Source organism: Apium graveolens, chromosome 4, assembly GCF_009905375.1.
Source record: "Apium graveolens cultivar Ventura chromosome 4, ASM990537v1, whole genome shotgun sequence".
NCBI classification, from domain to species: domain Eukaryota; kingdom Viridiplantae; phylum Streptophyta; class Magnoliopsida; order Apiales; family Apiaceae; genus Apium; species Apium graveolens.
In genome coordinates this window covers 276,377,585-276,443,777 of record NC_133650.1, presented here as the reverse complement: position 1 = coordinate 276,443,777, position 66,193 = coordinate 276,377,585, and the positions used below count along the sequence as shown (strand labels likewise).

Genomic DNA, 66,193 nt, shown 5'->3' with positions numbered 1-66,193 from the left:
AAACATTTAAAAATCATTGATTATTTTTCAAATATGAAAGTTACTCTTGAAATTGATTAAATATAATTTCTAATATTTATTTTAAATTATATGATAGATATAAACTTCAATCAAAATATGGTCGGTGTTAACGTCAAAATGAAAAGGAATATATATTTAGGTAGAAAGAGAGAGTAAATCACTAAGATTTTCCATCAATTATAGAAGTTCCATGACTCATCCTCTGTGTTTTTAGTCGATGTTACACATGGGGTAAAAACCAAAACCAAACCAAACGTACCCAATATAACCCTCTTAGAGCGTTCCCGGGAGGATAAAGTCGGGGAGATAAAGTATAAGTTATCCTGCCCCTTACCCTTAAAGTAAGAAAAGCTATTTTCGTGAAGACCCTCGGCTTAGTGCGTATACATAAAAGATGTATGTTATACCCGATACTTACCCTCAAATGAATACATCTTCCCGCGCAATGAATGGTGAATGACGTACAACAAGTGAGGATGTATTACTCACAACATAGAAAGCTATGACTAAACCCTTCGGTAACCACAATACCCACCTTCTAATACCCTGATACGCCGTCTCCAAGTAGACTTGTCTAATGTCATATCCTTGTGAGATTTTAAAGCTTCCATATCCAAGCTTAATTGGTCTTGCCATGTCCTACACGGTCTACCTCTCTTTCTTTCCCCCTATTCGATATACACAGTAAGTTACAAACTGCAATCACCCTCTTTTTAATTATTGAGGAACTATAATTATAAATAATGTTAATTTGGGATCCTCATCTTTTCTTTTCTTTGACATCAGGAGTAATATATTATTATATATATAATACAACAATAGGGGCTTGATGAGTAATTTAATGTATGATATTATACCCCTACATTAATATCATTATCTATATAACATTTATTTCACTCTCATTTATTTATTAAAAAAATAAATTTTTGTCTAATTAATATGTGCATGCATACATTAATACATACATATATTAATATATACATACATTCATACATATATTATATATCTAAAATAAATTTATACATATATAAATATATACATACATACATACATACCTACATGGATGCATATATACACACATACACACATAGATCATACTCAATATCTTATTTGCATCAATTTAATCATACTACAATCTAATTAATATCCATAAAATATCATATTCAACCATTAATACATTATTAATTATTAAATTAATAATATAAACAAGTGAATTATAATGAAAAGTACAAATAAATATTAATATTTATAAATTTAAATTTCACCGAGACATAAAACATCATTTTTTAGATTTTATTTTAATAATAGGTCTATATGATGATGATGATGATGAATAATATAATATAATAATAATAATATATAATATACAATAATTATATTTGAGAAACTTGATTAAATCATGATTTTTTATGAGTGATGTCCCCTTACTATAACAAAATAATAAACAAGATGTCCACATTGCTGAATCAGGGGTGGAGGTGATAAAAATGTTATCAAACACAACAAATTAATCAAATGTCGTATTTACTAAATACGTCACACCAAATAGCATAATCCTGCATAATTTGAAAAATATCGAAACAACTCTCATATGCAAACATGAACAATACGCTAAACATAATCCTGCATATTTGAAAATTTAGAGGTAATAGAGTACACATGAATGCAGAATACTACTTTAGGATGGGGTACACATGTGTATAAGATATGGCAATGAAGTTTATATCCATTCCATATATTATGTAAATTTATCATTTGATACTTAAATCATCCAAAAAAAACTACGAGCACAAGAAATGTTGAAAGAATAACATCAACTAACACAATGGAGAATTAATTGTGCTAATTGAGGTCTAAATTGACTCAATTAATTTAATGACTTGTAAAAAAAGATTAATAAGATTAAGCCTAAATATGGATAAGAAAGAGAAGATAGAATGGACTACCTGACATAGGTTCGTTAAAGGCGGTTACGACCAAAAAGTAAAGGTATGAGGTTGAGCGGAGGTATGAGTATACTTCTGCATTATTAACCATAAATTAAATACGCTATGGTGGTTAGAGCTTTACATGAGTATTTATGACCAACAAACTGACATGTATATTGGGTCAAAGTATATTTAAAAATGAGAATAGGCTATTTTTTCTTATTTTGTACATAAGTGGCAACACATTAAGTGATTATAGAGTTTATAATTACAAAAATATAATTGTTTATCATAAATTTCGATAATTTTCGTCACACCCTTTCTATGATAATTTATCACACGATTTGATGACATATACTGTATGTCACATTTTTACTAATTTTAGATCCAATAAATATTAAAATACCAATGAAAAAAGATATGCATTAAGCATGAATGTGTGTGTGTGTGTATATCTAGATATGATTTAGCTTATAGTATCATTAAACATGTCATCATGTTGGTTTATATTGGTATTTGGATACGTCCTTACATGCCACAACGTCAACGATGGTATGGATTAAAATGAATAATTACGGTAAAATTTCTGTATCAATTGCAACCATGAGGCGCTTAACAAGTCCAGAGCTTTCATTTGTTAATATGAACAAGGGAGGGAGAGATCTATCAAGGTCAAAAATAAAAATTCAAGAAGACTTAAATTCAAATAACATTTATAAATTAAAAGTATATGTGAAGAAACTACTATATTCGCAGTAGTTAAATAATCACATACATTTCCGTAACAATAATCCATATAAATCACCCAGTATACAATAAGAAATACGTAGTTCACAATGACTTCTCCGGTTGCCACTAAGCCTTCACTCACAACGTGTTGAGTTTGTTCCAAATAACTATGCATCAATTCTGGACAAGACGGGTTCCATCCTGATTATCACATCATTCAGGATTTGCTGGATGCAGTGAGGTAGGGTATGCTCTTACAAACCCTGTTGTTGTTTTTGGGGACAATGTTATTGCATTACAATAAGGAATACATTACAAATGTTGTTTCAGCTTGTTAGGTCACACACCACTGTAGAGGGGTGAATACAGTGTATAGTACACTCAAATCGAACTTTAAGAACTTAAGTAACAGAAAACAACTTTATTGAAATAATAAACTCTTGTTACAGTATGGAACTGTTACCTCTCAGTGATGAACAAATATCACGAGAGCTGCTAGGGTTACAATGAATAATCTTTTCTAATAATGATAACACTTATAGTGTAAACCCTATGTCTGTGTTTATATACTACACAGTTACAAGATAATCGCTAATTGATATGGAATATAATTCTGCTTCCTAAAATATCAATCAGATATCTTTTCTTCCAAGTATTCCATTCTTCACGGAATTCCTTCTTCATGCATATCTCTTCTTATGTTTATCTTGATCTTCTTTCCTTTAATCAGCTACTGTCCTTATCTGATTGTCCTTCAGCACTTAAGTTCTGATATCTATCTTCTGATGATTACTCCTGATAACATACTACTGATATCCTTAAGTCCTGACTTCCAGTATAAGTACTGATCAACAGTTAAGTACTGATTTATCCTGTTCAGTAAGATCTGAAAGCTAAACATAAAACATATTAGCCATGACATTATCAAATATATCTAACAATCTCCCCCAACTTGTAAATTAACAAAATACAAGTTTAACAGATATTTGATGATGTCAAAAACATTAAGTACAAATGCATGAGAATTAGACTAGATAACTACAACTTACAGTCCTTAAAGTTTTTACCAATTTCAACTTCTGATAACAACTTCAGTCTGTATAATATCAGAATTTAAGCAGTTGTAGATCTTCGACTTGGCTTCTTCATTTTCTGATCTCTCTGATGTCAGGAGTTGTTCTGAGATAGTTCTTCAACAAACATTTCTCAGCATATCTTAGTTCATCAATCATTCTCCTTTTAACATCTTTAAGCTCTGCAGTATCTTCACCAGTTTGAAAGATTGCAGCTCTGAGATCATTGATCTTTGCTTTTCTCAACTCCTGATCTAGTCTTATGACATAAGCTTTGTCAGACTCTAGATTGAATTCAAGTCCCTTAATACCAAGATACGTTCTGATCTGTGCAGTATTAGGCTTCATATCAACAATATCACCATTGTGATCTCTGTACTTTGGAACATATATGCTGTCAGACTTAACAGAATAAAGCCTTTTCTGTCTCTGAATCTGTTCTTTTAAGTAGTTTGCAGCAGTCCCTGTTATTCTGTCATCCACTTGAAGTAAGAAAAGTACATGCTCCAATTCTTCAAAATACTTCAATGGAATGGCATTTTGTCTTATATGATAAACCCTACCATCTGTCATGAAATACAACATGATGTATTCTTTCAAGTAGGTATGGTAAACCATCTGTACAGATTCCAGTTGATTCAATCTCTCAGGAGTTGCTCCAATACCTGGTTCACTCAAGGAAGTTGGATCATTGGTAGTGTTGTGTACTCTTCTTTCATCAGCACTTCCCAATCCAGTTTTATCTCTAGCTTCCTTTCCAGTAACTACTCTTGCTTCAAAACCACTTGCAGTAGTCTTCAAAGATTGAGTCTGTTTTGCTTTAGTGAATCCTGGTAGGAGTGTCTTTGATCTATTTTCTGATATCAAGTTAACTTGAGCTCTGTCAGAGGTTACTTGCTTCTTCTGAATATCAGAACTTACAATTTCTTGACTCTGAACAACTTGAGCCATGTCAGAGGTTGTTTTAAGAACTTTTCTTGAAGTCAGAGCAAGATCATCTTTTCATCAGTAATTTCTTCTTCCTCAGGAGGTACATAAGCCTTGATAGGTTCACCAACCTTTTCTTTACCCTTGGATCTTGGATCTATCTGTGGTTGTGATCTAGCCAATGTTGCTTCAGTATGTGTCCTTTCTTTGATCACAATGCCTTTAGTTTTGGAAGTGACTTTTTACCAGAAGCTTCAGATTTAGATGTGACTTTCTCTGATTTAAGTCTGGCTTCTTCTTCCTTTAAACTTTCCAAGTCCATTCCTGGATTTTCTTGAAGAAATAACTGTCTTGACATTTCCTCATCAAGATCTAGAAGTTCATCAGAACTTATCCTTTTACCAGCAGCAGAACTTATTCTTTTCCCAGTATCAGAACTTGTCTGTGACTAGCTTGTCTTGATGTAATCCTTCTACCTTGACTATGACCACTACCCATTCCAGAGTTCCTTGGTCATCTTTTCCATCATCCTTTCCTTGCAGTGTCTTGTTGGTTTGCATTTGGACTTAATTACCTTCTCCCCCTTTTTGGCATCAGCAGGTAGTAAAAGAGAGATAAGTAATTCCACTGAGGTTGGATTTCAGTAAGTTGCGATTGCTGAGAAGCTTGATTTGTCAGAATGATCAATCTGAGCTTGTTGTTTCTCTTGAGTTTTCTCAATATAAGCAATCCTGTCAATGGTAGGTTGAAAGAACTTTTTCTTATCAATTTTCCAAACTTGTTCTTGTTTGATAAAGTTCTCCTGAATCTTGTGTAGCTCTGCATGAGTAGTTGAATGAAGACCTTGTAGATGTTTAGTACTCAATGCAGTGACTCTAAGCTGGGTTTTAAAATCATCAGAATTTAACATTTCATCAGCTTTAGTCAAGTGCTCAGCAAGATGTAATGCATTTGGAACACATGAAACTGAGTTCCATTCCTTAGTCCACTCCTGACCTGCAGGAGTTTCACTCCAAGGTACTGGTGCATCCCTGATAACAAACTCCTTTACCAGTTCAGACTTAGGAAGAGTCGGTTGAGGAGTATGTCCTGAAGGACCTGCTTCATCAGCATCTACAGTTGGAGCAGCTTCACCAGTATCTCCAGCATTTGCAGCATCAGAACTTAAAGAATCAGTATCTTCTGATAAGACAACAGTGTGAGTAGCAATGGAGGCTTCAGCATCCTCTAATTGCTGATCTGATACTAAGTTCTGATCAACAGCCAATCCTGATGCTCACCTAAAGTCTGATCATCAGCATCTTGATGCAGAGAAGGTGTTGTTGATAACTCTGGAGTTTGAACAGCATCAGTAACAGGTGTTGTGGGGATTATTTGCTGTTGGAGCTTCTAAGAAAAGTATTTCAGACAACCAGTGTTGAATATCAATTTCAGCACTTGTGCCTGGATCAACAAGAGACAGATGGTGAATTAGCCTTCAGATACAGTTCCTGAGATGGAGTTGATGGAGAAGAAGTGACTGGAGCAAATTCCTTGTCTTGTGAGATCAGAGATTCCTGATCCCCTTCCTTAGCTGCTTCCTCTTCATCATCTGAAACTGGCCTTTGTGCCCTCTGTTTCTTGTACTTCCTTGTTGATTTGGATTCTTGGGAGTTTCAGGAACAGTCATTCGTCTAAGCCTTTGAGAAGCTAGAACCCCCAATTCAGAATCCTTCTGAGAAGTTGCTTTCTCAGCTTCATACACAGGTTCTGAAGAAGGAATCTGTTCCTCAGAATCTGATTCATCTCTCAAAGTAATCCTCCTCCTCTTTTGAGGTGTTTGAGGAACAGTCTTTGTTCTCTTTGGCTTAGAGGATGTAGGCTTCACAGTAGGTGCTGAAGAAGAAGGTTGAGCAGTCTGTGAAGTGGAGAGATAGGATTTGAGATAAGTTCTGAGGGTAGGTGAGTATACCTGAGTGGTAGGGACTGAAAATGATGATTTTGGTTATGGTGAGTTGGTTGAACATTGAGTAAACAGATTGGTAAGTAGCAGGATCAGCATTTACCAGAATCTGTTTCACAGACTGAGGAATCTGTAATGGTCTCACCATTGATTTCTTTGTGTCAGCATTTATCAGGTCGTTAAAGTACCTTTTTGCAACCTTAAAAGGTGGGGTTTGAGTGCTGACTAACTGGGGTTCATCAGTACAATACGTAAATAAGTTGACAGAATCGCAAAGTAAACAACATTCTATCCTCTGTCATCCTATCCCCAATAAAACCAATTAAAGCAGTTGCAAAATCAAAGTGAGTTTGATGATAAGTGCATACCCGATGTGCTGACTCATTGGGATAGCATCAAAGTTTGAACACTTGTTGCCAAAAGCCTTGGTGATGCAATCGAAGAAGAAACTCCATTCTCTTCTGATATGAGCCCGTTTCAATGTCCAGTTTCGTCAGACTCTTTTCATATCCCAATCAGTCATTAACTCCCGAAGTTCTGATTCCTCTGGTATAGAGAAAGTACAATCTTCTGGAAGATGTAATGCTCTTCGTACTGTACCAGGAGTGACTACATAGGATGAATCACCCACTTGGAAGATAATACTGGGAGTTCCTCGTTTACCACCATCATCAAAAACTCCAGTCCTCCAGAACCTCAGAACTTGTTGACTTGAAAATAATTCAGGCTGAGTTAAGGCGTACCCAACCTCACTATGTGCAAGAAGATCTTGCACAAAGTGCAATTCAGATGGAGCTTCAGTGATCAAGAACTGCAGCATAGTTGTTTGGAACAAACTTAGCTCCATCAATGATTAAATCCTTTGGTGCCATGTGAAAAAATTGAGATTCAAGTATGCCTGTTAGGTGTTTGAGATAATGTCTGTATGAAAACAACGGAAAAAGTAAAGTGAAGGAGAGTAAAAGTAAGAAGAGATAAAAGATGAAGAAATTAAAAGATTAAAGAAATCTTCTCTCTGCTTACTTATACAAAAAATATTACCGTTGGACACCTGTCAGACATGCAGTAATAACGGATAGTTACTGGGCTCGAGAAAACAGTAATCATTACTTACCCATTTGCCGAGTTTCAAGGAAAAACTGTTCCATTTATCAAGAAACAATTTTAATTCAAAATTTAACCGTTAGCACTGATTGAATTATTTTTCACTGCAACATTAATATTCTGAAAATAATCATGTTAAAATGACCGAGATAATTTCGATGAATAAGTGCTGACAGAGAATCAGAACTTAAATAAAACAAAATTTAAATGGTCATCAGAATATCAATCAGGATTTATCAACACAAGATAAAATAACTCAGAGACAAAATCTTGAAGTAAAAACAATTTTCATTAATATATCAAGACAATACATTTATGAAATGGAAATTACATCATACTTATACAAGATTTTCCCTAAGCTTCTAATCCTAACATCAACAGCTTAGTCCTAGCTAAGAAGCCTGACAAAGCTGATGATGAAGAAAACAGGAAGAAGACAATTAAGTCATCTTCCTCTTCCTATCTTCGACAAACAAGATGGCGAGTCGTATGATTCGCTCTTGCTGACGGATACGACGAAGGTGAAGGTCTCTTCGAACGGCCACCAGATCACGTTTGATAACCTCTGGAAATTGAATCCAGAGATTGTGAGGGATGTTGGTGATAGGGTAGGGAGTTGGAATTCCATTCAAAAAGACATGCACAGTCTCATCACCGTAATTGTAGAACCAGCCAAATTCAGCCATTTGTGATAGTAAATGAAAAACAAGACTGAATTTGTGATAAAAGTGTGATGAGAAGACTAATGTGAAGTGGTGTTATATAGGCAAGAGAATGCCAGGAGACGCTAAAGAATATTGAATGCTGACAGGTAGAATTAATTCTACCTCGTCTCCCTAGACTTTGAAAAAGAATAACATTCATTGGAAAGAGGAATCATGGTCTAGACCGCACAAGACACAAGAAACAGTGGACTGTTCAAGGTACGGAATACCATTAATCCTAATCATAGTGACTATTACTCTTCCACTTCAACATATTCTAGTTCGAACTTAGACTGTTATCAAATTTTATTCACAGATAAGTCAAGTAAAGGATTAGACTGAGAAATCAGAACTTAGACCTATACCAGAACTAACAGCCATCAGAACATAATTTCTTAACTCGAAAAAAGGAATGCCCATCTTAGTAAATCCTCATACAAGTTCTGAGTTATAGACTTCAGAACTTAATCATCAGAACAGTGTAACTAGGAACTTGTCCTCAGAAATTAGTGCAATGTGACACAATGACTGTTTATCTAAAATAACATAGACCACCACAGAAATTTTCATCATTCAGATGGAGTGATAGTGTGTGCATTAAGCTAAATAACAGACAAAGAGTAAAGTCTGATTCACTTCAGTACATCTTAGAAATAAGGCATAACTAAAATTTTGCTAAAGAGCTGTCATTGTCCTGAAACCTACTGATGAATGAGTTTATGCTGCGAGTCCACCTCAACTATTTTAGTGCTAATTTTATGCATCTTTTGAAATTCTATTTTACAGTGGCTTCTCAGTGTAAGTGAGTCACGACTGTTTATCAGAATTTATGCTATTATCAGAGTATTTCTCCAGTAATCATAGAGTGTGAAAAGTCATCAAGAAAATATTTTGCTTGTCTAATGCATATTTACTTAATACCAGCAATGCACTTGGGTCGTCCCTTCCACATTTTTACCCTAGATCTCAAAGGAGTACCTGATTTTATCTTTTGATCTTTTGCTTTTTCTTTTGATAAGTGAGGTTTATCAGCACTTAGTACATTCAGCAGTTTTACTAGTATCAGAACTTAACAGATGAGTAGCATTATTCTAATTTGTGACTTAGTAATAAGATATACAAAGTAAACTTAACTAAGCTCAATTATCGGAATTTGTTAGTGTCATAAGATTTCCACTAAAATAATTACTTCTTTCAAGGAATCATTTGTTATTGAAGACTACTAGGTCAGTATCTAGCACAGTTATCCTCATTGGGATTGAATAGGTACTAGAACAGACATATCACTTATCAGAGTTTAGAAACATATATCAGACAACAGTCAGTACTTAAAGACATTTATCAATTAAGCACAGAATATACAATGAGATTAATTCTGTAAATACAGAGCATAAAGTCTGATAACACAGAACAAGTCTAAGCAGATTTAGAGAAAGAACCTGAAACCATTCCAAGTTCATTTACCAATCTTGTAAAAGTAGCTTCACACAGTGGTTTTGTGAAGATATCTGCCAGTTGTTGATCTGTGGGAACAAAATGCAATTCCACTGTACCTTCATCCACATGTTCCCTGATGAAGTGGTACCTGATGCTGATGTGCTTTGTCATTGAGTGTTGAACTGGATTACCTGTCATAGCAATAGCACTTTGATTATCACAGTAAATAGGGATTTTGAAATATGTTAACCCATAATCCAGTAACTGATTCTTCATCCAAAGAATCTGTGCACAACAGCTTCCTGCAGCAATATACTCTGCTTCTGCAGTTGATGTGGAAATTGACTTTTGTTTCTTGCTGTACCAAGAAACCAATCCGCCTCCAAGAAATTGGCAGCTTCCACTTGTGCTTTTCCTGTCAATTTGCACCCTGCAAAATCTGCATCTGAGTAACCTATTAGTTTAAAATCTGATTCTCTAGGATACCATAATCCCAGAGCAGCTGTTCCTTTAAGATATTTAAAGATTCTTTTTATAGCTGTTAAGTGAGGTTCTCTTGGATCTGCTTGAAATCTTGCACAAAGACAGGTAGCATACATGATATCAGGTCTACTAGCAGTTAGATAGAGTAGAGAGCCAATCATACCTCTGTAGTCAGTAATATCTACTGATTTACCGGTATCCTTATCCAGTTTTGTAGCAGTGGCCATTGGAGTAGATGCACTTGAACAATCTTGCATTCCAAATTTTTTCAGCAAGTTTCTGGTGTACTTGGTTTGACAAATAAAAGTGCCTTCCTCATTCTGCTTGACTTGAAGGCCCAGAAAATAGCTAAGTTCCCCCATCATACTCATCTGATATCTTGACTGCATTAGTTTGGCAAACTTCTTGCAAAGTTTGTCATTTGTAGATCCAAAAATGATATCATCAACATAAATCTGGACCAGAAGTAAGTCCTTTCCATAGTTGAGGTAGAACAGTGTTTTGTCTATTGTCCCTTTGTTGAATCCACTTTCCAGAAGAAACTGAGCTAAAGTCTCATACCATGCTCTAGGAGCTTGCTTAAGTCCATAAAGTGCTTTATCAAGCCTGTAGACATAATCTGGATGTTTGGTATCTACAAAACCTGGAGGTTGTTCAACATATACCTCTTCCTCCAATTCTCCATTGAGAAAAAGCACTTTTCACATCCATTGAAAGACAGTAAACTTTTTGTGAGCAGCATAAGCCAAAAATATCCTTATGGCTTCTAACCTAGCAACTGGTGCAAATGTTTCATCATAATCAATTCCCTCCTGTTGAGAATATCCTTTTACAACCAGCCTTGCCTTATTCCTTGTAATTATGCCATCACTGTCAGTTTTGTTTCTGAATACCCACTTTGTACCAACAACAGATCTATTCTTTGGTCTTGGCACTAGGGTCCAGACTTTGTTCCTTTCAAATTCATTCAACTATTCCTGCATTGCTTGCACCCAATCAGCATCTTGAAGAGCTTCTTCCACTTTCTTTGGCTCAGTCTGAGAGAGAAAAGAATTGTAAAGACATTCATTTGAAGTACCTGTTCTAGTTCTGACACCTGCATCAGGATTTCCAATTATCAAATCAGGTGTATGTGATTTTGTCCACTTCCTTGTAGATGGAAGGTTTTCTCTAGAACTGGATGCTCCCCCATGATCCATGCTATCTTCATTTTCATTTTATGATGCTCCCCCTGAAACTATGCTCTCTGAGTTGGATTCTTCAGTATTTAGATTTTCAGCACTATCAGAACTTGTTCTGATATCAGAACTTGACGAATCAGAACTTGAAGAGCCAGATGCATGTTCTGATGTTTCTTGAGATGTGGTAGGATCTTGAGTATGCTCCCCCTGCATAGGTGCATCTTCCTTTGACGTAGTCACCACAGTTTCAATAACATCAGAGTTTAATCCATCAGAGTTTACAGTATCAGGACTTAGACTGTCAGGATTTTCAGTATCAGAATTTGAGTCTTCATTTTCAAATCTCAGCTGATCATGGTCGATGAAATCTTCAAGACCAGTAATCTTCTTGTCATCAAAAGAGACATTGATAGATTCCATGACCACTTTTGTTCTCAAATTATAGACTCTGAAGGCTTTTGTGGAAAGTGGATATCCAACAAAGATTCCTTCATCAGCTTTTAGATCAAACTTTGATAGCTGTTCAGGATGAGTCTTGAGAACAAAACACTTGCATCCAAATACATGAAAATATTTCAGATTTGGCTTCTTTTTCTTCACCATCTCATATGGTGTTTTTCCATGCTTGTTAATGAGTGTTGCATTTTGAGTAAAACAAGCAGTCTGCACAGCTTCAGCCCAGAAATAGGTTGGAAGCTTTGCTTCTTCAAGCATTGTACGTGCAGCTTCAATGAGAGTTCTATTCTTCCTTTCAACAACTCCATTTTGCTGTGGAGTTCCAGGAGCAGAAAATTCCAGCTTTATTCCATGGCGTTTGCAGAACTCTTCCATTATCAAATTCTTGAACTCAGTGCCATTATCACTCCTTAAAATTTTCACAGAATCTTTGACCATTTTATCCAGCTGTTTGACATGATCAATCAAGATAGATGCAGTTTCACTTTTTGTGTGCAAGAAATACACCCATGTGTATCTGGTGAACTCATCCACTATGACCAACGCATACTTCTTCTTTGCAATAGACATGACATTTACTGGACCAAATAGATCAACATGTATTAGATGATAAGGCTCAAGAATTATGATTCAGTCTTGCTCTTGAATGAAGATTTTCTTTGTTTGGCTTTCTGACATGAATCACAAAGACCATCAGGAGCAAATACTGTGTTTGGCAATCCTCTCACAAGATCTTTCTTGACCAGTTCATTTATATTGTTGAAATTTAAATAAGAGAGTTTCTTATGCCAATTCCAGCTTTCTTCAATTGATGCTCTACTCATCAGACAGATTGCAGAACCATCAGTACTTGTTGAAAGCTTAGCTTCATAAATGTTACCACGCCTGTATCCTTTCAGAACAACTTTGCCTTTAGATTTACTCACAATTTCACAGTGTTCTTCAAAGAAATCAACATGATAACCTCTGTCACATATTTGACTTATACTCAGTAGGTTGTGTTTAAGTCCTGAGACCAGAGCTACTTGTTTAATTATGACATTTCCAAGATTGATATTGCCATATCCCAATGTTTTTCCAATGTTGCCATCTCCATAAGAAACACTCGGGCCAGCTTTCTCCATAAAGTCTGATAGCAGGGCCTTATTTCCAGTCATATGTCCTGAACATCCACTGTCCAGAACTAGAATATTTTTCCTGTTGCCCTGCAATCACAAAGACCACTAATTATTAGTTTTAAGGACCCAGACTTGCTTGGATCCTTTGGCCTTATTAAGTTTGTTAACATTTGCAGCGGATTTAGCATCAGAGTTTATGTTAACATCTTTCTTATCAGAACTTACACTATCAGACTTTGAATCAGAATTTACACTAGAAGGAACAATGGAAACTTTCTTCAAAGAAGGTTTTATTTGATAATAATCATAGTACAAACTATGATATTCCTTACAAGTATAAATGGAATGCCATAAACTACCACAATGAAAACAAGGATTTTGTGGTTTGTATCTAACAGACTGACTCTTAACTCCTGATTTTGAAGGTAAGGAGTTAATATTCTTATTCTTCCTGCAAAAAGAAGCCAGATGGTTAGAACTTCCACAGTTATGACATGTTTTCCTAGGAGCATCAGGAACAGGTTTATAATCATTGCTTTTATTCACACCTTCCTTTCCATTCCTATTTTTCCTAGGTGATTTTACCTTGTTTGCATTCTTAACATCTTTCAACTTATGTTTAAGCTGCTTCTTTGTCATTAAGCCTATGTTCACTTCAGTTGTCTTTTCCTGTTTTAGTTTGTCAGAAGTTAATTCCTCTTTAACTTCTGATTTCTCATTTTCAGACTTTACAGTTACAAACTTAACAGGTTTAAACTTTGGCTTTTGCTTAACAACAGGCTTAATTTCTTCAGTTCCTTTATCATTCTTATCTTCTCCATAACCTAAGCCCTCTTTCCAGTTTCCACTACTTAGCAAATTTTGAGTTGTTTTGCCAGAGTTAGTCCAAATCCTGATAATCTCTCTTTCCTTTTCTAACTCAGTTTTTAAAGATTCATTTAATTTTAGCACTTCATTCCTAACATAAAAAGCATCATCTCTATCCTTCTGAGTTTGATGGAACATGACTAACTCTTTTTCTAAGAAATCATTTCTTTTCTTAAATGCAAGATTTTCAGAAGTTAATCTTTCACATGTTAAAGTTTGATCTCTATAGCTAACAAACATGGTTTTAAGATATCTTCTCAACTCATTAATATCATCAGTATGAAAAGCATAAGTAGTCTGAGGTACCTTTGTTTCAGTAGCTTCAGAACTACTCTCAGCACTTTCTTTATCAGCATTTGCCATCAATGCATAGTTCTCCTCACTTTCAGAGTCTGAGGTGTCTGTCCAGCTTTTCTGCTTTGTGACAAGAGCATTGCCTTGTCGCCCTTTACCTTCTTGCAGTCAGGAGATATGTGGCCTTTTTCACCACAGTTATAGCATTTAACATTGGTGTAATCTCCTATGTCAGACTTTCCTCCTCTGCCTTCAGATCTTCTGAAATTCTTCTTATCAGAACTTATGCCTTTCCTGGAAAATTTCTTTCCCTTCCTGAACTTCCTGTATGCAATCTTTGTGATTCCTTTCACCATAAGAGCATACAGCTTCATCATCTCCTCATCAGCATCAGTCTCAGGCAAGCTTTCAGAATCTGAGTCATCATTACTCTCAGAACTTGATGACTCAGTATCAGACTTTATGAAAAGAGCTTTACCCTTGTCTTTCTTTGAGGAAGCTGCTTTGGGGAATTCTTCTTCGGCCTTAAGAGCAACTGTCCTTGACTTTCCTCCTTTCCTCTTGCTTCTTTGTTCCATCTCCAGCTCATGAGTCTTGAGCATTCCATAGATTTCGTTAAGAGTTGTTTCATCAAGATTGTAGTTGTCTCTTATTGTCGTTGCCTTCAAATCCCAGCATTCAGGAAGAGCTAACAGGAACTTAAGGTTTGAATCTTCAAGATCATACTCTTTATCAACCAATGACAAATCATTCAAAAGTTTGACAAATCTATCATATAAATCATTCAATGACTCATTAGCCTTTGAGTCAAAGTGTTCATACTCTTGAGTGAGTATTGTCTTCCTGTTCTTTTTTAATTGTGTCAGTTCCCTGACACCTTGTTTCCAGAGCATCCCATATCTCCTTAGCAGTCTTGCAGTTGATTACCCTGTTTGACATTACATTATCAATGGCACTATGCAGTAAGTGTCGTACCTTAGCATCCTTAGCAATTGATGCTATGTCTTCAGCAGTATAATCACTCTTCTCCTTTGGTACGGTCTGTGCTGCTTCATCTGCAACTGCAACAGCGAGTTTGGTTGGTTTGTGAGGACCTTCCTTGATTCTATCAAGGTATTCTGGATCTGTTGCTTCCAGGAACATGGTCATCCTTACCTTGCATATGGGATACTCAAATGGTCTCAGTATGGGGACTCTGATGGTCTCATACCGACTCTGAATTTGTGTCTTTGGTGGTTCCTCAGTTATGGTAGGTTTAGTTGGAGTTTCTGTGTCCGACATGATTGTGTTTGGATCTTTAACTGTATGTGTGTTAACAGAGTAGCTCTGATACCAATTGTTAGGTCACACACACTGTAGAGGGGGTGAATACAGTGTATAGTACACTCAAATCGAACTTTAAGAACTTAAGTAACAGAAAACAAACTTTATTGAAATAATAAACTCTGTTACAGTATGGAACTGTTACCTCTCAGTGATGAACAAATATCACGAGAGCTGCTAGGGTTACAATGAATAATCTTTTCTAATAATGATAACACTTATAGTGTAAACCCTATGTCTGTGTTTATATACTACACAGTTACAAGATAATCGCTAATTGATATGGAATATAATTCTGCTTCCTAAAATATATCAATCAGATATCTTTTCTTCCAAGTATTCCATTCTTCACGGAATTCCTTCTTCATGCATATCTCTTCTTATGTTTATCTTGATCTTCTTTTCTTTAATCAGCTACTGTCCTTATCTGATTATCCTTCAGCACTTAAGTTCTGATATCTATCTTCTGATGATTATCTCCTGATAACATACGTACTGATATCCTTAAGTCCTGACTTCCAGTATAAGTACTGATCAACAGTTAAGTACTGATTTATCCTGTTCAGTAAGATCTGAAAGCTAAACATAAAACATATTAGCCATGACATTATCAAATATATCTAACACAGCTTAATGTCAAATATCGGAGAACATATTCTGCACTGATGCCATCATACCCAAAAAACTACTCATTATATAAACAAATAAATATATCACTTATTATCCATCAACAACTTCAATTAAAATAACATAATCGTGCAATTTAGAGCATGCTCGTGCATTGCACGGGGTATAGAGCTAGTTGCACTAATAGAATCACATCCTCATCAAAGAAGTATAACACGAGAATGTAAATTTTCTCATATAAGATAGAATGAACTATCTAAAATTAAATAAGAGAAAAACTCTAAAAGGAATTTTAAATGAAAACAGAAGAATATCGAAAATTCTAACACAATATTTGAATTGAACGATTGCTTCACCTTAAGCACGTGGAAAGAATCAGGGCAGTGAAATCGTACGATCATATATATATAGACACACACGTTAGAAAATCAGAATTTTCAAATATATTGGTACTTCAAAACATACTTTATTAACCTACATACATACTACATGCAGTATTGGAATTAAACAAAACATTCAAACGTTTATTATTGACATATGCCTAAAAGTATTCCAAAAAAAATCACTTCATAATTAGTGAATTACAAAGCCTCTTAGTCATGTAAAGCAACGAACAAAGAAAACGGAACCATGATAATTAAAATGGACATGTAGATGACCCCGTAATATTATATAGTAATAAATCTAAGATTTATATATACATATATAAAACAACCTCCGACAAGTCACCACCGCTGGAGGAGAGGAGGATGAGGTGAAATTTTTTTGATAGAGAAAGAAGGTTTTTTTAGAGAGAGGAGGGGCGTGGGTGTTTCCAAATCCCTTTGGGATCCTCATCTCATTTGATGCTATATAGCAAAAGAGAGATATCATAATTAAATGATACTTAGGGTCATAATTAAAAAAAGATAATTTGTTCACTTAATTTCCTAAAGGCATATTTTGGTCATTTTCTCTTTTGTTAACTATATATATTAGCCTATGATGAAAAAATTATATATAATTTTCCTAAAATTTCTAATAACGCAAATACGTTTGTAGTCGTCTACGGCCCGTGCAGCTAAAAGTTGGTACATATCATATATAGGGCATGTTTGGTCGCCCATAAATTTTTATGCTTCATTTGGGCCAAAAGCCCGTTTCACTTTTGTCCGGACTGTTTGGCAGAAAACGAGATCAATCATATTCTACTCATTTTGGATCATGAGCCAATGTTGTAAATCTTAACTATCACGTTTTCATTCTTCATTTCTCTTGTTCTTTTATCTTCTCATTTTTCTCCTCTTATTGGCTTCACTCAGCAAATCATATTTTTTGTTTATTTCTCCCCTTTTTTCCTTCTTTCAGAATTGTCTTAAATCTTCTTTATATTTCTCAATTCAAAAAAACTCCTTACCTATTCTACCTTAAATATCATGAATAAATAAATACATATTAAAATTAATAAAATTATGGATTGTTATTTAAACTTCATTTTGATATTTTAATTACATAACTACCTATGATAGGATGAATTTTAAATAGTAAATTATGGAAATTTAAGTAATATATATTGAAGTGGAGTTTAAATTATAATATTTGTAGTTTATTTATCAATTCTTTTTTATCAAAAAATTATGAGTTATCAGTTATAATTTACCAAACACATTACCCACTTATAGATAACTTAATAGTCACAATATTCATATAACGTATACGGCACTTTACAACTTTAAGTCATAAATTACGTTTTTATAATACCCTCAAACGAGCCCATAACTACAAATAAGACTACATATATAAGTTACTTTATTAAAAAAAACATATATGTTATTAGTCAAAATTTATTCATATAAGAGCACCTCTGATACATGTCAGCTAATATGAATGGCTAAAAATAAAAAATATTGATTATTTATAATTTAAGAATCTGTAAAGGTTTGTTCTTCAACGAAGTTAGATATACCGATTGACTATATTTTAAAAATAGAATGTTATCTTTATTTTAAATTGTTACAAATATAATATTCAATTTTATACGATAACACATAATAGTGCTATTTTGACACACGTCTACACATATTAAACAAATATGGCCAACATCAAAGCATCTCCAATAGATTACCCACCTTTTAGCATTGGAGCATCTCCGAGGGTAATCCGAGGGTAATAGGTAAACTTGTTAGCTAAAACATCATTAACTAAAATTGTGTTTAATTTGTAAAGATTTATACTCGAGTGATATTAACTATATTCGTTAGCTATATCCAATAGGAACTTCTGTTAAATATACTTTTAGAAATTTATTTAACGGAATATTTAATGATGGAGGGACCTTTCAGTGATTAATCGAATAATCGGTGATTAATCGAATTGATTAATCGGAAGTAATTTATTTAATAAATAATAATATATTATTCTATTTAAATGAAAATTCATAAGATTTATAAAAATAAAACTACATATAATTAATTCAAGATTTTCATAGTTAGAAAATTACTACTTACTAGTTCAAACCTTAAAATTTAAAATAAATCGAGTGAGGGTAGGATAAAACAATACAAATATGAAATATATAATCATTGTTGAATAAATTTAGAATACCTTAAGATTGTGAATCAATTGGGCAAGCGAGTTGAGTGTTGAGATTTGAGAATAATTCAAATAGGGATTTGTGGTGAGGATTTAGGGATATAAAAATATACAATTGTTTATGTATATAAAAGAGTCAATACATTAATATTGTATTATTAATATTAATTATTAAATGTTAAATGTTAATTATTATTTCCAAAAAACTATAATTTTTCTTAAAAAATATTTTTTTATTGTTATTTTTTAAACTATGACCGATTCGACCGATTTTTGACCCGATTCGATCGATTTTTCCCGAACTGCCCGACTTTTGACCGATTTTTTTAAAAATCGTATTTTGACCTAATTAACAATTAATCGAGATAGGACCGTTCTGAACTCCGATTAATCGGCCGATTAATCGGTTAATCGGCCGATTTTTAGAACACTGGATGTATTAGACTGCCACACCTACATTATACCTTGGGAGATGCTCTTATGATCACGTAATTATAACTATCCACTTCGAAAAATATTTCAAACGCATAATCTTGTTCGAGATAGTTAAAAATATAGGTAACGTATATGTTTATAAATTAAAAGAATGATATAAAAGAAATTTGTAAGAAACTGAAAAACAAATCCTACAAACCAAAATTAATAAAAATATATTTACCAAGAAGTTGAAAATATAGCCAAGTTTTTCGAGACATATATTTTTAATTTTTTTTTTGCAAAAATACGATTTTATTTAAGCTTTAATTTGCAAAAATACGAGTTTTAGTTCAATTTTTTTTGCAAAAATAGGATTTTGAAAACCTGATACAACAAAAAAAAGTATTTTTCATAAAACGTAAAAAAAGTTATATATGTGGTTGCTTTTGATTGCAAACCGTATTTTGATAATTATTTTCAAAAGATAGTAAAAATCGCAAACAGACTTAAAAAGAACTAGTATTTATGGTAATTTTTTCAAAAACATCTCATATTTTTTTTGACTTGGGCTTATATACCTCAATATTGTATATATAGGGGATGAACAAAAATTGAACTCAGATATTATAAAAATGGAGCACCGGCCAAAGTTAAACGTGAATGTCTAATGTAAACGGTGATGAAGTAAAATTGATTTGAACCCTAATACAGAATAATCATACCTCATAGAAAAACCATAATATTGAAGGAGGTTCTCGTAAATTGATTTGTACTACAATAATAGTTTAGTTATTCCACAAGTCCATAATATAGTGGACAAGAAAATATATAGTAACTGATTTTTATCGTAAAATAAAATTGATTATATATCTCATAATTGATTTTTACCATAATAGTTCGACCATGTGAGGAACAATTAAATCCCTATTTGATTTGAAACATGATATCGAGCAACTATAAGAACTCTTAATTCGTATAACAGAATCACTTAATCACGTGAAATTTACGGTAGGAAATAAATTATGTGCTATATAAACAGGCGCTCATAGCAAAATTATCATCAATAATTTATATTACCAATCCAACAGAACGAAAAAGGGTTGCTAGCAAAGGCAGTTGAGTAACTTGAGTTATAATGGACGGTTTTTACCGCTTATCTGTACCACAATTCCTCTGTTTGCAGCTGCTGATGTTAGCCCTTTATTCTTTCACGACCTCAGCCACTTCCATCGACGGCGTATCGGGCAGCTACTGGCTTCCCGCTGTCGCTTCATGGTACGGTAGCCCCCAAGGCGACGGCAGTGATGGTAATTTACTTGTTAAATTTTTGCAATTCATAAATAACATCCTTTTAAACGATACATTTGACACAATTTTTACCGCATACTGTACAGAGTACTATTTTTTTTTGGTTTTGTGATATGAGATTCGAACAGTAATCTTTCTCGAATTGGAAATATAGGTGGTGCATGTGGGTACGGGGCAATGGTTGATATGGAACCATTGAAGGGAAGAGTTGGAGCCGCGAGTCCGATTCTGTTCAAAGGTGGCGAAGGTTGTGGTGCATGCTACAAGGTCATGTGTTTGGACAAGTCCATTTGTTCACCTGGAGGCGTTACAGTTATCATCACCGATGAATGTCCCGGATGCCGTGCACTCACTCAATTCGATCTCAGTGGTGCTGCATTTGGCAGCTTGGCTATTCCTGGTGAAGCCGACCAGCTCCGTAATCGCGGCACAGTTCCTGTCATGTTTAGACGGTAATTTTTTAAATTCTATTCTCTCAACTCTTTCTTTGCCTCCATTTGTTCCCGTTTGCTTAGTAAGCCTTTTAATGTAGTTTGATTCTCAAGTCTTTCAATTATGACATGAGAAAGATGACTTGTGGTTTGACATATATGTCCTATGACATAATAAATTCTATATGAATTGATTATGATTTTGTATGTATATGGAATTTGCAGGACATCTTGTTTTTACCCGGGGAAACATGTTGCATTTAGAGTGAATGAAGGATCATCACCTTACTGGCTTTCTTTACTAGTTGAATTTGAGGGCGGAGATGGCGATATTGGATCTATGCATATTAAGGAGGTACTCTCTTATTCTTTCTACTTTTAATACTCTATTTCATCTTAGACTACCAAAACAGTTGAACTACAAGTCCAAAATAGCTATTGCTATTGCTATAATTTGGCACTAAAAAATATCTTTTGATGTTAAAATAAAACTTCTAACTGTAATATTAGATATATTTTGAAACCAAATATTTCCTAATTAACCTAAATTTTGTCACTTTCCCCTTAGTTTCATTTAAAGCATAACAACATGCATCTCATTTGTAGTAGTATGATGATGTGGTTAGATGGATAAATGCATCCTTGGTTTCAAATTTAGAACCAATGATACATATATGCATTTTTGCATCCAAGTATAGAACTCCTTTGGAGTTAGAAATTTTTGACATTTGATTTCAAATTATAAAAATGACATCTTATAGCATTGCATTGCATTGGACTCGCTCTTACACTGTTCAGAATGGAGCCAAACACATTGAATCTTTGTACATGACCAAATTAGTTAACTCTCAATGTGTTGGTTTGTGAACTGTGCAGACAGGTTCAAATCAGTGGTTAGAAATGAGTCATTCATGGGGAGCTAATTGGATCATGAATGGAGGACCATTAAACGGACCGTTTTCTGTGAAGCTAACCTCACTCTCGGGTGCAAAAACCCTTTTAGCTATAAATGTCATTCCAAAAGACTGGCGTCCAATGGCTACTTATATCTCTCGTCAGAATTTTTTATTTTGAGAGCAAATCCATTACTAAATGTAAAATGACTATAACTATGTTATAGTATGAAATGCATTGTTTTTACTTCTCATATGTTTAACTAAACCCCCCCCCCCCCCACTCTCTCTCTAAGTAGTATGTGATCTGTGAGTTGAGTTCAAGTTTTCGATTCGTTGCCCTCTCTAAAAGAAGAGTCAGCGTTCTTGATTTACAATTCTATATGTATAAAGGGATGATAAAATATTAATAATGACATTAATATTAATTTCTATGTTGGTATTGTTAGCTGCCAAGCTTGCGATTACTGTTTATTCTGTATTTACTTCCGTGAAGCATGAAATATTTAGCTAAATAACAATACCACTCTAAGAAGTAGAAATGAACAAGTTATAGCCCAGATCTCTTGCAGACACAAGATTACAACAAAAAAATTACTTAGACTGCAGTTAGACTATATCATCCAGCTGAAGTTTTAAGTATATATACTTGTCTCCCAAACTCAGAAGTCCTAACGACATCATTACATCAGCTTTAACTCGATCATCCTCATTTGCAGGCTGAGAAACTGAGAATGCTACGTAAGGTCATGTGTAAGACCTCAAATCAATAATTGGATTTGGTTCAATATCAAAGTTGAGGGAGAAATATTATATATCGAAGCAAGTAACTGGATGACCTTGTAAATATAGGCCCCTCGAAATTGCTGCTTCTTACAACGGCCATAGATAGCTTTTAACACAGAACAACGTTACTCCTGAGATACATGGTCTAGTCTAGCCCTCCTAAAACCCGGAGATTCCAGAACAGGGTGTACTATTATTTGCAAAACAAAGTAATTAAATAAGTTTTTGGCGTACCAGATATACATTGGGGATTTCCGCGCATAGTATTCCAAATTTAAATTAAAGCATTGCAGTGAAGAAATCTGAAGGATGTTACGAAAATATGCACTACTGAACCAAAACCTGGTGAAAAGTGGCAAGCAATATAAATAATTAGTGGAGTAGTTGCCAATATCATTATGGAGAACTTACATTTACTCAACATTATACACAATTACTACTTGTGTTTACTCATGAAACTCTAAACTTGCGGCTGCTAGCTGTTCTCGCGGAAAACCATATAAAATCAAGCACACAGAGGTTGTTCATATTCGTAATGGCTGTGAGGACCTTGTGTATTATTTCTTTAGTATTTATTAAAGAAAAACAGGATACATTATCATGTATCTAAGTATTACAAACGTTTTATCATTACTTTATTCAAATACAAACACTTGAATATCTTTATCTTTAAACATTACAAATAATAAACTTGGACATGAAGAATCAGCTTGTAATTGAAAATTTCTGAAGTAGATATAGAGGCTGAAAAAAGATGGGATGCAATGGTTGCAGTCTTTCAAGCTGGCTTAGTTAAACTTGAATACAAGGGTCCAACTCAGTTGCGGGCTTTTCGGTTTTGGAGAGGCTAGGAAAAAGATGAATCACTGGAAACAATTTTTCTTTTTTTAGACGAGTAAACTTGGGCAAGATTGAGTTTGCTTTTTTGACTATGTAATGGAATGTTCGCATTAGTGGCACATAGAGAGGCATGTACCTTACAACCAAGACAGTAACAGGGAGAAATGCAACTGCATATAAGGCAATCTTGGTCCATTGTTGCCTGTTTTTAATCATAAGGATGACTGTTGCTGCAAATGCAAACATCATCATTGTCAAGGAGAATATAAGGCATGATAATCCACACATCAGACTCTTTGGAAGGGTCTCCTTGAAGTCTTGTAATCGGTAGGATGAAGTGAGGATGGAAAGAAACACAACTACAGCTGTTAATGTGGATGCTAGGGAAAGAACATCGGCAATAGTGAATACCACAAAGAAGGGTTGGTTTAAAAGAAGAGGAGATCCATCTTTATCATCTGTACCTCCTGGCACGGTATAAGCTGCTGCAAAGGCAACAGTTGCTATAAGGACAGCAACAATGGAGCAATTTTCTGCTGTTCGCTTCATCCATTCTTGGGCATCCTCTCGAAGTGGTTCTTTCTTTGCAGCAAATAATTGTTCAGGTGTTTGAAGATATTTGTTTGGGATTGTATGGAACTGAGTCTTGATAATATCTTCCACACGCTGCAATATTTATTACATGCAAAATTAGGCTATTAAGTTTTAAATAGAGTAATATTCCGGATTCTGATGCTTGGAATAAAAATGTAGTATTATATATGTAGACAAAGAAAGCCCCATACATACACACCTCAAACAAAAGCAGGTCATCTTGCAATATAAAAGCAGGGCTGCGTGATTCGTTGTAATTTTCTTCAGCATCCCAAGGTTTAGGTGGTTTGTCTTGGGGCGTATCAGTTGACGTGGCGTTAGGGTTGATGATAGAAAATGGTCGTGCTGGTTCAGTGCCATTCTTAACTTTAACCGTATTTAGAGCAACCATATGCAAAATGGAGTTTAGATCTTTATCCTGAAGTCTAACCAGCTTCCGCATTTGCATTTTTGATTCCTCCACAGCATCAAATATCTTTATCCTCCTATACTTAATCGCCAGGTGTAAAATTGAACCATATTCCTGACCAACTTGCTCAACAGTGTGGGGGTGTTCCTTTATAATCTTAAGAGCTATGTCCACGCACCCGTACTTTGTTGCCAGGATCAACGGTGTTGGTATTCGAGATTCCTCATCTGCATTGTCCAGGTTTGAGCCAGAATTGTTCTCTGCTTCAGAAACATCACTACTTTCTAGCTTGTCTATCCACTCGGTGTCATTTAGAACTAGGATGGAACCCAGTTTCAGAGCAGCTTGGCGTCTTCGATGTTCTTTTTTAATCTTAGTCCAGTAGGGAATTGTTATTGTAAAAACTGATACCAGTTTCATAATCTCTGCAAGTTAGAGTGAAATCATTTTTACCAACTACTTGCATAACTGACAAGTACATTAATTACACTGCACAAGTTACATATATTACCAATTGAGGTCCATTCAAATATCTTCCCTAATTAGACATGAATTTTTATTTTTTGAAAAATGAAATATTGTAATTGGTGTTTATGAACTCGTCAAATAATAATTAGTAAACAGTTGATATGAATAAGCTGGTAATAATAAGGGGGCATGATATGACTACCTTCTTTCAGTTTATGAATGATATGATTTTGAGGTGGCTTGATATCATAGCTAGTGGTAGCATTTTGAGGTGGCTTGATATCATTGCTCGTACCGGAATCATCTTCCACTTTATGATCAGTAGCATCTTCCTCTTCATCATCATCAGTAGCATTTTGAGGAGGTAATATATCAGCTGATGGTATCACAAGTAGATGCAGACATTAAGACAGACCATCAGTATGAAGGCAAATAAAATTACAGTAGTTACCATTATTATTATTAGGCAAAGCAAGGCTATGGAACTATCCTAAAATTTCAAATTATACAAGTAAAGAATTTGGATGCGAGCTTACAAATATGTCGAAAAGGAGAAGGAAGTAGAAGCTTGAACCATTTCCAGTACCGGATTCTGAAGGCTGATGAATTCATAGCCAGCATGTGAAGACCGGTCATTTGCTGATGGTCCTTTTCACTAATTAAACCTGGAATTGCTCTTACTATGTGCAAAGCCAATTCTGTGACATAGGTTAAACATATATGCATTATCAGCTCACAAAGTTATAAAGAAATGAAGAAAATTTACATCAAGAATTAGTAATACTCCATTTATATAACTTGAAAGAGACATACCAAAATGCTCGTTGTAGATGGCTACGTGAAGTATAGTATAAGTTGCACGTTCATCAGATATCTTGTACACAAAAGAGTTACGAAATTCTTCTTTAGGAACATAATGTATGTATTTACTGTGAAGAAACTTGAACATCTCTATTTGGCCATATCGGACAGCAGAGAAGATAGGGAACTCTCCCTTGTGGTTCTGGGCAAATAGCAAGTTATAATCTGTATATTCACATATACTACGGGCAGCTTCGAGGCAAGAGTCCTGAGTTGCAGCCACATGCAGAAGTGTGTTTTTCTTCAAATTGAAATCACCCAACAGTTTGTTTGTCAAATCACCAAAAAGTATATTAGCATCCTTGAGCAAGTCCAGCACCAAATGCACCTCTCCCGCGTATAAAGCCTTTTGCAGCACAGAGTCTCCGCGGCGTGATATTTTGACAAATGGACCGTCTCCATGTTTGCTGCATAAGATTCTAACATTTTCCAAATCCTTTCGGACAAGAGCGCAATATATATCCTTAGCTGACATGATAGCTAAATATAAAAAGATTAGGTAATATAGCTTGCAGAATACTTACCAGTAACTGAACGAGAACTCCATTTATCTGGAACCATGTATTTATAGTCAGAAGATGCCCCTGTTTGTGACTAAGAAGCTGCATTTCATTCTTTGGAATATTAGGAGTATAACTTTGTATTTAATTCAAGTATTCATTCTCAAGATCCCCGGTGTGCGAGGTATCCTGGAAGCTGTTGTATTTTCCTTTACTTTTGTAGTAAGTTCACTATCACTTGTATTCTTAATTCTTTACTTGGCAATTTTAAAAGAGGAGACAGTGTATCACTTAATTGTCCTTTATGTTTCTGCAGAAGAATCCTCTTCAATAAAAAGTTATCAGAATCAATGGCGGTCAATTAAACCATTAGAAATAATGTATATCATACTATTGTGAAGTTATGACTCAAGATAAAGCCATTATGTCATGTGTGTATGGAGCTCTAGTTTGAATATTTGTACGAAAAGAGTGGAGTAACGAATCAAAATAACGAATATATTTACCTACATAAGAGGACCATGCATCTCTGGTGTTACACGAGACTCTTTGTGTGATATACTAAACAATGTCAGTCCTTATCCCCCTCGTATAAGTGGTTAATCGAGATTCATCAAGGTGCAGGTTTTATTTGCTAGCCATCAATCCAACCGAAAATAATACATATAATGGTAGAACGGAAAAAAAAAAACAGAAATCTAACCTTGATCATTCTTTCAGTGATAAACAGTTACCTGATTGTTAAATACATGTGATCCTCCTAAAATATTAACATGGTAATAAGGTTCAGGTTTAAGACAAGCCTCAGAGTTTAAAATCTAATCCCCCGTCTTCTTAATCACAGTTCGGATATAGCCAATTGCACCATTCCTAACACACGATTACTACACGTATCTACTCTGTAATACTATAGACTTGCTGCTGCTATCTGTTTTCCCGGAAAACCCATGTAAAAAAAGGAGCAAAGAGGATCTTCATTTCTGTAATGCCCTGGTGTCTATATATCCTTGTTATTTTGTCAACAAAAAACAGGAGACATTATTTAACCTTACAAATCAATACTTTACTCAAATACTAACACTTGTACATCTTTAAACATTACAAATTTACTGAAAACATAGGATTCATTTCTACTACATTAACAACTTGGACATGAAGAATCAGTTTATAAATTCAAAGTCCTGGAGAGCTGATGACCACGTCGCTTCCTACTTATTGTTTCATCACAAAAGTAGAAATAAAGACCTGAATAGATGGGATGCATGTAGTCTCTCTAATTTGTGAGTAGTTAAACTTCACTACTCTGTTCCACCACAGTTGTAGGCCTTCTTATTTTGGATGGGCTGGGTTTGGGAAGACGAGCAAACGTAGGCAAGACTGACTTCATTTTGTCGAAGGTGTAGTGGAGTGTTCGCATTAATGGCACGTAGAAAGGCAAGTACGTTGCAACCAACACGGTAACAGGGAGAAATGCAACTGCATATAAGGCAATCCTGGCCCATTGTTGCCTATTTCTTATCATAAGGATGATTGTTGCTGCAAATGCAAACATCATCATCGTCAAGGAGAATATAAGGCATGATATTCCAAACATCAGACTCTTTGGAAGCGTCTCCTTGAAGTCTTGTAATCGGTAGGATGAAGTGAGGATGGAAAGAAACACAACTACAGCTGTTAACGTGGATGCAGGGAAAGAACGTCTGTAACAGTAAACACCACAAAGAACGCTTGATTCAGAAGAACAGGAGAACCATCGGGATTTGAACCTCCTGGTACTGTATATGCTGCTGCAAAGGCCACAGTCGCAATGAGGACAGCAACGAGGGAGCAATTTTCTGCTGTGCGCTTAATCCATTCTTGGGCATCGTCTCTAAGTAGTTCTTTCTTTGCAGCGAATAATTGATCAGCTGTTTCATAATCTTTGTTTGGGACTTTATGGTAATGAGTCTTTAGAATATCTTCCACACGCTGCATTTTTAAACAAACAAAAAATAAATTTAATTAAGCTTTAAACTTTAATATTCTGGATTCCGCTTGGCAAAAATAAAATATACTGGATTCTGAGGCATAGAATAATGTATGATATATGTACACACCTCAAACAAAAGCAGGTCATCTTGCAACACAAATGCAGGGCTGCGTGAGTCGCTGATAAGTTCTTCAGTGTCCCAGGGGTGAAGTGGTTTGTCTTTGGGAGTACTACTTGAAGTGTTATCACTGCCATTTTTAGCTTTTACTTTTGTAGTATTTAGAGCAACCATGTGCAAGATAGAGTTTCTATCTTTGTCCAGAAGTCTCACCAGCTTCCTCATTTGCATTTTCATTTTCTCCACTTCATTGAATATTTCTATCCTCCTATACTTAATTGCCAGGTGTAAAATTGAACCATATTCCCGATCAACTTGCTCTACAGTTTGTGGGTGTTCCTTTATCATCTCAAGTGCTATGCCCAAGCATCCGTACTTTGTTGCCAGGATTAATGGTGTTGGTGGTTTCACTGATTTCCTATCTGTTCTTTTCCGATTTTCTCCATTGACGGAGGCAGTACCTTCATCTGCAAAGTCAGCATCTGCTTTCGCTGATTCCTTATCTGCAACTTTAAGGTTTTCTACAGATGCTAATAAGGCAGAATTGTCGTCTTCCGTATAAGCATCTGAATCAGCAACTGCAACAGCTGCAACAGCAACTGCAGGAGGTTCTAGCTTGTCTATCCACTTTGTATCTTTCTTAACTAGGATGGAGCCCAGTTTTCGAGCAGCTTGATATCTTCGATGTTCTTTTCTAATCTTGTTCCAGTAGGGAAATTTCATTACACAACACGATCCAACTTTAATAATTCTCACACAATCGAAATTGATTTAATTAGTAGACAGTAGAGTGTAATGATTCGACCAAGTAATTCATTACATGAAGAAGAACATTAGTGCATTACACTGCACAGGTTATGATATTCATTAGTCATACCTGCACCATCATCCACTTTATGACCAGTAGCATCATCGCCTAATATCTCATCGGCTGATGATATCGATCAGAAATTTATGCAAATTAAAGAAAAGACCATAATTATTAAAAAAGGACAGGTTATGGAGCTCTTAAAAAGACAAGTTACTAAAGAATGTTACTTAAATATAAAGAATTTTGGTGCGAATATGATAGCTTACATAAATGTCGAAAAGGACATGGAAGAAGAAACTTGAGCCATTTCCCGTGCCGAATTTCAAAGGCTGATGAATTCATAGCTAGCATGTGAAGACCGGTCATGCCATTATGGTCCTCTTCACCAATTAAATCTGGAATTGTTCTTGCTATGTGCAACGCCAATTCTGTTTATTTATGTAGATTAAGCATTATCGCTTTACTTGAATAGTTTAAAAACGAAGCATTATGATAGTAAAAGCATTGTATACACTTCATTTGTTAACAGAACTTGAAAGAAAGGACATACCAAAATGCTCGTTATAGATGGCTACGTGAAGTATAGTATAAGTTTCATGTTCCTTGGATACTTTGTAGAAAAGTTGAAGACGGCATTCTTCATCAGGAACTACCTCCATAATTTTCTGGTTCAGAAACTTGAACATATTGAATTGGCCATATCGGGTGGCAGAGAAGATAGGGAACTCTCTCCTGTTGTTCTGGGCAAAGAGCAAGTGACCTGAAAACTCATAAATCTTAATAGCAGCTTCGAGGCAAGAGTCCTGAGTTGCAGCCACGTGGAGAATGGTATTATTTATGATATTCACATCATGCGTCAGCCTGTCTTCAAACTCTTCTCGTACTGATGAAAAACGTTTTTTAGCATCATCGAGCAAGGCCAGCACTAACTCCACATCTCCGGCATATAAAGCTTTTTGTAGCACAGAGTCTCTGCTGTGTGATAGTTTCAGAAATGGACCCTCTGGATGTTGGTTGCGTAAGTCTATAACCTTTTGCCAATCCTTTCGGGTAAGAGCGGCATATACATCCTCAGCTAACATGATAAATAAATACAGACAACAATTATTAGAACAAGATTAGGCAATATAGCTTGCAAAATACTTACCAATAACTGAAAAGAAGTTTGTTGCCAGTCTAGCTTATCTGGAACCAAGTATATACAAGTCCCTATTTGTCACCAAGAAGCTACATTTCATGCTTTGGAATATTAACAGTATAACTTTGTGCTGAATTAAAGTATCCATTCTTAATGTTCCGAATGTGTTTTGTGTGTGTGTGTGTGTGAGTGAGTGAGCTAGAAATGGTAACTTGGGAGCTATGTTTTCCTTTTGTTTTGTTTTTTCCTTTTGTAGAAGTAGCCTAGTAGGTTCACTCCTATTCTTTACTTACTGAATCATCCTTTTTGTTCTGTAGAAGAATCCTCCACCTCGTAAAACCAATATAGTTATCAGAATCATCAATGGAAACTGAACAATTTGCAATAATATAATATAGCTAGTGATATACCAATGGCTAAAGATGTTTACCTGTATTTTGACTGAAAATATACATTATTCTTGGATTTGGAAGAGAACTGCATGGAATTTCTACTTCAACTGATCCGAGAAAGGCTTTCTAGGAATTTTCAGATATCTATGAAGTTTTTGTTGAAGCATGTTGTCTAGGTGTACGAGGCTCTGGCTGACAAAGTTTTTGTTGGTATATCTCTGACATGAAACTTGGTAATTGGCATAGCTTGATCAATCGCACACAAATTCAATTCCTTTCTTTACCTGAAAACAAATTTAGGTTATTTACAAGATCACGGTGCAATACTTTCTTTCAATTTCTAGGAAATCTCTGTACATATTCTCCAGTTCATAATTCAATGAAGGTGTATATATATTTCAGCCAGGAATTATAAATAAATATACCGCGTTTACCTAAAATGCAGCACATACATCACATGAACTGATATCAATCCAAGGTTCTTGCTAGGGTTTAACTATAAAGTAGCATTTGACATTTAATCGACATGTATATTCAACTGCCTCAATCTCTTCAATATCAGACTTCCCAAAGAACACTTCTACAGCCTTAACAGTCACAATTAAAAGTATATTCATGATCAGCTCAACGATCTATACTATCACGCTAAGTTGTTTACTCATATATATGGCAAGTTAAAACATATATGTTTTGACTTGGAATATTGTGGAAGGTTAAGCTAATTGTAGAGTTATAAGACTACATAAAAACGGATTTCTTATGTAACACACCAAGGTTTAATAGAGGAGAGAGAGAGAGAATAGTTTCTTCAATGATTTTAGAGAGAATAGTTTCTTCAATGATTTTGAGCAAAATCATCGCCATTGAAAAGGTACGCAAGTTAGAATATGGCCCTTGCCGATCTATATTAGGGATGACAAAATAATCCGATCCGACGGATATCCGATCCGAAACCCGAAATTTTGGATATACCGAATCCGATTTTTTGGATATGGATTTAATTTTTAAACTCGAAAATTTTGGAATTTGGATTTGAATATTATGTATACCGATCCGAAATCCGAAACGCTATCTGAACCCGATCCGAACCCGAAATCCGGAAAAATATTAATTATATATAATATTAGAATTTTATATATTACACATTATACTATTATATAATATATAGAGGAAAGTTCTATAGAGACCGTTTTTTCATCAGAGACCTTGGAGACCACATGTGTTCTGCAATCAAAACACTATTAAATATATTATTTTGTGAAGTATGTTTTACGAGTATCACTAATGTATTAAAATTATTGAAGATCATTCAAGTTTAATAAGTAGAATATATATGTTTTGCAAGCTGAAAAAATGTTCTGCAAACTTAACATGTTTTGCAGAATAAAATAATTTTTTATTATTTTACATGCGTTACATATATGATATTCAAGATTTTGAATAAAATAAGGATTTTTGTAGAGCATGATTCGCAAAATTATATGTTTTGCAATGTTTTTATGCAATATTTAACTTGCAACACAAGTGGTTTCCAAGGTCTCCAAAAAAAAGTGGTCTCCATAGAACTTAACCCTATATATATATATATTCTATAATTTACCTTATACATATTATTATATAATTTTTAGAACATATAATTTTATATTTATGTTAAAAATTAACTAATTATGAAGTTTAATAAAATATAATTATTTAATCATTTAAATGGGTGATAAGTTTTATAAGGTTAACAAAACATGTTTTAGTAATAAATCTAAAAAACTGGGTATCAATTGAGTTGATTTTTTAAATATTAGATATACATATAATAACACAATTAATGATGTGGTGGAGTGGAGTGGTTGGAGATGACACATTAAAACTCTTTCTCTACAAGTCGCGTGTTCGATCCCAGCACTTGCAATATCAATAATTATACAAATTTTCAGATTTCGGGTTCGGGTTTCGGGTTCGGATATGAATATCCAATTCAAAAAACTTCGGATTTCAGGTATACCCGAATCCGATCTGAAATCCGATGGATCGGGTTCAGGTATTCATTTTCGGGTATTTTTCGGGTTCGGGTATGGATAAATTTTCGGGTTTGGATATGGATTCTGTAATACCCGACCCGATCCGACCCGATTGCCATCCCTAATGTATATTCATTCTCCAGGTATCACAATGTATCGTCGGGTTTCGAATTGGATTGGTTTTTTTCCAATATCCAAATTTAAAAATAATGTAATTTAGTTTAATATTACTTATACATGCAAACAAGATTAATTGCATTATTCAATAACTAACATTAAAAAATTAATTTTTTAAATAGTTGAACGTAATATATCACTACAAGAAAAAGAAGTAAAAGCGACCACATAAAAGCGACCGACTATAAATTACACCGAAATTGGTGGCTTTTAAGGTCAACTTTACCTGTCTTTAAGCCATAATTAAAAGCGACCACGCTCGGTGAAATTTAAGGAGCGGTCGCTTTTGTTCGGTGGAATTTGAAAGCAGTGGCTTTTAGCCGGTGGCTTTTGTTAGTCCCTAAGAATGCAACAAGAATTATAGAAGGGGGGTTGAATGGAATTCTTGAACCTTTTTCAAAATATAAAACGTTCTATCTTAATAATATATAAGTGTTTGATTTGCAAAGTGCGGAATAAGAAATTAGTAAAATCAAAACACAAGTAATTAAAAACACAAGTCTTTAAAAACTTTCTGGTGGATTTGAATGTATCCATCAGAGATATATATTATATTAAGAGAACTCTGTGTAGCAAGATTAGCTCACAACTGCTTACAAATATGAACAACTAAGTTTATAGAGAAATGCTAAGGATGCAGCTTACAATTATTTCTCTGAGATAATGTTTTTAGTCTTGTTCTTGTTGTTCTATTTGCTACTTCTTGGTTTATATATCACCAAGATTACAAAGTAATAAGACAAGATAATAAAATAAAACCTATCAAGTCTAATACTATACTGCTTCATTACTCTATTCCAGTATCTTTGAATATCTTCATAATAGCATGGAAATGGCAATGCTTTTTTGTTCTCTAAAACCCAGTTGAATAGGCTTCCACATTCCTTTTGCATACGCATGTGACTGTGTTGTCACTGTCAACAGATGTTTGAATTGATTATCCGTCGGGTACATGATCATCCGTCGGGTTTCCTTGTTGATCATCCGTCGAGTGGCATTGTTGTTTATCTGTCGGGTAGCTGTCTGGCACTTGACTTCATTTCATTTATGCAGAATTACAAGACATCATCTATGTAGAATTAATCAACCTATTCTGCATATCTAATTAAAGTCAACATGACTTGAGTGCTACTACAGAATCTAAACAAGGTGTATGCAGAAATGTGCTACAGACTCCTTATTACACAAGCTACTCACTCGATGGATAATAAATCATCATCCGTCGGGACTATATTGAGTCATCCGTCGGGACTATATTCCTTATCCGTTGAGTGCTATATTTTTCACTAAATAAAATCTACTAAGGTGTTTTGTTAGTGAAATCATCAAGTTCACAACTTATCCACAACAATCTCCCCCAATTTATGTCTACTGAAATTGTAGCCATAAATTAAGAGAAACTTGATGATAATAAAACACCCTAAAAATACAACTTTAAAAGTAAGTAGATAAAACTGTAAAGTGCTTTAAATAACAAAATGCACAAAGATTAGCTCATAGCCATTTTCAAGGTGCTCCTCTAGCCTGAGCAGATTAATCTAATTCCTTGAAGATCTGGATCTCTTTCCAAGCTTTCTGTTGTTTTCTTCTATCTGATTTTGGAGCTGTCTGTGGAATTCCAGTTCATCGGATTCTGAGATATTTAGCTTTTCTTGCATTTCCAAAAGAGTCTCATTGCCAGAGATGCACAATTGGTCTTCTAATCTGAAAAATCTTCTAACTCCTTTGTCATCTATGAACTCCATCAGCCAGTAGGGCCTTAGATGCACTCTACTCCCTGTGTAAGGGATAGTTAGAGTCTTTGGGAGTGCATCTTTAGCTCTAATACTCCTCAGTTCTTCAATCTTCTTTAGAACAAGTCTTCTTGCAGTTACATTGAATCCAAAGTTCTTCTTGAATGTTGAATAAACCTTTATCAACACAGATAGGCTTTCTTGAAGATCCTGTGAAGTGGCCATTGAATCTCATTTCCTCCCTTGTACTTGAAAACTAAACTTTCATGTAGATTCCTGTGGGCATCAATCCCTCTAACTTCTTCCAGTTCATCTAGATAGAGGTTTAGATCAGAGAATTTTTTGATGTCACATAAGTACATGTAATCTCCCTTGTTGACTTTGGATTGAACTTTGGTTAGAGATTTGGATTTGAGAGGTGACAGCTTCAGTTTCTTGACTGCTCTTGACTTTGTTCTCTTTGGCTTGTTAAGGATTGGCAAATTGAAGTCAGGAATTAGTAGACTTTCCTAGTCTATTGGTTCATCCTTAGGCATAATAGGTTCACCATGAATTTTCCTATAAGGATCCACCACCTTAATGTCTTCAAATACCACTGAGGGTTTTGATGCTTGAGTTGTAGTTGGAATGGATTCCTTGGAAAACTGATCCTCCAATTCCTTACCAACAAAGTTCAATTTCCTTATGGTTCTTTTGGCCAATTCCTTATACCTTTGAGATTTCTTCTGCTGTGGTTTAACTTGCTTCTTTGGATCTTGAGATTCAGTGATTTCAGATGGCTGAGCAGGAATTTGTTGTGTTGGTTTCACAGCTTGTAGCTTGGCCAAGATAGCAGCTTGCTCTTTCTTTTGTTTAACCTTTTTAGCATCTAGAGCGGCTTGCTTCTTTTTTTGCTTCAATCTTGCCTTTTCTTCTCTCTTTGCTATAGCAAATTGAGGATGTCCAGCCACCACACAAATTTCTTTACCATTCCTGAAAACTTTAGCAATTCTCCTTTTCAAAGCTGAATCAGCTAGATTCTTGTAAAAGGCAATGGATCTTGACAACAGTTTCTTCTCATCAGGCTTTGGTGTCTCATACACTGTATCTAAAGGGTTCTTTAGTAATGATTTTGGATAGTTCACCCTTGGCTTCAAAAGTACTTCAGCCTTTGGAGATTTGATGCAGGATGGTTGTCCTCTTTCCAGATAGTTCATTCTCATTTCATTCACAGAGATTTTCCTGACTTGAGAGTGATGAATGGCTGACTTTTCTGGATTCTTTGCTAGCCCAAACTTCTTTTGAATATCCTCATCAATTTTCTCCCAGTTGATTGGATTTAACTGCTCCTTTTTAGCTGCTTTCAAAGAAGCTGCTGCTTCTTTTATCAGATCAATACTGTCCTTAGCTGGTGGCTTTGAGATAGTAATCTAATTTGAATGTTGAGCACTTTTTGCTCCCCCTCACTCCTAGAACTCTCTTTCTCCCCCTTTTTGTTATCATCAAGCTGAGTAGAGGAGGAGGTTTGTGCAGCCACCAGTTTCTGAAGCAAGTCTGTTTGTTGAGCTTGGTGTAGATGAATTGCTGTAAGAGATGCTTCCATTATTGTCATTCTTGTATCCAAGGCATCTATCTTTGTGGCAAGATCAGAATTTTTCCTGAGTTGTCTCTTAATGTCAAGCATTGTAGTTTCTGGAAGTTTAGAGTCCATCTTGTCAGAAATGACCTTTTTTTTCTCATCAATATCATCTTTGATAGTGTTAACATCTTGAGCATGTTGAAAACCTTGGATTTATTCTAGTTGCAGAGAAGCAAGATGTGCTTGAAGGAGCTTTTTGGTGCTGGCATTTGTGGTGGTTTGAAGAGCATAATTTGTCTGATTTATGAGTTGAATCAGGGTTGTCTTGAAGTGGTGTTCATCACATTGATTTGAAAATGCCCAAGATGGCATGCCTGATCTTGAATAGAGCCTACTTCTCCCCCTATGTCAAATGGCTCTTCTTCACTATCCCCACCTTCACCTCCAAAGAATTCTTCTGAACCACCAGTCTCATAATCAACATCACCAGTTGTAGAAGGCAAAGCTGTGATGGCATCCTTAGCTCTTTGCATGGACTCTGTGGTGTGCACCAAGTTTAGCATCCTTTCTGCATTGTCATTGCCCTGTCCAACCAGAAGTTGATAGGCTGGAACAGGGTGAGTAAATGTCTCAGCATCTAAGGAGGTGGAATCTATAACAACTTGAGTTTGCTGAGATAGTCCCTCCCTGTCTACAACCTGGACATTCATTAACTCACTTACAATAACATCCACCCTTATATCTTCAGTACCTGCTTTTCTCTCATTTTCTCTCTTTTCTTGCATCAAGGTCTCACCTTGGCTCACCACCCTCACACCCTCACCTTCACCATCTAAGGTAGGACTCCTCACACTCTCTTTTGCTAATCCTGAAGAACTGGATTGCATATTTCAATCTTTTCCTCTCCTTTTTCCTGGGAGCAACCCAGACTCTCACTCAGTTCACTCCCTTCCCTCAATCCTAGGAGTGATTGTACTACCACTAAGTCTTCTGCACTTGAGATAATTGATGAAATTTGATGCTGTGCAGAGACACTCGACAGATGAGGAATATCCGTCAACTTAGTAGTTTGACTATCCAACGGATAACTGCTATTAGGCTTATCCGTCGGGATACAATCACTACTCGATGGATGAACGATATCCATCGAGAGAGTGGGAATAAATGAGTTTGGAGTGGAGACTATTGTGGACTCTGTGCAGATTGATGAAAATTTTGGCACAGATGTCTCAATAGTCTCAGAAAGAAATGGCAATTGAGCCAACAAATCATCCAAAAGATGATGCTCACTTGCACTGAATTTTGGCTTCCCCAACAGAGTTAAAGAAGGGGAATCAGGAATTGATGTGTTGATCATATCCACATGCAGAGAGTTTGTGGGAGAATTTGATGTTTGAGGTGCTTCTATAACTAAAGATTTTGGTTGTGACTCCACATTTATTGGAGCCACATCAAACTGACTTTAAAAAGGTGCAGTGACTGTGTCTTTAGCACCAGTTTGCACAGTGTGTGAACCTTGTGCATCCCCAAGGGTTTTTGGTTTCTTCTTTCTAGTATAGGTTTGGGGTGAGCTTGTGTCCCTTACCCTTTTGGCCTGTGCTCTTGAACGAGAGTTTTGTTCAATAGTCACATCCTTTTGGGAGGATGCAACTAGCAATGAGCTTATGTCCTTATTAAGCACTGCAGTTTGTTGGGAAACTGCAGTGTGTCTAGGCTGGGAAGCACTCACCTCTCCAACCTTATCCTTAAGGTTTCTTTTATGTTCAACCTGTCCCTCACCTACCTTACCCACCTTCACACTCCCCTCTTTTGGTTTGATGGATTTTGCAACTGGCATCTTTTGAGAGATACCAGAGGGGGCTTTCTTTGACTTGGATTTTGAAATTTTGGATTTGGTAGCTTGGGTAGGCAACTGTTGGGTCATTGACACAGTTGCCATAGCTACACTAGAATGCAAAGAAATTTGTGAGATTGGAAGAGTAGAGATAGATGAAATTACCTCACTTACCTGAGGTGCTTCCATTACAGGGAAATAGAAGAGTGGCACCTCTTTGTGATGGTTTGCCCTATTCAAATCTGCAATAATTCTTCTTTCTTGAACCCAACAATCTAATTTGTTGGTTGGATTCTCAAGCACAATATCCTCAGAGAGGTGGTTAGCAATCATCATCAAAAATCTAGCATAATAAACATTTTTACCCCTCTTATTTAACTCTCCTAAATTAAACCCCAACTCAATTATGATAAGATCACTAAAGTTGAAAAATTTATCAGTAACAAGCATGTTAAGCATAGAGATATTGACAGAGTCAAAATTACTGATTTTACCAGAAAAGACCTTGGTAACTACATCACACAGATAACTCCATTCCTTTCTAAGACCCAACCTCCTAATTTCACTTAATTTAGAAGTAGAGAGTGCATACTTCATGGAGTTAAGCATGTTAATAATGTCAGTATATGTGTGTGGTGAAGTTACAGTATTATCAGGAATCTTGAAACATGCTTTAACAATGTCACTATTAATACAGAATTCCTTACCTTTAATAGTGAGTGTGATGGTCTTATCAGTTGAGTTGTACACAACAGTTGACCACATTTCTTCAAAAACCTCACAGAAGATGATGGGTGATTCTAGCATGGCATAGTTGAGTTTGTAGTTCTTCACAAAATCCATCATTTTGTGGTAGTCACCAGACTGTTGAATCCCCTCGTTTACTAAAGCCGTGAAATTGTTCTTCTCATAGATAAATCCAGTTTATGACATAATTTTGACGACTGGTGCCATTGTTAGAGAGTGGAAATTGCAGAGATAGAGATGATAATTGCTTTTGAGAAAGAGAGAATTTAGAGCAGATGATTTGAGAATGATAAAAGAAAAGTAATGAAAATGAATTATGCTTTTATATTATCTCAAAAATAACTGTCAAAAATAATATAGTAAAATAAAGTAACCAATAAGAATTGCCCAAAATAGCCGTTTAAAAATAAACAGTAAAAAATCCATCAATTATCCGTCATTTTATGCTTACAAACTGTAAGTATACTCGATGGATAATGTTCAAGGAATCAACGGCAAAAAATAAGACAATTCGATGGATGAGGATAAATCAGTTATCCGTCGAGTCATAAAATATTCCAGAAAAATAATTGATTTTATTAACAAAATGTATACCGACGGATGATCAAACTCGATGGATAGTGATCATCCGTCGAGATGTAAATTTTGACTTAGCCAAAATTTCATCCATGACTGAAAAATCAATTAAATTTCTGGCTGCATTACAACATACAAACAATCTATAAAGATTCAAGAGTAATTTAGCATACCTAACTCACTTACCAACCTTGAAAAGGTAGATTCATCCAGTGTCTTGGTAAATATATCTGCAAGCTGCTTTTCACTTGGAACAAAATATAGTTCCACGGTACCATTCATAACATGTTCCCTTATGAAGTGGTACTTGATGTCTATGTGCTTTGTCCTTGAATGCTGTACTGGATTTTCAATGATGGCAATAGCACTTGTGTTATCACATAAAATAGGAATTCTTTCCACTTGCAGACCATAGTCTAACAATTGGTTTCTCATCCACAAAATCTGTGCACAGCAACTGCCAGCAGCAATATATTCAACTTCAACTGTAGAAGTAGAAACTGAATTTTGCTATTTACTAAACCAGGACACAAGCTTGTTTCCTAGAAATTGGCAGGTTCCTGTTGTACTTTTTCTATCAATTATACAACCTGCATAATATGCATCTGAATAACCAGTTAGATCAAAACCAGAATTTCTAGGGTACCAAATGCCAAGTTTTGGTGTTCCCTTGAGATATCTGAAAATTCTCTTTATAGCTACTAAGTGAGATTCTCTAGGATCAACCTGAAATCTAGCACACAAACAAGTAGCAAACATTATATCTGGCCTACTAGCTATTAAGTACAGAAGTGAGCCAACCATGCCCCTATAACTTGAAATATCCACAGACTTTTCAGTAGTGTTTAATTCAAGCTTAGTTGCAGTGGCCATGGGAGTTTTTGTAAATGTGCAATCCATTAGATCAAACTTCTTTAAAAGATCATAAATGTATTTAGTTTGACTAATGAATATTCCATCACTAACTTGCTTAACTTGCAAACCAAGAAAGTAAGTTAGTTCTCCCATCATACTCATTTCATACTTACTTTGCATCAATTTGACAAACTTTTTGCAAAGTTTTTCATCCGTAGAGCCAAAAATAATGTCATCTACATAAATTTGAACAAGTATACTAGAGCCATTAACATTTATAAAGAAAAGAGTTTTGTCTACAGTACCTCTAGTGAAGTGATTCTCTAAAAGAAATTTTGACAAAGTGTCATACCGGGCTCTAGATGCTTTCTTTAGTCCATAAAGTGCTTTCAAAAGATAGTAAACATATTCTGGAAAGTTTGGATCTTCAAAACCAAGAGGCTGACTGACATAGACTTCCTCCTCCAAATCTCCATTCAGAAAGGCACTTTTGACATCCATTTGATAGACTTTAAAATTGGCATGGGCTGCATAGGCTAAGAAGATTCTGATGGCTTCAAGTCTTGCAACAGGAGCAAATGTTTCATCAAAATCTATTCCTTCTTGTTGACAATAGCCCTTAGCAACCAATCTAGCTCTGTTCCTGACTACTATGTCATTTTTATCCATCTTGTTTCTGAATACCCATTTGGTGTCTATTGGATTCTTTCCTTTAGGCTTAGGCACCAGCTTCCATACCTTATTCCTCTCAAATTGGTTTAGCTCCTCCTGCATAGCTAAAATCCAATCAGGATCCAACAAAGCTTCTTCTACATTCTTTGGTTCTTCCTTAGAAAGAAAGCTGCTGTATAGACATTCTTCTTGAGTTGCTCTCCTTGTTTGAACTCTAGAAGATACATCACCAATGATGAGCTCAAAGGGATGATCCTTTGTCCATTTCCTTTGTTGAGGTAGATTAGCTCTAGATGAAGAGGCCTCATTGTTGTCTTGATGTGTGATTGAGTTTAGATTATTAGAAACTCCCCCTGAGTTAATGGATCTTTGATTTGAGAAAGGGGAACTTTCTATAAGTGATCTATTCTAACCTCTAGCTTCTTTTGATGACCCGACGGATGGTGAATTTTAAGTACCGACGGATGAAGCTGGTTGTCTCCTGACGGATAAAGCAGATTATCTCCCAACGGATGAAGCATTATGCATCTCGACATATGTTGAATTTTGTGCTTCATTGGTAGTGGATTTTTCTGCATTATCCTTTGATACTGTTTCTTGATCACTTTCATCATCACTGGCATCACTAACCATCTCCACATTGTCAAATTTGAGGCTCTCATGGTAATCTCCATCTTGTAGTCATTCAATCTTTTTATCATCAAACATAACATGTATTGATTCCACAACAATGTTGGTTCTGAGATTGTAGACTCTATATGCTTTACTAACAGTATATCCAACAAAAATTCCTTCATCTGCTTTAGCATCAAACTTCCCATTCTGATCAGTTTGATTTCTCAAGATATAACATTTGCAGCCAAAGACATGAAGAAAATTTAGAGTTGGCTTCTTGGTCTTGAACAATTGATAGGGAGTCATGCATTTTGCTTGATTAACCAGAGAAATATTCTGAGTGTAGCATGCAGTATTTACAGCTTCAACCCAGAAATATGTTGGTAACTTAGACTCTTCAAGCATTCTCCTTGCAGCTTCAATAAGTGATATGTTCTTCCTTTCTACTACTCCATTTTGTTGTGGAGTTCTTGCTGCTAAAAACTCATGCAAAATCTCATTTTCTTCACAAAATGCTCTCATGACAGAATTCTTGAACTCAGTTCCATTGTCACTCCTGATTCTTCTAACTTTGAAATCAGGATGATTATTGACTTTCCCTATGTGATTGATGATGATTTCACTAGCCTCATCTTTAGACTTTAGGAAATATGTCCAAGAGAACTTTGAGAAATCATCTACAGTTACTAGGCAAAATCTTTTCCTTGAGATGGACAACACATTGACTGGTCCAAACAAATCCATGTGTAGCAGTTGCAAAGGTTCTTCAATTGTTGGCTTCTTTCTGAATGATGTTTTGATCTGCTTTCCTTTTTGGCAGGCATCACATAATCTATCTTTAGAAAACTCCACTTGAGGAATACCTCTAACCATTTCTTTCTTTACAAGTTCATTCATGGTCTTGAAGTTTAAATGGGATAGCTTCTTGTGCCATAACCAACTTTCATCCTCACTTGCTTTGCTGAGAAGACAAGTAACAGATTCTACATTAGATGAGTTGAAGTCAGCTAGGTACACCTTTCCTTTTCTCACTCCAGTGAGAACCACTTTGTTGCTCCTCTTGTTAGTCACAACACAGGCTTCTGAGTTGAAGTTTACTGAATTGCCTTTATAACATAGCTGGATGATACTCAACAAATTGTGTTTGAGACCATCCACTAAGGCAACCTCCTCAATGATGACATTGTCTTTTGAAATCAAGCCATATCCCACAGTATAACCATTGTTGTCATCTCCAAAAGTAATACTTGGGCCAGCTCTCTCCTTGAACTCAGTGAGCAGGGTAGAATCACCAGTCATGTGTCTTGAACAACCACTATCCAAGTACCATAGATTCTTTCTGTTCCCTGCACACATCAAAATCAAATCAAGTTGATTTTGGTACCCAAGTTTCCTTGGGTCCTGCCTTGTTAGCTTTTTTTCTGTTTCTTAGGTTTGATCTCATTTGACTTGGGGATATCAGATTCATCCTTAGTCATTTGAGTTGGACCTTTGAAACCATTCATTACAATAAAATTATCATGCATATTTTGATTAACAGGAAATGGCATGCTATTAGTAAACATGTTATTCCAGTAAGGCATGCTAAATGGCATTTGTGGCATACTAAATACAGCATAATAAGGATTATGTGCAAATGGCATATTAGCAAACTATGCATTCATATTTTGTGTAGACATAGCATTCATAGGCATAGAAGGCATGACATTTATGTTGGGAAAATGAGGTGACACAGATATGGAAGTAGGCATGGTAGTTTTGCAATTAACACACAAATGATTTATACTACCATACTTGACACAGATTTTTCTAGGAGCATATTTATCAGGTGTGTAGTTGTTATGCTTGTTAATTTCTACTTTACCATTTCTATTATTTTTCTTTTTAGCCTCTGTTTTAACCTCAATCTTTTCCAGTCTGTCACTCAATTGTTTGACAGTCATATGACCAACATTAGCCTTTTTTTTCCTTCTTCACTTGACTGGATTCTCCTGGAACAAAATTCTTGGAAACTGATCCATATTTCTCATTTAACTTGACAAGTTTGGCTTTACTCACAGGTTTGCTCACAGTCGACGGATGAGGATTTATATCACTCGACGGATAACCCTTTTTGTTATCTGATGGATGACCCTCATCATCCGTCGAGTCTACATCTAGTAGCAATCCTTCAACCAAATTGGATTCCAGCTTCTCCTTATTCTTCTTCCAGGCTGCATCACAAAAGGACTCAATACCTTGAACTTTGGAGATTTGAGCATGAACATCTCTAGATGTTTTCCATACTTTAATTATCTCCTGTTCTCGTTCAAGATGCTTCTTCAAGATCTCTTCTTTCTTCAAGGACTCAGTTAATTCATCCTTAGCAATTTTACACTCAATTCTTAATTTTTTAAATTCAATGAACTGAGACTCTAGCACATTATTCCTCTCACTTAAAAACAAATTGCTTTCTTTGATTTTAGCATTTTCCCTAGTAAGAGACTTAAGTGTAACACGCAAATGATATAATTCTGTAGACATGTCATTTATTGCATCATTACACTCAGCTTTAGATAAATGTGCAAGATTAGTGGTGATTACCTGATTACTTGAAGAACTTGTCTCTGTTTCATCAGACTTGACCATTAGGGCTAGATTGACATAGCTGACATCCTCATCCAGACCATCTGCTGCCCAGCCATTTTCTTGTGTAATGAAAGCCCTTTCCTTTTGTTTGAGCAGCTCAAAGTATTTCTGTTTATAATCCACAGACTCAAACTTCTTTTTGCTGGAATCTGACTTTCTACACTCACTGGCAAGGTGCCCTGCTAAGCCATATTTGAAACATTTGAATTTTGATTTATCCACCATGTTTCTATTTGGCTTACCTGCTCCAAAGTTCTTCTTGAACTTGAGCTTGGAAAATCTTCTGGAAAGAAATGCAAGATGTTCATCAATATTCTCCATATCATCTTGGCTCAAAGAATCTTCATTTTCTGCTACCAGCCCCTTGCCCTTGTTTTCACAGACCTTGAAGTTGATTCAACAGCTTCCAACTTCATCTCCTTCTCTTTTTCTAACTCAGCAACTAGTGCAATGGATCCTCCTTTCTTCTTTCCTCTCTCCATCCTCTCATCTTGCTCTATTTCAAGCTCATAAGTTTTCAGGATGCTATACAGTCTCTCCAAAGTAAACTCCTTGTAATCTTGAAAGTTTCTCAATGAGACTGTCATAGGTTTCCATTCCTTTGGAAGAGATCTAAGGAACTTAAGATTGGAGTCTTTTTTCTGATAGACCCTTCCATGCAACTTCAGAGTATTAAGTAGTTTTTGAAATCTACTAAAAATGTCAGTGAGAGACTCACTATCTTCACTATGAAAGTGCTCATATTGCTGAATTAGCAGTTGCATCTTATTTTCCCTGACTTGTTCAGTGTCATCACAGATAATCTGTATTGTATCCCAAACTTTCTTGGCAGTTTTGCAATTGATGATGTTGTCAAACATGTCACCATCAACTCCATTGAACAGAATATTCATGGCCTTTTTATCCTTCCTGACTTGTTCAATATCAGGATCTGATCATTCATGCCTTGGCTTGGGAACTGATGGCTCATTTCCAGTTGCAGCTCTCATTGGTACATGAGGGCCTCTCTCTATGAATGAAATCTACATAAGCCTTATCTTGAGAAAGTAAGTGAAGATGCATTTTTACCTTCCAGTGATGGTAATTATCTTTGTCCAGAAAAGGAATCATGACTCCTACATCCTTCTTCTTCATCTTGCTGTTTGTTGTGATCTTTAAACTCTTTGTTCTTCAAGAGCTTGCTCTGATACCAATTGTTAGTCCCTAACAATGCAACAAGAATTACAGAAGGGGGGGGGGGGTTGAATGGAATTCTTGAACCTTTTTCAAAATATAAAATGTTCTATCTTAATAATATATAAGTGTTTGATTTGCAAAGTGCGGAATAAGAAATTAGTAAAATCAAAACACAAGTAATTAAAGACACAAGTATTTAAAAACTTTCTGGTGGATTTGAATGTATCCACCAGAGATATATATTATATCAAGAGAACTCTGTGTAGCAAGATTAGCTCACAGCTGCTTACAAATATGAACAACTAAGTTTATAGAGAAATGCTAAGGATGCAGCTTACAATTGTTTCTCTGAGATAATGTTCTTGGTCTTGTTCTTGTTGTTCTATTTGCTACTTCTTGGTTTATATATCACCAAGATAACAAAGTAATAAGACAAGATAATAAAACAAAACCTATCAAGTCTAATACTATGCTGCTTCATTACTCTATTCCAGCATCTTTGAATATCTTCATAATAACATGGAAATGACAATGCTTCTTTGTTCTCTAAAACCCAGTTGAATAGGCTTCCACATTCCTTTTGCATACACTCGACGCATGTGACTGTGTTGTCACTGTCAACAGATGTTTGAATTGATTATCCGTCGGGTACATGATCATCCGTCGGGTTGCCTTGTTGATCATTCGTCGAGTTGCATTATTGTTTATCCGTCAGGTAGCTATCTGGCGCTTGACTTCATTTCATTTATGCAGAATTATAAGACATCATCTATGTACAATTAATCAACCTATTCTGCATATCTAATTAAAGTCAACATGACTTGAGTGCTACTATAGAATCTAAACAAGGTGTATGCAGAAATATGCTATAAACTCATTATTACACAAGCTACTCACTCGATGGATAATAAATCATCATCCGTCGAGACTATATTGAGCCATCCTTCGGGACTATATTCCTTATCCGTCGAGTGCTACATTTTTCACTAAGTAAAATCTACTAAGGTGTTTTGTTAATGAAATCATCAAGTTCACAACTTATCCACAACAGCTTTTATCAACAAAAGTAACTGCCAGTATTTAGTGGTCGATTTTATATTTTGAAGAACAGGCGGGAAAATTGCCACCATAACAAAGTCTAATTCTGGAAAACAAATTTTAAATTATTTATCAAAAAAACATTAAATGGGCCACAACGGTCATTTTAATAAAAATGACCGTTGTTGGTTGAATTTATAAAAACGACCACGTTTGGTGGCTTTTATAAAAATGACCGCCTGCGGTGGAATTTATTCTTCCAGAACTTACAGCCCCTGCCTCATCCTTTCTTCTTCGTTTATGTCCATACTTTCCATTTCTCTCTATTTTCCTTCCTATTTTCTACCATTTTCCTTTCTCATCAAGCTCAACTATCCATTAACTTCAAGTCAAGTAAGTACCATTCTTAAATTATTTATGCTGTGATTATCATGATTATTGTTTGTTGATTTCTCATATACATTAAATATTTATTGACATAATTTAAATGAAATGTAGTTGTTAATAATTTAAATGTAGTGTTCAAAATAATTAAACAAAAAAAATAATTATTGTACATTGCTTGTCACTAAATATCTTGTACACATGGTGAATTTATTTAAGTATGTTTTGTTAACTAGTATTAAATTATTTATTATACTATCTATGCACTTTCTAGATGACGTCGGATTGTAGTTGGATGAATTGTCGATTTGATGCAAGTAAAAATATAACGGAAGAGTACAAAATTGGTGTTGATGGTTTCATTAAATTTGCCGCAAATACGGATGATTCAAAGGGGAGAATAAGATGTCCATGCAATGAATGTGGAAATTTTTACATAAAAAATCCTGATGATGTGATATTACATTTATATCGACATGGCATCATGCCCGCATATACAACATGGTATTTTCATGAGAAGAGTGCTAGATCGAGGGTTGACATTGGGACGAGTTCCATGAATGTTGATAATACGCATGATGATTTTTATGATGCACGTGAAATGCTTGGAGATTTTGCCGAGGCAAATAATAATTTTGAGAATATGCATGAAGAACCGAATGCAACAGCAAAAAGTTTTAACAAAATGCTTGACAGTGCTTCTGAACCTCTTTATCCAAATTATACAAGTTTCACAACATTATCATTTGTGATTAAGCTATTTAAGTTCAAAGACAGGCATGGTTGTAGTAATAAGGGATTTGATGAGCTACTTGAACTTATTGGATCAGTGTTGCCTGGAGATCACAAGTTGCCCATGAGATACTATGATGTGAAGAAGTTAGTAAGTGGGTTGAGTATGGGATATAAAAAAATTGATGCTTGTGTGAATAATTGCATGTTGTTTTACAAAGAAAAGAGTGAGAAAACACATTGTGATATATGTGACGAAGGTCGATACAAGGCGTAGAAGGATTCTATGAAAAAGTTGATTCCGAAGAAGATTTTGAGATACTTCCCTCTTACATTGAGACTACAACAATTATTCATGTCCGAGAAGACTGCCAAATGTATGACATGGCATCATGATAGAGCTACAGTTGAGGGTCAATTAAGTCATCCAGCTGATGGAGATGAATAGAAACAATTCAATCACAGATTTCCTCGATTTGTAAAAGAAACACAAAATGTTCGAATAGGCCTTGCTAGTGATGGATTTGATCCTTTTCGAGATGCACATGCAAGGGACTATACGGTGTGGCCTGTGATTGTTGTTGTTTACAATCTTCCACCATCCATGTGTATAAAAGCTCCATACATGTTTATGCCTCTTCTCATTCCTGGTCCGAATGATCCGACAAAAGACTTTCATGTTTATCTTCGACCATTAATTGATGAATTGAAGATGTTGTGGTGTACCGGGGTGGAAATATATGATAGGGTGTCATGTTCAAATTTCACAATGAAAGTAGCATTGATGTGGACAATTAATGACTTTCCAGCACTTGGTATGATTAGCGGATGGTTGACTAAGGGAAACTGGCATGTCCGGTATGTATGGGGCTGGTAAAGTCAAAACAGTTCAAGCATGGTGGTAAACCTACATTCTATGGTACAGCTCGTTATTTTCTGGAAGAAGATGATCCATTAAGAAGAAGCACAAAGTTTGGACGATGTGAGAGACATTCAGTCACAACTCGACATTCAGGATCAAGGGCAAAGATACTTTGTGAGCAAATACAGTTTCCTCTTCCGGGAAAAACTACTAGGCAAAAGCCGAGGGATTATGGCGTGACACATAATTGGACACACTATTCTCCATTTTTTGAGCTACCATATTGGGAGACACTAAGCCTTCGTCATAATATTAATGTCATGCATACTGAAAAAAATGTGTTTGATAACATACTCTACACAATGCTTGGTGATAAGAAAAAAACCAAAGATAACTCAAGCACAAGAAATGATTGTAAGGAGTTAGGTGTACACCGTGAGTTGTGGATTCGAGATGATGACACAACACCAGATGCACCATATGTGCTTGGGAGAGAGCAAATCAATAAGCTATTCCATTGGATTAAAAGTTTGAATCTTCCGGATGGGTATGTATCGAATATATCTAGGTGTGTAAATATGGAAAAAAGATGTATTCACGGGATGAAATCACACGATTGCCATATTTTCATGCAAAAGCTATTGCCTATTGTTTGTTGTGACTTGCTCCCAAAAAATGTAGCTGATGTTCTTATTGAGTTATCTAACTTCTTTCAATATTTATGCTCATCAAATTTGAAATACACAGATTTGGAGAAGATGGAAAAAGATATAGTGAAGATAATGTCTAAGCTCGAAACCATCTATATTTCAGGTTTTTTTAAACCCATGGAGCATCTACCTTTACATTTAGCTACCGAGTGTAAGCTGGGAGGCCCATCTAATTATCGGTGGATGTATTTTGTTGAAAGATACTTGCACGGCTTGAAATTGAAAGTTAAAAATAAAGCACGGGCAGAAGGTTCAATGGCTGTAAGTCATATGTCATAGACCTATTTGTATATTCGAGGATTCAACTCAACTCAAATAAGAATGTAATAAGTAAATAGTGGATCGACCGTCAGAGAGATCTCGCAAAGTAATATCTGTCAAAGGATTCAGAGACAATGTTCATCTACAGACTTGAGGAGTTAATTCACTGGAAGAAGTTCAAGAAATTGATCATGCCTCAGTGATATAAGTCAAGATTGTGGATTTAATCAAGTGACAGAGATCTCGTCAGAGTATCATTAATTACAAGGATTTAATCTGAAGAAAATCAAAGTGTCAGAGTCAAGACATGAAGAAACGTCACGGAAGTTAGTCACTCATGAACCAGACAGTACATCGAGTGTCAACGTTGAAGTGGTGGAATTGATTCATAATTTTCAGTGATTTTCAGAAGATTTGCAGAAGAATGGTTGCTGCTCAATACTGGAATTAATTCTCTATTAATTAATTAAGTCATCTAATTTAATTAAGAAAATAAATTATATCTGCGAAGAATAATTTATTTATTAATTGAATTAATTGATTAATTAATTCTGAATTAATTCTAGGAATTTTAGGAATTTTCAGAAGCTTAATTGGATTAAATTCAAGCATTAAATCAGCAAGACAATTGAAAATGAACTAGCATGACAATCAGGATTGTCATACCGATTGTCATGCTAGGCCATTTTCCATTGTCATACCGAAAGTTACTCTAGGAGGATGATTGTCTTGCTAGTTCATTCTGATTGTCATGCTAGTTCATTCAGATTGTCTTGCTAGTTCATTCAATTGTCTCACCGAAAGTCTTGCCAGCTATAGGATTGTCATGCCAAGTCAATTCTATTCGTTTGTTGATTTAAAAAGAAGCAGAGAAGCAGCAACTTATAATTAAGAACATAGAAGTCAAGAAACAAGGTAGAAAAGAAAATCAAGAAGAAATATTTCATCTTTTCATCTGCATACTTCAAGATTAAATTTCTAGATTGTAAAGTTAAATCCAATCCACTAGAAATCTTTATCTTGCTCTTGTGTATCAATCTAGCGGATTAAAATCCCTAGAACTTAATCTCAAATCGCGTTTAGCATTTGATTCTAATTATTGCAAAAATAGAAAAAGTTCATGTCGAATTTATTCTAGATTTGTGATAATTGATTTGAGATTAATACCTTGTAATCGATACAGTTGTTGTAACACCTTTCAAGTTTAATAATATTTTTATTTAACTTGAATTTTGTTTCACATTTTTTATTCCGCATTTTATTCGATTATTCGGTACTGTTTGTATTCAACCCCCCCTTCTACAAACACATTGGGACCTAACAATTGGTATCAGAGCCTTCTGATTAACGAACAAATCAAGATCCTAGACTTTTGTGATTTTTCAACTCCTTGAATTTTTATTTATTCAAAAATTCATAATGACTTCACATAAAGTTGGAACCGTTAAAATTCCACAATTTGATAAAGAGAATTATATCATGTGGAAGAAGAAGATGCTATTATTTTTACAAGTTGCAAATCCCAAATATTCAAACTTGTTAAAGAAGGGTATAAAAACTCCGATGGTTATTGAACCGGAGGTAATAATAGATGGTGTGGTGACTACTGAAGCTAGAACCTATCCAAAAGAGCCTGAAGATTTTACTCCTGCTGAGAAGGAAGAAGCCTCCTTGGATGCCAGCCTTCAATTAATATTAATTGACTCCCTTGATCCCTTGATGAACAGACATGTGATGAACTGTAAAAATTCCAAACACATGTGGGAAACTATTGAGGTGATTAATGAAGGCACAGAGGAAGTTAGGGAGAACAAGTTGGAAATCCTAACCTCTGAATATGAACATTTCAAATCAAATCCAGGAGAAGGAATTACTGAAGTGTTTGAGAGGTACAATGCGTTGATCAACAACCTGAACATCAATGGAAAGTATTATTCAATCAGGGAGGTCAACAAAAAGTTCCTTTTAACACTGCCAGCTCATCTTGAACATAGAATCACTGCCATTAGAGAAGCTAGAGATCTGAGTGAGATTTCTTTGGACAGGCTCTATGGAGTGTTAAAAACTTATGAGTTGGAGCAGATTCAACAGAAGGAAGTCTACGGGAAGGATAGAATGGTCAGCACACCTACTGCACTTGTAGCTGAAGGTCAACAACAACAGCAATCTCAACAATTGGAGAGAATGGTACAGTATTCCAAGGCTGAGGAAAATATGTTAGTAGCAGAATATGATCCTCCTACTACAAATCAATCAAGTGATGATTTTTATTCCTTGGAAGAGCTGGAGCAATTGGAAGATGAGTCAATGGCCCAAATTGTCAAGAGATTCTCCCATGTCAGATTCAAGAGGAATCCCAAGCTGAAGTACAAGTCCAACTACAACAAATTCCAGAAAGGTGGATCTTCATCCTCTAACACCAGCAGTGGTGGATACCAAACAGGGATGGTTGATTGGGGCACCATTAGATGCTATAACTGCAATGAGTTGGGACACTTTGCCACAGAATGTAGGAAGCCAAAGCAAGTAAGAAAGAACTCTGAAAGGGCTTATCTGGCAAAGGGAAGAAGCTGGGATGATACTGACAGTGAAGATGAAGATGAAGGAAATCTTGCTCTTATGGCTATTGATGGAAAAGCTTCATCGTCAAGAATAGAGGTAAAACTTTCTGATGCTGAAATGGTTTATCATCTAAGAGGTAACTTAGATTGTGCACATCGTGATAATGAACTGTTAAGTTTACAGATCACAGACCTTGAGAAAGAGGTCAATGAATTAAGACTTGTGCACATTAATCAAGACAAATTAAAAGAACAGGTATCTTTTCTAGAGAATAGAGTTGACTGTTATAGAAAACTCGAAACTATTCTCAAAGACAAGATCACCGGTCTTGAGACTAAGGTTAGAGCCTACTTCAATTCTTGTTCGAAGGCTAAAGAGTTCTACAGTAAGCAAGCTGTTAATCAAACATCTGGAATAGGTTATGATTACAATGCTGCTATTGGAGAATTAGGCATAAACTCCCCTCCCCATGTCTGTGCTAAAGGGAGGGAAGTACCACATGTGCTTAAGGGTGTTAATGAACCCCTCTATAAAGCATCAATTGCTGAACCATTTGATGCGACCTCTTCTGTTATTCAAGAAGAAATACGTGCTGAGGATCATGCTTATGAGAAGATTGTTTCCAAGTCAAGTGAGTCGAAAGTTCCAGTCAAAGTTGTGAAAGCAACTGAGACTAACTCAGACACACATGAGTTGGATAACAATAATGCCATGTCTACCATGCATAAATTGCCTGCTGTTAATCACTCTCATAAAGTATGTGGTGTTGCTAATTGTATGTCTTGTGCTTTTAATATGATGTATGCTTATTTTAATGGTAAGTATGTGTCTAATGATAAGACTACTCCTCGTCAGCATGTGAATAACAAGAAGCATGATAGGTCTAAGACTGCTAGTCCTTCTAAGGCTAGAAAGGAGACATTTGTGCCTAAGCTTAAACAGAAATTTGTTAAGGCTGTTTACAAGGTCAAATGTTCAGTCATTGAGAATGTTGAGATCGTTAAAATTAAAAATGTTGTTTTGCCTGACAAAGGACAGTTCTACAAGTATGTCGGGCCCAACCAAGTTTGGGTTCCGAAGAAGGTCTAATCCATTTGAAGTGCAGGGCAGTATACAGGTGTAACCGGTAGTGTGGATTCTTGACAGTGGATCATCAAGATATATGACCGGAGATAGAGCCCTGCTATCAAATGTGGTTGAGAAAGCTGGCCCCATGGTTACCTTTGGAGATAACAGCAAAGGTTTATCCGAGGGATATGGCTGTTTGCAAGCTGGGAATGTTATCATTATAATTTTGTATATTGTGCTAGGTTATTATCAGGAAGCAGTATCTAACATATAGCACCAGTGACGAGACTTGAGAATATTATGACATATCAGGCACCTGCTGCACATTACACTTGGAATTGTACTCTAGTAAGATGTGTACAAGTGTACTCCTGATTGGTGAGTTAAAAGAGGAAGTCAGTGCACCACAGTTCATGGACTTTGCAGCTGCAGATCTATTGGACTATGCAATCTCTTCTTCACAATCTCACTTCAGGTTGGTATGAACTAGTATACTGCTCAAGCAATCGTCAAGGACATGGTATGGCACTCTAACAGAAGTTGTAATCTTATATGAACTAGTAGAGTCGTCATATTTATAACTATTTTATCACTAAGCACAATCATATTGTTTTATATGTGCAGTGGTATATTGTTTATGCAACATAACAATTAGTATCTAAAGTACTTGACAAGTATCGGTCAATGATATCTTGTCAACATTATATTGCAGATATTTGTAAGCTTTTGACATGAATGAGAATTACTTAGACTTTACCCTAAGTGATCAATGTTTTATCAAAAACTCATTCATATTGAAAAACAAAATCAAACTTCTTTCTACATTAGTGATTTCTTATTTCGTGTAAAATCTTTTGAAATCACTATTGTAAATCATTTTCTCTCTATCACCATATGTTCTGTGTTACAGGTTCAGTCTCCAATGACTTTCTTTCATTGACAGTCATGAGGTTGAAAACCCACAACGTCTATCCCAGACTGTAAAGACAAACACAAAAACAGAACCAACCAACACTCTCTTACCACTAAATATAGTATGAATGAGCGTGAGGGAGATAGTGCCTAGTGCACCACATAAGGAAGGTTCTGTAGTCAACCCAGTGGCTCTGTCTCATACATAGATGAGTAGTATTTAAACCGAGACAACTGCTAGCCCCCATACATCTTCTCAAAAAGATGTAATGGCTGAAAAGGCACAAAAACAGTTACTAGATTCATTCTCTCAACAGGGTGAGTCTATTGAATTTTGCCTGTCGGCCAAGGTATCCGATGTAGTGTCACCACTTCAAAGATAATCAATTCTTGATGCACAAGGAGAGGTTACACACACAAAGGATGAGTTGACGGAAACAAGAGTTTCGACCATTTTAAGGTCAGATTCGATTGTTCAAGGTTCGTTAGTGGACCAATTGCCTTTACAGGTGTTAGGAGAGGATACTGATCCAAAAGCCATATGTCAGTGGTCAGTGTCTACCTCCCCAGGCTTAAATCCCCTGGATGCATCTGCGGATAGTGGATCTGACATAGGTGCAGATCGGCAACTTGTTGACAATGATTCAGATATTACCTGATGAGTCACAAGGAAATGTCTTCACAGACATTAGAAGGGAACCTTGATCTTTATGCTAAAATCTTTGGATCATTGTTTACCTTCCCAGAATTCAAATCTGGAACCCTAAAAGGGAAACTAGCAACTTGTAAATTATGACTCAGATTCATCTGACGAGTTTAACAAGGATGGGGAATTGTGAACTCCCATTGCACCACCTGTGACCTCCTTAAGGATGGCTAAGGTGATTTTCCTTGCAGGTACAGCTGGATTATGGAGCTATGAGAGAAGAGTGATACACTTGTGAGATTGAGTGTAAACACGAGTGGAGAGAAGAGTGAAACACATGTGAGGTACACTAAAACACAATCACACACTCACAGTGAGGAAGAAAGAGAAACACTTGTTATTTCTTTTCCAACCAAGTGAAATATGAGAACTCCTTCAGACGACGGCATACATTCCTTCTTTAAGGGGGAGATAAAAGCTTAAGAAATAGTTTGGAGGATTCCTCAACTAAGGGGGAGAAATAGCAGGGAGGAAGAAAAAGATCCTAAAAATGTACACTACACCACACCATTGTTGTTTTTAACTACGGATCCTATTGTACGGGAGAGGTGGTAAACACAAGGTGATTTCCTAGTAAGGGAAGAAGCAGTTAGGGGAGTACCATTGGTTTTTATCTGCGGATCCTATTGTACGGGAGAGGTGGTAAAACAAAGGTGATCTTCTTTAATCAGTTGATTCTCATAGGGGGAGAAGCAAGAGATATGGGCTTCTCAACAGGAAATGTGGTTGTACAAATGAAGATGGAACTACTTGAAGATATGTTCAGTCTAGAGGAACATCTACTTGGAATCTGGAAAATGTTAAATCTCATCCAGAACTTTTCTGCTATTTACTTTGCATGTATGTTTATATCTTTTTCTTATTTGTTAGTTGAGTTATCCTCTAGGTATTTGTGTGTTATTGTCTAACAAACAAATAGGGGGAGATTGTAAGTCATATGTCATAGACCTATTTGTATATTCGAGGATTCAACTCAACTCAAATAAGAATGTAATAAGTAAATAGTGGATCGACCGTCAGAGAGATCTCGCAAAGTAATATCTGTCAAAGGATTCAGAGACAATGTTCATCTACAGACTTGAGGAGTTAATTCACTGGAAGAAGTTCAAGAAATTGATCATGCCTCAGTGATATAAGTCAAGATTGTGGATTTAATCAAGTGACAGAGATCTCGTCAGAGTATCATTAATTACAAGGATTTAATCTGAAGAAAATCAAAGTGTCAGAGTCAAGACATGAAGAAACGTCACAGAAGTTAGTCACTCATGAACCAGACAGTACATCGAGTGTCAACGTTGAAGTGGTGGAATTGATTCATAATTTTCAGTGATTTTCAGAAGATTTGCAGAAGAATGGTTGCTGCTCAAGACTGGAATTAATTCTCTATTAATTAATTAAGTCATCTAATTTAATTAAGAAAATAAATTATATCTGCGAAGAATAATTTATTTATTAATTGAATTAATTGATTAATTAATTCTGAATTAATTCTAGGAATTTTAGGAATTTTCAGAAGCTTAATTGGATTAAATTCAAGCATTAAATCAGCAAGACAATTGAAAATGAACTAGCATGACAATCAGGATTGTCATACCGATTGTCATGCTAGGCCATTTTCCATTGTCATACCGAAAGTTACTCTAGGAGGATGATTGTCTTGCTAGTTCATTCTGATTGTCATGCTAGTTCATTCAGATTGTCTTGCTAGTTCATTCAATTGTCTCACCGAAAGTCTTGCCAGCTATAGGATTGTCATGCCAAGTCAATTCTATTCGTTTGTTGATTTAAAAAGAAGCAGAGAAGCAGCAACTTATAATTAAGAACACAGAAGTCAAGAAACAAGGCAGAAAAGAAAATCAAGAAGAAATATTTCATCTTTTCATCTGCATACTTCAAGATTAAATTTCTAGATTGTAAAGTTAAATCCAATCCACTAGAAATCTTTATCTTGCTCTTGTGTATCAATCTAGCGGATTAAAATCCCTAGAACTTAATCTCAAATCGCGTTTAGCATTTGATTCTAATTATTGCAAAAATAGAAAAAGTTCATGTCGAATTTATTCTAGATTTGTGATAATTGATTTGAGATTAATACCTTGTAATCGATACAGTTGTTGTAACACCTTTCAAGTTTAATAATATTTTTATTTAACTTGAATTTTGTTTCACATTTTTTATTCCGCATTTTATTCGATTATTCGGTACTGTTTGTATTCAACCCCCCCTTCTACAAACACATTGGGACCTAACAATGGCAGAGCGCTATATTGAGTAGGAAGTTGTACACTTTTGTGAGTTGTATTTTAAATCCAAAGCTGAAATAGTGCATAATCGACTTCGTCGAAATGAGGTTCCTACAAGGTTTCTTGATCCGAGTGTTTTGGAGGTTTATAGGTATCCTACACAACCTATATTACGTAATGGGCGTAGACTTTTAAGTAGAGCTGAACATAGACCGGTGACATACTATGTCCTTATCAATTCACTGGAGGTTGCACAATACTTACGGTATTATATACTTCACTATCTTTATTAATTTAAATTTGACAAATTTAATTTTAGTGAATTATAACTTCATAAAATTTTAATTTGAAAGAAGGGTACGTTTATAAATATATAAATGTGTAGGTGTGTGTATTCTTGCAACAATATATTATTACTCTTACACATCCTTATACTTTATTTCTAAAATATTTTAGGTAAAAGATGACTTGGAGCTTAAAAACAAATTCAAGGACCTAATAAAAGGACCATCATGTGAAGTGGAATCTTACAAGGATTGCAAGTGTAATGGTTATAAATTTGATTGTGGACATTCTAATGAACGCACTTCTTCAAATTCTAGTGTACTTGTCATTGGTAAGAGATTAAAGAAGTTCCTAAAATAGAAATTATATTAATTTTATAGCATTTATATATAATTTTGCCATGTTTGATTAACAGGAAGTTCTTACAAAGAAAGTTTTGGAAATTATTATGGACGACTCCAAGAAGTACTTGACTTCTACTACCACAATGGTCATCATATTATCTTATTCAAATGTCATTGGTTTGATCACACAACACACGTCAAAGTGGATAGAAACCAGATTACTACGGTTGATATCAAATCAAAGTTGAATGCCGAAGATGTGTTCGTGTTAGCTAGTCAAGCTCATCAAGTGTATTATGCACCAAGTATTACAAATGCAAAGTCGTCATGGTATACGGTTCTCACCACAAAGAGTCGATAAATTAATGAAGTTATTCCATTAACCGAAGATGACACATTTGATGATGATATTTTTCAAAATAATGTTTCAAATGCTTCATCATCACAAGTTGAAAGAGTGGTTATTCGTGATCCTACAAATTTTTTTATTGATTTGAGAAGTTTTGAAGATGACTACTCCATATATGAAGATATTGAACAACAAAATGACCAAGATATGAGTGTTGATGAAGAAAATGATAGTAATGACGATGACGACGACGATGATGATGACGATGATGATTAATTTTATTATATTAAATTTGAAATCGAATGAATTTATATAAAACATTTATTTGAATTATGTTAATTTAATTAGATACTTTTTTTCTTAATTTTATGTGGTTTACATAACGTTGTTTCAAAGTTAATGTTTGACACAGGGGAAAATAAGCAGTAGCTACTAGAAGAAGGAAATGAGATTAAATTAAAAGCGACTGATTTTGGTGGAAATTTTATTTTTAAAAATGACCATAAGCGGTCAATTTTGAAATCTACACATAATGTATACACGGGCTCCCATTTCTTTTTACTATTATCTATTTCTTTTATTACATCTCTTTCTCTCAGCTAAGCAGCAATGGTAGGTCAAATCTATCCGACAAAAATTGATGGTCACACCTCTCTATGCTCTCATATATCAACTCGGCTTGCATCTCAACAGGTTAAATCTCTTTTATTAAATCTCAATTAGCCTACTGATTCTTTAAGATTTGGGGATAGGGTTTTGGGATTTCGCGATTAGGGTTTTTGAGATTTGGGGATAGGGTGTTTTTTCTCTTTGATTCTCTCTGCTTTGCTTTTCTTTGTCTTACTTCTTTGTTTTATACAACTTTGGTTATAATATAGTTCAGTTTGTAGTAATATACAACTTTGGCTATACAACTTTTCTTTGGTCTGATGTAAGGGCTAATTAGTCAAGTCTAGTTTTTCAAGTCTATACATAGTTGGTGATTGTCGAGCAAAATGATGGAAAATCAGAAGTATTTGGTATGGTTTATAAGTTTTTAACTCAAAGATTTAGATGGTTACTCAAGTTCTTACGGAAAAGTTTGATGATTTAACTTGTGCTGATGAAAAATTTGAAATAAATTTTGTTGTGTGTATTCTTTTATAGACCAATTTAGCAGTAGAAAGTCAAATGGACATACTTTAGATTTATCGCATCATTGGCCTATCTTCATTACCTACCATTTTTCTTTTGGATTTGTTTTTCCGTTTTGCCCCAAATGATTAGGGAAGGGTAGTGTACAATAATGGATTTAGGAGGATACTGGAAGGGTGATCTCACTAGTTCTAAAGCTACGTATAACTCTTTGATTTATATTTTGCATAACATATATATATGTGTGTGTGTGTTATGTGTGTTATGTGTGTGTGAAATTGTATATTTTAGACCACCAATTTTATAAAGATATATAATAATGTAACGTGGTTGAAAGAGTTTACACAGAATTTACCATCTGCCTGTTTGGACTGATCAAAAGTTTTGTTGGATGAGTCCTTGCTTTTTTAATTTTCAAAAGAAGTTTCATTAACTTTTGTTACGTTTTTAATTATAGTAAGTAATTTAAGCCTCCATATGATAGGGATAAATAAATCCTGATTATATAATTAAATATTAAAAGGTGTGGGCTGCTAGGCCCAATAAGAAGATGTATGACATTCAGACCAAGAAGGTCAACACATTGATCAGGCCTGATGGACCAGATCAGGCTTGATGGAACAATGAAGGCCAAAAACCCTGGTTATTTATTAATTTCGTAATTAATAAATAAAGGAGGAAAACAGCTATTAAGATAAGTCCTAGTGGGGATATAAGTCCTTGTAGATTGGCCTCAAGGGGACCTAAAAAGATAAGGAATCAGTTTCCTACTATCTAGGACTCCAAAGTCCATTCTAATTATGAGACTTGCCCACCAAGTCTCCTATACCAAGTCCAATTCAAGGACTCCCAACATCTATATAAGGGGCCTCACCCCACAGATCAGAACTACATTTTTTGGATTGATTCTCTAATTCACAGAGATACGTAGGCATCTCGTAAAGGCAGAATTAAGCTACGAAACACGAGAGCAGCCATTAAAGGCCTTGAGCTCCCGAATCTTAGTAATAAATACAGCAAATAATAACCTTAGTTTTTTATCCATAACATTTGGCGCCGTCTGTGGGAAGTGAACAATAACCATGGCGAGAACACGGAGAACAACTAGCGCTCTGGAAGAGGGAACACCATCAGGGGCAACTCAGGTGATTTCGTCAACCGTGGAGATTCCTCCCCACTCAACTTATGCATCTACTCAAGCGAAAACCCAGATAGGGGCAACTCAATCTCAGCCACAAGGGACGACTCCCCCGACTATTCAAGGTACGAATCCTCAAGTTCAACAAATACATATACCTGTAAATTCTTGACCCATCGGGTATGAATATTCAACTGTTGTTACCACTAACTCCCCTTATGGGATGCCCCTTTACCCCGAGGTTGGAGGAAGTGGATATGCTGGGCGAAGTGAAGCACGAGGGCAATCGCCCCCTTATATACGAGGTTTGGCTCCTACCCCAAGGATCGGGAATTTTCTGGTCCTTACACTGAGAGAGATTCCGAATCTTCGGATGATGAAGTGGCCCCAAGAAGGAGACGTCCAGGCAAGGAGCCGATGGCAGATGGAAGGCAACGCCCTCGAAGCACCCAAGGGGCGAATCCCCAGGAAGTGCAGGAAAGGATAAGGGCTCATGAGGCTGAGATCCAAAGGCTGAGGCATGACTTGGAAGCTCACCAGGCCGCCAGACCCCAGATACCTCCTAGGGGGAGAAATCCTCCTCCTGTCATAGACCTGGATGGTCCAGTACGAAGAAGGGCTGTCTTCCCAAGAACTGATCCAAGCAATCTCCTTCCCCTTGGAGACCCTGATGATCCAACTCCACCCTTCACAGAAGAAATAATGAATGCCCATATCTCAAGGAAATTCAAGATGCCCGTTATCAAAGCCTATGACGGTACCGGAGACCCCGCTAACCATGTCAGGACATTCTCTAATGCACTGCTGCTGCAACCCGTGAATGATGCTATTAAGTGCCGGGCCTTCCCTCAAACCCTGTCGGGTATGACTCAAAGATGGTACAGTCACTTACCCCCAAACTCTATTGGATCATTCAGAGAGTTAAGTCAGGCTTTTATTAAGCAATTCATCAGCGGGAGAGTCCATAAGAAAAGTTCAGCATCTCTTATGAGTATTGTGCAGGGAGCTAAGGAATCCTTGAGAGATTACCTGAATCGTTTCACAAAAGAGGCTTTAAAAGTCCCGAACCTTGATGATAAGGTAGCCATGATAGCACTACAACAAGGAACTAGGGATGAATTTTTCAAGATGTCTTTGGCCAAACGTCCCCCTGAAAGCATGTTGCAGCTCCAAGAGAGGGCAGGGAAGTATATCAAGGTTGAAGAAAGTATGAGGAAGACCGTAATAAGTAATGAGCCCACTGGAGGCAAGAAGCGGAAAACTAATCTAGAATATATTGCAAAGGACAAATATCCTAGAACCGAACAAAACCCTGATTCAACCCCCAAGAAGGGAGGACCTGGGCAAAAGTTCACTGAATACGCTAAGCTGAATGCTCCTAGAAGTCAAATTTTGATGGAGATTGAGAAAGATAGAGATATTCGCTGGCCTAAGCCCTTGAAAGGTGATCCCGCCAAGCTAGATAAGAGCAAGTATTGCAGGTTTCACAAGGATGTTGGCCATGACACCGATGAGTGTAGGCAATTGAAAGATGAAATTGAGTTTTTGATTCGAAAAGGAAGATTGAACAAGTATACTGGAGATGGAGGGGACAGAAATAATAGTGGAAGGAAGAATTTTGAAGATCGTAGGAGGGACCAAGACGATCAGGGGCGGAATCCCCAACCTAGAGGGCCGGTTATAAATGCAATTTTTGGAGGACCACGACGCCCTCGAGGACCTATGATAAACACGATCTTTGGAGGTCCGACTGCTGCTGGATTGTCCAAAAATTCAAGAAAGGCATATACTAGAGAGGTTATGCATATTGGTGGAGAAGCCCCGAAGAGGGTTAGGACAGAAGTAACATTGACTTTTGATGATTCTGACCTAGAGGATGTAAAGTTTCCTCATGACGACCCGCTGGTCATAACACCAATAATAGGAAATAGCCCGGTTAAGAGGGTCCTGGTGGATAATGGTGCTTCAGTGGATATATTGCTCCACGACGCCTTTCTAAGGATGGGGTATAACGATTCCCAGTTGACACCAACCGACATGCCGATATATGGATTTGCTGGAGTAGAATGTCCTGTGGAAGGGATTATCAAATTGCCAACCACCATAGGTATGGAACCAAGACAAGCAACGCAGATGTTGGATTTCGTGGTGGTAAAGGCTAGTTCAACTTATAATGCTATCATGGGGAGAACAGGGATACATGCCTTTAAGGCAGTCTCCTCTTCCTACCATTCAGTTATGAAGTTTCCCACCCAAAACGGGATTGGAGAAGAGAGAGGAGATCAAAGAATGGCTAGAAGCTGTTATGTGGCCTCTTTGAGGGCAGATGGAGTCGGGGGGCAGGTTCTTCCTATTGAAGATATGGATGTCCGAGATAATGACGAGAAGAGAGGAAAGCCAGCAGAAGAATTGGTTTCGGTTCCTTTAGACCCCGAGAATCCTGAGAGGGTGACTTTAATTGGAGCCACGTTAGAGGAGCCACTTAGAGGGAAGTTAGTGAAATTTTTGCAAGAAAATAGTGATGTGTTTGCATGGTCAGCAGCTGATATGCCAGGCATAGACCCGGAGTTGATTACTCACAGGTTAAACGTGGATCCAAGCCGGAAGACAGTAAAACAAAAGAAAATAAATTTTGCCCCAGAAAGACAAGAGGCTATAAAACAGCAAGTAGAAAAACTCTTAGAGGCTGGTTTCATTGAGGAGATCCAATTTCCGGAGTGGTTAGCAAATCCTGTAATGGTGAGGAAGGCTAATAGAAAGTGGAGGATGTGTATAGACTTTACTGATCTGAATGATGCATGCCCTAAAGACTGTTTTCCACTACCAAGAATTGATACTTTGATTGATGCCACTGCTGGACATGAGATGCTGAGTTTCATGGATGGATTTAGCGGATACAACCAGATCAAAATGCATAAGGATGACATTCCAAAGGTATCATTCATCACTGACTTTGGTGTTTATTGTTATCTTGTTATGGCGTTTGGTCTCAAGAATGCAAGAGCCACCTATCAAAGGTTGGTGAATAAAATTTTTAAGGATCTAATTGGTAAGACTATGGAAGTCTATGTTGATGACATATTAGTCAAGAGTCTAGCAAAGACTGATCATATAACCCATTTCAGGGAAGCTTTTGAGGTCCTGAGGTACCACAAGATGATGTTAAATCCTACAAAATATGCTTTCGGAGTAGGATCTGGAAAATTCTTGGGATTAATGGTCTCAAAGAGGGGAATTGAGGCTAACCCCGATAAAATAAAGGCGATCCTAGACATGGAACCACCAAAAACTGTCAAGGATGTTCAGAAGCTCACAGGAAGGGTTGCTGCGCTAGGACGATTCATCTCCAAGTCGGGAGACAAGTGCTTGTCATTCTTCAAGTCACTAAAGAACATCAAAGACTTTGTATGGAGTGAGGAAAACCAGAAGGCATTTGAAGAGTTGAAGAAGTATATGGCCCAGGCCCCGTTGTTGGCCAAGCCAGTTCTGAGTGAAGTTTTATTCTTGTACTTGGCTGTTTCAGAGAGCGCCTTGAGCGTGGTGTTGGTTAAGGAGGAGCTAAAAATCCAGAAACCCGTATATTATGTCAGCAAAATTCTGCATGGTGCTGAATTGAATTATTCAACTATTGAGAAATTTGCTCTAGCCTTGGTAAGTGAGAAATATCATTCACAGTCCCAAGGCAAGTGGGAGATTGATTAAGTGGGCAATAGAGTTGGGAGAGTTCGATCTCAAGTATAAGCCACGTACGGCCATAAAAGCCCAGGCACTAGCTGACTTCGTGGTGGAATGTACCATACCCAACCAAGAAGTCGAGGGGCGGGAAGATACCACACCTCAAGACAAGGGAGTCGACGATGGGGACAGAGAGAAGGATGATAAGGAGAAAGAATATTGGGTTCTCTATTTTGATGGAGCATCAAAAACAAATTCCAGTGGAGCAGGGTTGGTTTTGCAAAGCCCTGATGGATTCTTAATTGAGTATGCTATGAAGCTAGACTTCCCAACCATAAATAATGAGGCAGAGTATGAAGCCCTGATTGCTGGCCTTGGTCTAGCTGGGACACTTAGAGTCAAAAACTTAAAGGTTCGTGGAGATTCGAAGCTGATCATATCCCAGGTAAAGGGAGAATTTGAGGCAAGGGATGATACGATGGCTAAGTATGTCCGCCTAGTAAGGGCTGTGATGACCCAATTTAATGAATGCCATGTTGAACACATTCCAAGGGAAGAAAATGCTAAGGCAGATGCGCTATCAAAGTTTGCTTCATCGGAGATAGAAGAAAGTTCGGGAAGTGTGTACTTCCGTGTTTTGAAGACACGAAGCATAGATGTTAAGCTTGTGGCTCCCATAGGCCTGGGGACGTCATGGATTGATCCTATCAAGGCTCACATTCAAACCGGTTGGTTGCCAAGTGATGCAACTGAAGCACGGAAGTTAACTGTTCGAGCACTAAGGTACTCTTTGATAGATGGGATTCTTTACAAAAGATCTTTCGTGGTTCCCTACTTGAGGTGACTCGGGCCCGATGAGGCATGCTTGGCTCTTGAAAAAGTACATGAAGGTGTTTGTGGACAACACTTGGGGGGCAGAGCCCTGGCTCATAAGATAACCCGTCTAGGCTTTTATTGGCCGAAAATTATGGCTGATGCCAAAGAATATGTGAAGAAGTGCGACCGCTGTCAGAAGCACGCACCTGTTGTTAGACAACCTCCCGAGATGCTGACATCTATCAACTCGCCTATTCCCTTTGCTATGTGGGGGATGGATATTCTAGGGCCTTTCCCTATGGCCACGGCACAAAGGAAGTTCCTGATTATAGCCATTGATTATTTCACTAAGTGGATTGAAGCCAAACCCTTGGCCAAAATCACAACTAAACAAGTTGCACAATTCTTGTGGGAAAACATTATGTACCGATATGGAATTCCCTGTGTCCTAGTCACCGACAATGGAACGCAGTTTAACAACGAGGAATTCAAGAAGTATTGTGAAGAAAATGAAATTGAGTTACGGTTCACCTCCGTGGCTCACCCACAAGCCAATGGGCAAGCAGAAGTAGCAAATCGAATAATCCTAGATGGACTAAAGAAGAGGATCGAGAAGTCAAGAAATAATTGGGTGGATGAGATACTTCCCATATTGTGGGCCTATAGGACTACTTGTAGAGTCACGACAGGAGCAACTCCCTTCATGTTGGCATATGGGGCAGAAGCAGTAGTTCCAGTGGAGATATCACATTCCTCTCCAAGGATTCAGGCTTTCAATGCCGAGGAAAATGAGGAAGGACAAAGGTTGGCTCTAGACTTAATCGATGAAGTGCGAGATGAAGCACATGCAAAGATAGTAGAGTATCAGAAGAAGGCTTCATTCTACTACAACTTAAGGGTTAAAGAAAGGTTCTTTAAACAAGGAGACCTAGTTTTAAGGAAGATGGAAGCTTCCGGGGTAGGACAGAAAGGGAAGCTTGCCCCGAATTGGGAAGGGCCGTATAAAGTCAAGAGCATTCAAGGTAGAGGAACCTACAAGTTGGAGACAATGGATGGTTTTGAAATCCCAAGAACTTGGCATGCACAAAACCTGAAGGTTTACTATGTGTAGGGAAATTGAATACGATTCTCACTTGTCTGGATGACAAGTAGGTTGAAAAACACCTTGAAGCTTTGCTTGCATAGGATTTTATATTCCAGTAGAAAGCACATTGTCAGGTTATTATTATTGTTAAGGGTCGAACCCATATTATGTAAGGTTTTGAAAAACCAGACTTCAAATTGAAGAGTTCGAAATTATTTCAACCTATGGATGTTTGAGTTGTGATAGCACTTGTGTGGCCAATTAGTTTAAGTTTGAATGCATATTAAAGTATCGAAAAGATAAAGGAGAAAGATGCGAATAAGGAAAGTAGCATATAAAATAACCCCGGAGGGTAATAAGTTCTGATACAAACAAAAGTCCAGACATAAATTAAGAATAAAATTACAAAATGAAAAAACTACTCCTCCATGCGGGAGCCTTCATTCTCTTGCTCCTTATCAGCACTTTCAGCATCCTTCGCAGGAGAAGCGGGAGGAGAAGCAGTGTTAGGATCCAAGATGCGATCATCTGGCTGAGGGGAGTTGAAGAGGGCATCTATGATGTCCTCCGACTCAGCCTTCTCAGGA

General features: G+C 36.2%; 4 protein-coding genes across 4 annotated transcripts; 2 read left to right on the top strand and 2 right to left on the bottom strand.

Annotated features, from left to right (window-relative positions):
• Window positions 1-20,282: 20,282 nt before the first annotated feature.
• On the top strand, window positions 20,283-22,053 carry LOC141717162 (expansin-B3-like). The gene is made up of 4 exons (XM_074519272.1): window positions 20,283-20,509; window positions 20,665-20,962; window positions 21,167-21,296; window positions 21,818-22,053. The coding sequence occupies exons 1-4, from the start codon at window positions 20,338-20,340 to the stop codon at window positions 22,013-22,015; spliced, it is 798 nt and encodes a 265-aa protein (XP_074375373.1). The 5' UTR covers window positions 20,283-20,337; the 3' UTR covers window positions 22,016-22,053.
• Window positions 22,054-23,121: 1,068 nt separating this feature from the next.
• On the bottom strand, window positions 23,122-26,517 carry LOC141721034 (uncharacterized). Its single transcript, XM_074523766.1, has 6 exons — window positions 26,317-26,517; window positions 25,745-26,228; window positions 25,468-25,629; window positions 25,134-25,307; window positions 24,254-24,888; window positions 23,122-24,126 (listed from the first exon to the last, which is right to left on the bottom strand). The coding sequence occupies exons 1-6, from the start codon at window positions 26,398-26,400 to the stop codon at window positions 23,413-23,415; spliced, it is 2,253 nt and encodes a 750-aa protein (XP_074379867.1). The 5' UTR covers window positions 26,401-26,517; the 3' UTR covers window positions 23,122-23,412.
• A 687-nt stretch (window positions 26,518-27,204) lies between these two features.
• Window positions 27,205-30,592, bottom strand: LOC141721033 (uncharacterized). Its single transcript, XM_074523765.1, has 5 exons — window positions 29,741-30,592; window positions 29,457-29,618; window positions 29,257-29,310; window positions 28,389-29,119; window positions 27,205-28,260 (listed from the first exon to the last, which is right to left on the bottom strand). Exons 1-5 carry the CDS (start codon window positions 30,270-30,272, stop codon window positions 27,967-27,969), a joined length of 1,773 nt encoding a protein of 590 aa, XP_074379866.1. The 5' UTR covers window positions 30,273-30,592; the 3' UTR covers window positions 27,205-27,966.
• Window positions 30,593-46,999: 16,407 nt separating this feature from the next.
• On the top strand, window positions 47,000-58,035 carry LOC141719677 (uncharacterized). The gene is made up of 7 exons (XM_074522054.1): window positions 47,000-47,604; window positions 47,718-47,834; window positions 47,923-48,272; window positions 48,383-49,290; window positions 57,238-57,397; window positions 57,482-57,740; window positions 57,912-58,035. Exons 1-7 carry the CDS (start codon window positions 47,000-47,002, stop codon window positions 58,033-58,035), a joined length of 2,523 nt encoding a protein of 840 aa, XP_074378155.1.
• Window positions 58,036-66,193: the final 8,158 nt, after the last annotated feature.

Coding starts and splice junctions, on each gene's coding strand:
- LOC141719677 (XM_074522054.1), top strand. CDS start 47,000: ATGACGTCGGATTGTAGTTGGATGAATTGTCGATTTGATGCAAGTAAA. Junction 47,605..47,717: donor AGATACTATGATGTGAAGAA/GTTAGTAAGTGG, acceptor TATGTGACGAAG/GTCGATACAAGGCGTAGAAG. Junction 57,398..57,481: donor TTCTAGTGTACTTGTCATTG/GTAAGAGATTAA, acceptor TTTGATTAACAG/GAAGTTCTTACAAAGAAAGT.
- LOC141717162 (XM_074519272.1), top strand. CDS start 20,338: ATGGACGGTTTTTACCGCTTATCTGTACCACAATTCCTCTGTTTGCAG. Junction 20,963..21,166: donor GTTCCTGTCATGTTTAGACG/GTAATTTTTTAA, acceptor TGGAATTTGCAG/GACATCTTGTTTTTACCCGG. Junction 21,297..21,817: donor GATCTATGCATATTAAGGAG/GTACTCTCTTAT, acceptor TGAACTGTGCAG/ACAGGTTCAAATCAGTGGTT.
- LOC141721033 (XM_074523765.1), bottom strand. CDS start 30,272: ATGTTAGCTGAGGATGTATATGCCGCTCTTACCCGAAAGGATTGGCAA. Junction 29,619..29,740: donor CATCTATAACGAGCATTTTG/GTATGTCCTTTC, acceptor ATAAATAAACAG/AATTGGCGTTGCACATAGCA. Junction 29,311..29,456: donor ATGTCCTTTTCGACATTTAT/GTAAGCTATCAT, acceptor CGATATCATCAG/CCGATGAGATATTAGGCGAT.
- LOC141721034 (XM_074523766.1), bottom strand. CDS start 26,400: ATGCAGCTTCTTAGTCACAAACAGGGGCATCTTCTGACTATAAATACA. Junction 26,229..26,316: donor GAGTTCTCGTTCAGTTACTG/GTAAGTATTCTG, acceptor CTTGTCCGAAAG/GATTTGGAAAATGTTAGAAT. Junction 25,630..25,744: donor CATCTACAACGAGCATTTTG/GTATGTCTCTTT, acceptor CCTATGTCACAG/AATTGGCTTTGCACATAGTA.